The 72,089-nt window shown below is 44.3% G+C and overlaps 2 protein-coding genes and 2 long non-coding RNA genes across 6 annotated transcripts; 3 read left to right on the plus strand and 1 right to left on the minus strand.

The window, feature by feature from the left end:
• The first annotated feature begins 21,801 nt into the window (after positions 1 to 21,801).
• LOC127292891 (uncharacterized) lies at positions 21,802 to 23,567 on the plus strand. Its single transcript, XM_051322414.2, has 4 exons — positions 21,802 to 22,447; positions 22,665 to 22,735; positions 22,838 to 22,936; positions 23,048 to 23,567. Exons 1-4 carry the CDS (start codon positions 21,853 to 21,855, stop codon positions 23,153 to 23,155), a joined length of 873 nt encoding a protein of 290 aa, XP_051178374.1. The 5' UTR covers positions 21,802 to 21,852; the 3' UTR covers positions 23,156 to 23,567.
• A 5,967-nt stretch (positions 23,568 to 29,534) lies between these two features.
• Positions 29,535 to 31,117, plus strand: LOC127292894 (uncharacterized). The gene is made up of 4 exons (XR_007845421.2): positions 29,535 to 30,141; positions 30,224 to 30,521; positions 30,633 to 30,678; positions 30,752 to 31,117. It is a non-coding gene; the product is annotated as an uncharacterized lncRNA (long non-coding RNA).
• Positions 31,118 to 31,343: 226 nt separating this feature from the next.
• Positions 31,344 to 34,134, minus strand: LOC127292893 (uncharacterized). Of its 3 annotated transcripts, none has more exons than XR_007845418.1 (5): positions 33,797 to 34,134; positions 32,998 to 33,090; positions 32,784 to 32,908; positions 32,067 to 32,511; positions 31,344 to 31,988 (listed from the first exon to the last, which is right to left on the minus strand). It is a non-coding gene; the product is annotated as an uncharacterized lncRNA (long non-coding RNA). The 3 variants fall into 3 exon arrangements; XR_007845420.1 differs by having other exon boundaries at positions 33,771 to 34,134; XR_007845419.1 differs by lacking the exon at positions 33,797 to 34,134 and adding an exon at positions 33,662 to 33,764.
• An 87-nt stretch (positions 34,135 to 34,221) lies between these two features.
• Positions 34,222 to 37,129, plus strand: LOC127292892 (heat stress transcription factor A-2a). The gene is made up of 2 exons (XM_051322415.2): positions 34,222 to 36,019; positions 36,096 to 37,129. Exons 1-2 carry the CDS (start codon positions 35,612 to 35,614, stop codon positions 36,882 to 36,884), a joined length of 1,197 nt encoding a protein of 398 aa, XP_051178375.1. The 5' UTR covers positions 34,222 to 35,611; the 3' UTR covers positions 36,885 to 37,129.
• The last annotated feature ends 34,960 nt before the right edge of the window (positions 37,130 to 72,089 follow it).

Below are 72,089 nucleotides of genomic sequence, written 5' to 3' on the forward strand. Positions count from 1 at the left end.
CACCTTCAAAGTTATCATCCGAACCCCTCCGGTATTAAGTTGCTAACAACGAGACAATTGCATTAAGTATGGTGCGTAATGTAACTAGTGACTACATCCTTGAACATAGCACTAATGTTTTATCCCTAGTGGCAACAAAGCACAACACAACCTTAGAACTTTCTCATCATTGTCCCAGTGTCAATGCAGGCATGAACCCACTATCGAGCATAAGTACTCCCTCTTGGAGTTACAAGCATCTACTTGGCCAGAGCATCTACTAGTAACGGAAAGCATGCAAGATCATAAACAACACATAGATATAACTTTGATAATCAACATAACAAGTATTCTCTATTCATCGGATCCCAACAAACGCAACATATAGAATTACAGATAGATGATCTTGATCATGTTAGGCAGCTCACAAGATCCGACAATGATAGCACAATGGGGAGAAGACAACCATCTAGCTACTGCTATGGACCCATAGTCCAGGGGAAGACTACTCACACATCACACCGGAGTCGATCAAGTCTGCGTATAGTCCTCCGGGAGATGATTCCCCTCTCCGGCAGGGAGCCGGAGGCGATCTCTCGGATCCCCCGAGATGGGATCGGCAGCGGCGGCGTTCTCTCGGGAAGGTTTTCCGTATCGTGGTTCTCAGACCGGGGTTTTCGTCACGGAGACTTTTATAGGCGAAAGGGCAGGTCAAGAGGCGGCACGGGGCCCCACACCAAAGGGCCGCGCGGCCAAGGGGGGCCGCGCCGCCTAGGGTGTGGCCCCTCCGTGGCCCCTCTTCGTCTCTCCTTCGGACTTACGGAAGCTTCGTGAGAAAATAGGCCCCCGGGCTTTGATTTCGTCCAATTCCGAGAATATTTCCTTACTAGGATTTCTGAAACCAAAAACAACAGAAAACAAAGAATCGGCACTTCGGCATCTTGTTAATAGGTTAGTTCCAGAAAATGCCACGAATATGACATAAAGTGTGCATAAAACATGTAGATAACATCAATAATGTGGCATGGAACATAAGAAATTATCGATATGTCGGAGACGTATCAGCATCCCCAAGCTTAGTTCTGCTCGTCCCGAGCAGGTAAAACGATAACACAGATAATTTCTGGAGTGACATGCCATCATAATCTTGATCATACTATTTGTAAAGCATATGAGCTGAGATCAAATCATTCAAAGCAAGTATCTATATTGACATAAGAGATGATAATGCAAGAGTTAGACAAGCTAAAAGTTTTCATGAACTATTGCTTTAAAGACATGCAACCGTACAAAGTTCATTAAAGATGTATTAAGTATTCAGCATAGAAGTTCTATCCTTCATTCCAGGCATCAAGTAAATTTTCACAACATAAGAAGGATTCAGTCAAGTAAACATAAACATGAACATCATGAATCAACTGTTTCGAAGTCTACTCAACCGGTGAGCGCAAGCATTTGGTATTAGCACCAGGATGTTATGGCATAAAGAACGTTAATGGGGGTTTGGAAGGCCAAATGGAAGAAAGGCTTGCAAAGCTGTAAATGACCATTAGACAAGAGGAAACCTTATGATCGAAGCTATGCAAGGAGTAGTGATTGCCATGCAACGGATGCACATAGAGCTATATGTGTGTGAAAGCTCTCCAATGGAACTAGTGGGGGTGCATCCAACTTGGTTGCTCACGAAGACCTAGAGCACTTTTGAGGAGGCTCATCATTGGAATATACAACCCAAGTTCTATAGTGTAAATTCCCCACATAGTTATACTAGTAAAACATGAAAACTCTCTCATATGAATGTAGGTGCTGAACATGAGCACAAATGATGACTATGAATAATGCTGGTGCTAAAACATGAGCACAAGTGTGGATAAAAGATAGTAATGCTGCCCCCTTTTTCTTTATTCTCTTTTTTTCTTTTTTTCTCTTTTTTTTTCTTTTTCTTTTTTCTTTCTTTTCATTTTTTCTTTCTTCTCTTTTTCTTTTCTTTTTGATGGCCTCCACGGCTCTTTCCATTTTTAGGGGCAACATCCTAATATGACAACACACTTTTTGGTACAAATAACTCATAATGAATGAAACATGATTTATGAAACTGTATGCCTCTGCCAGTGTAGCAGGATGTGCAATGATCTAGCGTAACATGGGTAAACCACACATCAGCTGTATATGATCATGCAAAGCAATATATAAATAATAAATGACAACATGGCATGTAATGTAAAAATGGATGTTGCATGGCAATATATCTCGGAACAGCTATGGAAATGCTGTGGTAGGTAGGTATGGTGGTTGTTTTGAGGAGATGTATGGGCTTATGTGTAGGAGAACAAGAGAAAGTTCTCCCACGGGTTTGGATGTACCGGCGAAGGATGCACAATTCTCAATGTGAGCAAAAGGCAATGCACAGTACCGAAGAGGCTAGCAAATTTGGATGGTGGAAGTGCCAAAAACCGTAGCTTAACATTAGTCAAAAAGAACTCACAAGCTTATTGCAAACAACTAGCAGGTTCATCATTAAGAGCATGATTAAAATTTACTCCAAGGAGGGCCGTTCACGGTGGCACAAGTACCCCGCTAGCTCCCTCGACCTTCAGCACAACTTAGTTATTACGATGAACTCTCAGACATGGAAAGCTATCAAGTCCAACTACGCCTTCAACTATTTAAATAGAGTTTGTAGTACGGCACAAGCTTAAAGACAACAATCCACTACTAATTTTAACTCATTTATCCAGCAAGCCTTACCATCTAAATATCTCAAAACATTTGCAAAGAATCAAGTTATCAAAGCTCAATGTTCTACAAGTATTTTATTATACACTACCACATGCAACATTTCCCGTTTCCAACCATACAACAATTTAACGAAGAAGAAACTTTGCCATGAATACTATGAGTAGAAACCAAGGACATATTTGTCCATATGCTACAGCGGAGCGTGTCTCTCTCCCATAAAGTGAATGCTAGGATCCATTTTATTCAAACAAAACAAAAAACAAAAACAAACCGACGCTCCAAGAAAAAGCACATAAGATGTGATGGAATAAAAATATAGTTTCAGGGAGGAACCTGATAATGTTGTCGATGAAGAAGGGGATGCCTTGGGCATCCCCAAGCTTAGACGCTTGAGTCTTCTTGATATATGCAGGGGTGAACCACCGGGTGCATCCCCAAGCTTAGAGCTTTCACTCTCCTTGATCATGTTGCATCATACTCCTCTCTTGATCCTTGAAAACTTCCTCCACACCAAACTCGAAACAACTCATTAGAGGGTTAGTGCACATTATAAATTGACATATTCAGAGGTGACACAATCATTCTTAACACTTCTGGACATTGCATAATGCTACTGGACATTAGTGGATCAAAGAAATTCATCCAACATAGCGAAAGAGGCAATGCGAAATAAAAGGCAGAATCTGTCAAAACAGAACAGTTCGTATTGACGAATTTTAAAATGGCACCAGACTTGCTCAAATGAAAATGCTCAAATTGAATGAAAGTTGCGTACATATCTGAGGATCATGCACGTAAATTGGCTTAATTTTCTGAGTTACCTACAGGGAGGTGGACCCAGATTCGTGACAGCAAAGAAATCTGGAACTGTGCAGTAATCCAAATCTAGTACTTACTTTTCTATCAACGGCTTAACTTGGCACAACAAAACACAAAACTAAGATAAGGAGAGGTTGCTACAGTAGTAAACAACTTCCAAGACACAAAATAAAAACAAAGTACTGTAGGTAAAAACATGGGTTGTCTCCCATAAGCGCTTTTCTTTAACGCCTTTCAGCTAGGCGCAGTAAAGTGTGTATCAAGTATTATCGAGAGATGAAGTGTCAACATCATAATTTGTTCTCATAATAGAATCAAAAGGTACCTTCATTCTCTTTCTAGGGAAGTGTTCCATACCTTTCTTGAGAGGAAATTGATATTTTATATTACCTTCCTTCATATCAATGATAGCACCAACAGTTCGAAGAAAAGGTCTTCCCAATATAATGGGGCAAGATGCATTGTATTCAATATCCAAGACAACAAAATCAACGGGAACCAGGTTATTGTTAATGGTAATGCGAACATTATCAACTTTACCCAAAGGTTTCTTTGTAGAATGATCAGCAAGATTAACATCCAAATAACAATTTTTCAGCGGTGGCAAGTCAAGCATATTATAAATTTTCTTAGGCATAACAGAGATACTTGCACCAAGATCACATAAAGCATTACAATCAAAATCTTTAATCTTCATCTTAATGATGGGCTCCCAACCATCCTCTAACTTTTTAGGAATAGAGGCTTCACGCTCTAGTTTCTCTTCTCTAGCTTTTATGAGAGCATTTGTAATATGATGCGTGAAAGCCAAATTTATAGCACTAGCATTAGGACTTTTAGCAAGTTTTTGCAAGAACTTTATAACTTCAGAGATGTGGCAATCATCAAAATTCAAACCATTATAATCTAAAGCAATGGGATCATCATCCCCAATGTTGGAAAAAATTTCAGCAGCTTTATCACGTGCAGTTTCAATGTAGTTTTAGCGATTTCGGAGCAGTTTTTCGCGCTTTGCATTCGAGGTGGAAACATTGCTAACACCAATTCTTTTATTAGTATGAGTAGGAGGTGCAGCAACATGTGTAGCATTAGCATTACTAGTGGTGGTAATAGTCCAAACTTTAGCTATATTCTTCTCTTTAGCTAGTTTTTCATTTTCTTCTCTATCCCACCTAGCACGCAGCTCAGCCATTAATCTTATATTCTCATTAATTCTAACTTGAATGGCATTTGCTGTAGTAGTAATTTTATTATGATGATTCTCATTAGGCAAAACTTTTGATTTCAAAAGATCAACATCAGCAGCAAGACTATCGACTTTAGAAGCAAGTATATCAATTTTCCCAAGCTTTTCTTCAACAGATTTGTTAAAAGCAGTTTGTGTACTAATAAATTCCTTAAGCATGGCTTCAAGTCCAGGGGTGAACTCCTATTATTGTTGTAAGAATTCCCATAAGAATTACCATAGCCGTTGCCATTATTATAAGGATATGGCCTATAGTTGTTACTAGAATTGTTCCGGTAAGCATTGTTGTTGAAATTATTATTTTTAATGAAGTTTACATCAACATGTTCTTCTTGTGCAACCAATGAAGCTAATGGAACATTATTAGGATCAATATTAGTCCTATCATTCACAAGCATAGACATAATAGCATCAATCTTATCACTCAAGGAAGAGGTTTCTTCGATGAATTTACCTTCTTACCTTGTGGAGCTCTTTCCGTGTGCCATTCAGAGTAATTGATCATCATATTATCAAGAAGCTTTGTTGCTTCACCAAGAGTGATGGACATAAAGGTACCTCCAGCAGCTGAATCCAATAAATTCCGTGAAGAAAAATTTAGTCCTGCATAGAAGGTTTGGATGATCATCCAAGTAGTCAGTCCATGGGTTGGGCAATTTTTAACCAGAGATTTCATTCTTTCCCAAGCTTGAGCAACATGTTCAGTATCTAATTGTTTAAAATTCATTATGCTACTCCTCAAAGATATAATTTTAGCAGGGGGATAATATCTACCAATAAAAGCATCCTTGCATTTAGTCCATGAATCGATACTATTCTTAGGCAGAGATAGCAACCAATCTTTAGCTCTTCCTCTTAATGAGAAAGGGAACAATTTTAGTTTAATAATATCACCATCTACATCTTTATATTTTTGCATTTCACATAGTTCAACAAAATTATTAAGATGGGCAGCAGCATCATCGTAACTAACACCAGAAAATTGCTCTCGCATAACAAGATTCGATAAAGCAGGTTTAATTTCAAAGAATTCTGCTGTAGTAGCAGGTGGAGCAATAGGTGTGCATAAGAAATCATTATTATTTGTGGTTGTGAAGTCACACAACTTAGTGTTTTCAGCGTTGGCCATTTTAGCAACAGTAAATAAAGCAAACTAGATAAAGTAAATGCAAGTAAACTAATTTTTTTGTGTTTTTGATATAGCAAACAAGATAGCAAGTAAAGTAAAACTAGCAACTAATTTTTTTGTATTTTGATTTAGTGCAGCAAACAAAGTAGTAAATAAAACTAAGCAAGACAAAAACAAAGTAAAGAGATTGAGAAGTGGAGACTCCCCTTGCAGCGTGTCTTGATCTCCCCGGCAACGGCGCCGGAAAATATGCTTGATGGCGTGTATTTCACACGTTCGTTGGGCAACCCCAAGAGGAAGGTATGATGCGCACAGCAGCAAGTTTTCCCTCGTAAAGAAACCAAGGTTTATCGAACCAGGAGGAGCCAAGAAGCACGTTGAAGGTTGATGGCGGCGGGATGTAGTGCGGCGCAACACCAGGGATTCCGGCGCCAACGTGGAACCTGCACAACACAACCAAAGTACTTTGCCCCAACGAAACAGTGATGTTGTCAATCTCACCGGCTTGCTGTAACAAAGGATTAACCGTATTGTGTGGAAGATGATTGTTTGCAGAAAACAGTAGAACAAGTATTGCAGTAGATTGTATTTCAGGAAAGAGAATTGGACCGGGGTCCACAGTTCACTAGAGGTGTCTCTCCCATAAGACGAACAGCATGTTGGGTGAACAAATTACAGTTGGGCAATTGACAAATAAAGAGAGCATGACCATGCACATACATATCATGATGAGTATAGTGAGATTTAATTGGGCATTACGACAAAGTACATAGACCGCCATCCAACTCGCATCTATGCCTAAAAAGTCCACCTTCAAAGTTATCATCCGAACCCCCTCCGGTATTAAGTTGCTAACAACGAGACAATTGCATTAAGTATGGTGCGTAATGTAACTAGTGACTACATCCTTGAACATAGCACTAATGTTTTATCCCTAGTGGCAACAAAGACAACACAACCTTAGAACTTTCTCATCCGTCCTGGTGTCAATGCAGGCATGAACCCACTATCGAGCATAAGTACTCCCTCTTGGAGTTACAAGCATCTACTTGGCCAGAGCATCTACTAGTAACGGAAAGCATGCAAGATCATAAACAACACATAGATATAACTTTGATAATCAACATAACAAGTATTCTCTATTCATCGGATCCAAACAAACGCAACATATAGAATTACAGATAGATGATCTTGATCATGTTAGGCAGCTCACAAGATCCGACAATGATAGCACAATGGGGAGAAGACAACCATCTAGCTACTGCTATGGACCCATAGTCCAGGGGTAGACTACTCACACATCACACCGGAGGCGACCATGGCGGCGTAGAGTCCTCCGGGAGATGATTCCCCTCTCCGGCAGGGTGCCGGAGGCGATCTCCTGGATCCCCCGAGATGGGATCGGCGGCGGCGGCGTCTCCGGGAAGGTTTTCCGTATCGTGGTTCTCAGATCGGGGTTTCGTCACGGAGACTTTTTATAGGCGAAAGGGCAGGTCAAGAGGCGGCACGGGGGCCCCACACCACAGGGCCGCGCGGCCAAGGGGGGGCCGCGCCGCCCTAGGGTGTGGCCCCTCCGTGGCCCCTCTTCGTCTCTCCTTCGGACTTCTGGAAGCTTCGTGAGAAAATAGGCCCCTGGGCTTTGATTTCGTCCAATTCCGAGAATATTTCCTTACTAGGATTTCTGAAACCAAAAACAGCAGAAAACAAAGAATCGGCACTTCGGCATCTTGTTAATAGGTTAGTTCCAGAAAATGCACGAATATGACATAAAGTGTGCATAAAACATGTAGATAACATCAATAATGTGGCATGGAACATAAGAAATTATCGATACGTCGGAGACGTATCAAGGCATCATCCCCCATCCCGACAGAAGAAGAGAAAAATATGCGAATGCGCAGCAGATGACTGTGTATGATCCGATTCTGGCCGGAAAACAACAAGCCGGGCAACACGATGCCGGTAGAAAAAGCCAAGGGGCAGCTCGCGGTTATGCCGGAAATGGATACGCCAGAAACGCTTATGCCGGAAAAGGTGAAACCGGGCAAAATTAACGAGCGACAAGAGCAGCTTATGCTGAGGAGGAAATGCCTCCACCAAGGTACCAACAGGGAAAGGCCGCGGTACCGGAACGTTACGATGAAGCTGATTCCGGAATGGAAAGGATCGGAGCTTGCCGGAACCCGTTGGGAGAACGTGTTGGAGAAAGATGCCTGCCAGACCGGGATGCGAGGCACAGGCTGGACAAGGTGTATTTATCCGAGATAATCGAAGCCGAGGGTCCTCCAGGTCCGCAGTGCTTTGGCCCGCGGATCATGAGGGAAGAACCACCGGTACGCAACTTCCATTTGCCCCGTGACACAAAAACATACGATGGAACCACGAAGCCGAAAGATTGGCTTGCGGACTATGTGACCGCAGTGTACGTTGCTGGTGGCGGAGGAACCGCAACAGGCGGAGGAAACCGGCGCTGGGCTGTGAGAATCATACCGTCCTTCCTGGTAGGATCGACACGTATTTGGCTTAACAACTTGCCAAAGGGGAGCATAAATGGTTGGCTCGATTTTGAGGAAGCTTTTGTGAGCAACTTCAGCGGCACATACCGCAGGCCAAAAGAACCCCAGAAGCTCGCCTTGTGCCAACAACGCGATAACAAAACAGACCGGGATTACTTAACCCGGTGGAACTCCACAAGGAACTCATGTGAAGGAGTGATAGAAGCACAAGCTATTGCTTGGTTCAACAACGACTGCCGGAGAGGTTCACCGTTGTGGCAAAAGCTACAAAGAAACATGCCAACCACTTTGACTGAAATGATTCGAGTGGCGGATAGTTACGCGTTGGGAGATCCGATGCAGCCGACGGTTCAAGCTCAGCCGGTGCAAAGGAGCCAACCACGCCAAGATCAATACCGGAACAACTACCACAACAAAAGAAGGGAAGACTTTCCAGATCAGAGGTATGGAATGCAACAAGTGGACGCAGTGCAGGACAATTCCGGCGCTGGCGAAAGCCAAAGACAGAAAACCGGATTGCAGCCGTGGGCGGGTCAAAAATAGCAATGGGTTGAGAAAAAGCCGTGGCAAGATCAGGAAAAGTACACCATGGAATCCGCCATGGATCAGCCATGCCGCTGGCACACGCCGAATCCGGCAAGACCGGCAAACCACTTAACGAAATATTGCTCCTGGACCAAGAGGTTGATGGAGAAGGGCATGATGAAAGATGCCAGAGACCAAGGTTTCGAGAGACTGCCACCACCACCACCGCTTACCGGAGCAAATGCGCAACCGGTGCATGCTCAGCCAAATTGGCCGCATCAGCCGCAAGAAGTTCATCCGGTGGCACAAGGTATTAACCAAGCCCCACCACCGGCACCTTTGGGCTGGAACGTTTACCATGACCCGGATATGTGCTACGTTGTGTTCGTAACAGAGCCAAGAGACCGGCAAAGTGTGCATCTCTGTTCCATGGAAGTGAACGCGGTGATACCGGCAGTACCAAAATACATGCTATGGTCAGATCAGGAACTGACTTGGTCGTTCAAAGATCATCCTAAGGTGATGCCTAACCCGGGCGGATAAGCTCTGGTGGTGGACCCAATCATGCATGGCCATCGTCGCGAGTCCGGTTTAGCAAGGTGCTGGTGGACAATGGGAGCAACATAAACATCATGTACCGGCACACCATGCAAAAGCTTGGCATAACGCCAAACATGCTGGAGCCAACACACACCACTTTCCATGGAATCATTCCGGGACTGTCCTGTTCGCCGATAGGCAAGGTCCGGGTGGATGTGTTGTTCGGAGGGCGTGAAAATTGTCGCGTTGAAAACATCTTGTTCAAGGTGGTTGACCTAGACAGCCCCTACCATGCGCTGCTTGGGAGACCGGCACTGGCAAAATTCATGGCCTCCACTCACACTGCGTATCTCAAGATGAAGATGTCGGCACCCAGGGGACCCTTAACTGTGGTTGGAAACTACAAGGTGTCGCTCGAAACCGCGTCCGCCGGATCAAATCTGGCCGAGTCGCTGGTGATAGCGGAAGAAAAAAGAAGAATGCAAACCGCAGTTGCGCTGGCTCAATCTTCCCAGCTTAACTTAGCGGCAATGAGTGGCAACTTGGGCACACCGGCTTTCAAGCCAACCAAGGAGACAAAGGACATCGTGCTGGATCCGGCTTACCCAGAGCGCACCGTTCGTATCGGTGCCGGCCTGAGTGAGGCATAGGAAAGCGCGCTCGTCAACTTCCTCCGTGAGAATCGAAACATCTTCGCCAACCGGGACATTGAGCTCACTCATGTGGGAACAATGTACCAATTGGCGGACATTTTCACTAAGCCTTTGATGAAGCCCGGTTTGTGAACTTGAGAGGAGAACTTGGTATTCTTGATCCTAAAAACTTAGATTGAACAATTTCTTGCACTACATTCTTGATTTTAACTTGCTATCTAAATTGGTTGTGCATCACATATGAGGATAGTCATCTTACCATTCCTTGGTAGGATGCATACCTATGTGTGCAACATAAATAGACCCAATGTCAAAATATGGACCCAAGCATGTCTCTTCGCGGTCTCATGACATTCGTGCTTTAACATAGGGGGAGTAATCCCCCGCCACTCATTAGCCTCACTTTCACTAAGTGCTTTCATCCCGTGAGGCTAACTAATCCTATTGCAAAATTCTTTTGTTCCAAAAGGTTTGTGACTCTTGATATATTTCGAATCATGCCCATTGTTGCTATTTACATCTTGTTTGGATTTCACTCCAATGGGTATGCCTAGAAAAACATGTATTCCTACCATGTGTCTATGCTCCTCTTTTCCATCTCTATCCATCTCTGTTGTACATGTCATCTTGTGAATCTACACCAAAATTTTTAATAAAAAGGGGGGCTGCAGACATTGCCCGGCGCACGGCCCGGCGCTACCGGCTCTGGCGCCAGCCCACCCGGCGCACAACCCGGTCCGCGGGCTCACATGCCGGCCGACGAGCAGTTAAGAGGGGATGAAAGATACCCCTTGGGGTTTCTTCCTCATTCTTCCCCTCAACCACCCTGCTGCCATGAACGCCTCCCTGCCTCTCCCTCATCTCCTAGGGCATTCCACGACTAGAACCTCCCCATACACCATTCCCCTCATAGATCAGGACCTTTGGAGGTTCTCCACCAAAGGATTTGGTCTCTCTCAAGGTTCTCTTGGAGATCTTGGGATTTTGCTCTTCAAGCCCTCCATTGAAGTTTTTTGTTCTTGGTCCATTGATCAAGGAGAGCAATGTCTTCGGGTAATTCATCTCCTCCCCTCCCTATGTATTGGATCCCCTTGTCTATTGCTCCACATTTGAGTATCTAGGGTTAGGGTTAGGTTTAGTACCTTGTGCCATTAGAATGCCATACACCTCACCTCATGGTGTTCACTCTATCTTAGTTATCATATGTGTACACATACATGAGATGTTGTATGAGATTGTTGCAAAAATCTGAATTTTTATTGGCCATATCATGTCCCGGTCTCCGGCCCGGTGTCCCGGCTCACACGCCGACTGGCTCGAGTCGCCCGACAGACCGCCTGGTTCGGTCTACAGCCCGGTTCTGCCGGCCGATTCGCCAGCTCAACCAGATTTTTCGCAATTTCATCAAACTTGTATACATGTGATCTTTTTGGCATCTTTTCTCCCGATGACATGTACACTTACCCCACTGCTATTCCCCTTATTTGCTTATTCACAAGTGATTCTAGTTATGGCAACCGTGGTGTTGCTAAGAGGGGCAAGACTGAGAAACCCTCGGGGTGCCGTACTAGCACCCGTGTGCTTGGCAAGCCAGGACAGACCAGTGCTCGGCCCAGTGGCAGGAACAAGTCAACATGAAAGAGGAATAAAGGAAAAGATATAGCTCAAGATGACGATCTTGTGGAGTAGGAGCCACAAGAAAATACTGCTACAATTCACATTGCTGCCTGGAGGAGATTTCGAGAGTCCAATCCTTATCATTTCAAGGAACGCACCTATACCGGTGGTGACAAGGAATTATGGACTAAGACTCAGACTTGTTTCTGGGATCATTTCTACAACTCTCCAGATCATATGAGGAATGGCACTTTTGTGCAGCATAGGGCTATCAACAAGGAAGAGCTCCTCATGTTCAGTGCCACTGATTATCTCTTTGTGGTTGATACCCTGCAAAAGATGGGTCTGCTTAACCTTGTGTGCCTGAAGCCTGGCAAATCTGTCACTACCGGGGAGTATTGCCCGGTCCTTGTTCGTCAGTTTCACTGCACAGTTTACTTTCATGATGATGATGCTTGCACTATGACCTGGATGTCCGGGAAGGAACAGTATTCGTGCAACTACACTGACTTTTGTGCAACAATGGGATTTGAGGGTATCTCTGCTTCCGGCTTTCAGATTCGCTTTGAGGAACCATTTAGTCACGGTCATATTGCATTATGTTATCCTCCAGAGCCTTCTCATGCTCCTCCACAGATCTCAGGGATGTATTACTCTTACAAAGTCCTAGCCAAGATGTTCCGTGAGAGTCTGATCAGCAAGTCTGGAGATTCTAGTGACTGCCGTGCCTATCATCTCAATCTCATGTACTATTGTCACCCTAAGAACGTCCAAAAGATTGATGGCTATGACTTTCTCTATAATGATCCGAGACATTCTATTCGCAATCGCATGACTCCAAACTTTGCTCAGTTCATTCAGCAGCTTGTTGACTTTGTTGTGCCTCCTCCTGGCATTAAGAGAGCCCAAGTGATCAAGATGGAACCTTTCAAGTTTCCAATCCGTGGACACAAACCTGAGATTCCAGACTTGATGCCTTCCGAGCGAAGGACCAAGGAAAGGCATGATTCGGCTGCTAGTTCCAGCTCTTCTATGCGCCCCAAGCGGGGTGCAACCCGCTTTCTTGTAAATCTGTGGCAAATGTGCAAGAATACAAATGGTGCGGCTCATCGAAGTCTGTCTCTAAATCAAGAAACTAGGAGGCGCCAGAATGCATTCATGGCCAAAAGAAACCACCTTGTTCCTCCTGATGGTCCTGAGATGGAGCCAGTAACTGCTCCAAACTGGGAGATGCCTGCCATTGAAGATGCAATGCTCCAGAACTTTGACTTCTCTCTGTTTGCTCCCAGTGGTTCTTCCCGTGCTGCTCCTCCCTCCAGGACTCGCTTTAGGACTGCTCCTGCTGCTGCTTCTGGGTCTGGTTCTGGTGAGCCTAGTGATGATGATGAAGATGGCGAGGAAGACGATGAGGATTCCCCAGCTGATGATGACGAGTTCTATTGATCGGGGATGTTCGCATCCCTGCTCTCTTTTGCCTTCTTAGTGTTCCGATGCCAAAGGGGGAGAAGAGAGTAGAGTCTAGGATTACGGGATCTCTGGGTGTTGAGGTTTGCACAAGCCATTGCTACTTTATTTGATTCTTATTTGGCTTGTGCTATTTGCTATTTGCTTGCTTTAATTTCCGGAACCATTTGCTACTTTAATAATTTGTTTGTGGACAAGTTATTGCATGCTTAATCTCTATGTTGGATGATTATTCTTGATGTTTATGTCTTGTTATATACTTGTCTATACCATGCTTACTTCCTAAAGATATTGGGAGAGCTTCTCATATATTTTACAAATTGTGCACTTTGCATTCAAACGCAAATTCTCCAAGTGCATACATTATGGGGGAGCTATCTTAATATCTTAGATGGAATCAAGGTTTTTAAGCTTATCATAATATCTATGTGTGACTCTAGCTCAGTTTGTCATCGTATACCAACAAGAGGGAGATCGTAAGGGTATTTTACCCTTATCCATTATTTTGGTAACAATGACACCGTAGCTAGAGTATTGGACTAATGCTTGCCTACAAGTTTATTACCAGGGTTTTATTTCATCAAGCATTTTGGTGTATCAATGGAATTGGAACGTAAATGGAGACCCCCCACTTAGATGAAGAGAAGGAAGCATGTTCATCTGGCCCTGTGCCTGGCCCGGCACCGCTGGCTGTGGCACCGGATGGCCCGGCAACCACCGGCTGTGGCACCAGTGCCAGCCATGCACATTCCAGGGAGCTTGCTCAGTTGGCCCGGTACCTGGACCGGCGGCCACCAGCCGTGGCACCGGTGCCAACCGGGCACATTATAGGGAGCATGTCAGCTCGCCTGGTGCCAGCCTGGCGTGTGGCCCGGCAGCTGCCGGCTGGTCCGGTGTCTGGCCCGACAGGACCGGATGCCACACCGGCTGGTCCGGCGCCTGGCTCGGCAGCCCGGCCTCTTCAACCAGATGCTGAGCTGGACACCCTCCAACGGTTGGATTTCGAGCTGAAGTATAAATACCCCTTCACCTACCTCAGAACAGCTAGGCACTACACTATATTCTGTTATTGAGCTCTCTCTCTCTCATACTCCATTATTGCAAGCACCAAAAGCTTCAGGTCTCCCTCCTCCTCCACCCAAACTCAAATCCCTCCGGGGAAAAGCTAGAGGAGGTCTTGAACTAGAGACTCACCGAGCCAAATCTTGTTCCCCCCTTGTATTCTTCAAGTTACATGTTCTCTAGGGTTTCTTGGGAACCCTAGGTGGGCAGAATCGTCCGGAAGCATCCGGCTGTGGATTTGCTCCTGACAAGATTGTGAAGGTTCGGAGGCTGCCTCAAAGTCTACCACAAGTGAAAGGGCTATTCCTTCGTGGGATAGGCTTGGAGAAGAAGGTGAGGCTTCGTGGTGTTGGGAAATCCTTCGTGGGATCCCCACATCTCCAAACATGACGTACCTTCTTGCAAAGGAAGGGAACACGAGAATACATCTTCGTCTTCGCGTGCTTTCGGTTATCTCTAACCGAACTCTTTACTTGTGTTATCTAATCTGTGAGATCCTTCATGCTTGAGTTACTTGCATTATCATCTAGGTTGCCTCACCTAGTTTGTACTAGGTTCACACTTATATTCCGCAAAGCCTAATACTACAAAGAAAGAATTAAAATTTGTAGAAACCTATTCACCCCCTCTAGGTTTACCATCTCTGAACTTTCAATTGGTATCAGAGCCTGGACTCTTTTAAGGGCCTTACAACCTTAAGAGTGAGATGGATAAACTATTCAAGGGTTTGGATGAAAATGCTAGCCTTTCGGTTAAGGAGATGAAATCCAGATTCTTAGCATATGAAGGTGAGAAAAAGAAAAAGGAGGATGATCTCCATAACCGAATGGAAGAAATGAACGCCATGATTAAGAATCTAAGTAGTGGGACTTCGATCTAGTGGGGTTACTATCCCTATAGAGTCCTACAACCAAGTTAATCATGACTATCCTAAAAACACTTCACCCATGCCTCATATAAACCATAGTGGGAATGTTCCCCATTTTGATGGAACTCACTTTTCATTTTGGAAATCGTCTATGGAGTCTCATATTCGCAGCTGCAGTGTGGAGATGTGGGAGATCATTATTGACGGATACCGGAAGCCACAAGATCCCACCAGGTTGACCTCCACCGAATTCTACAACCGTCAACTCAATGCTTCTGCATGGGACAAGATTAGAAGTGGCATCAACCGCAAGCTGCTTGACCAAGTCAATGGCATTGATTCAGCTAAAGAGCTTTGGGATAGGATTGTAGTACTCCAAGAGGGAACCAATCTTATTCAAAAGTCTCTTTATGAGTCAGCCAAGACTGAGGCTACCATGTTCATGATAAAGGATGGAGAATCTGTTGTTGATGCCTATGGAAGACTTGGAGCTCTTCGAGTGAAAGTCAAGGGCCTTGGATGTGAGAAATACAATGATGGCTTTGAGATGAATGAAGAGTTCATAAAGTTCAAGATTATTGCCATGATTGTTGTCAAAGCAAAGTACACCAACCTAGCCCTCAATCTGCGAATCCTCACCAACCAAGCAGATCTATCCGCAGATGATCTTGTGTCCTATGTGGCTGCCAATGACAACATGGACAAGGAAGGAGAAAGACTCATGGTGATGAACCGTGCTGATGGTTCCTCTCACAATCTTGCCTTGAAGGCCAGGGCAGTCCAAGGAAGGGAGGAAAGCTATGAGATTGCGGAAGAAGAAGAGATGACTTCAACCAGTGACATTGGCACAAATTTTGCTTTGTTTGTCAAGAAGTACAAGAAGAAGTTTTTTGGGGGGATGGCCCCCGGTAGGCCAAAGGCCTGGCAAACTTGCCCTGTTTTATCTATCAAGATACCAGATTAAATATTAATCCGGGTGACCAAGTTAAGCTGGTTAATGCTAAGTGAAAGTGTACCGGTATCCTAGGAGGGGTATACCGGAATGCGGTAAACCTGAGAGAGGCTGGAGTATCGGCATGAGCTCAACTGTAGCATGTCGGCATTCTGGTCAAAGATTCCATAAGGACTAGAGGACAAGGATGAGCGAAGCACATCAGATTTAATCGAAGCTCTGAAGCCAAAGCAGAAGGTGACGTAAAAGGTACCGGACGAGGTCATCGCTCCCTGATTAAAGACAGAACCGGTGTCATCAAGACCAAAGAAGCTTTATAAAGTAGCTTAGCTCATCAAAGATGCCATTGGGGTTCCTTTCATTGTAAGCCACCCTATCCCCTATATAAGGAGAGTGGGCACACCCCTGTGCGGGAGGGATCACTAGATAGAAGTTGGCTCGCACAACTTGTAGGACAGGATCTTGTACTTCGTACGTTCTTCAACCTCTGGCCAAGGGCCAAGTTCATCAACCTATACCGGAAATTCTTCCCAAATCCTTCCCCTTGTTACCAAAACTCTCCCCCGAATCCTCTAGCGCACATTCGGCCCCAACTTAAGCCATCCCATGGCATCTGTTTGTTCACCACGATGACAGTTGGCGCCCACCATGGGGCCAGCAGCTGCGCTTGCTGGAGTTTACATTCGGGCGGACCTCCTCACCGTCTCCGGCGAGCGCGTGGTCTCTGGCCTCGTCTACCGCCTCGGCTCGCTGGACTTCATCAACGACAACGCGGGTTGCTTCGCCAACAGCGGCCGCGACCCGCAAAACGGCCGCATCATCGAGTTCGGCAGCCACCGCGTCTACCTTGGCACCGTCAAGGAGCGCCAGTACCCCTCGCCAGTGCTGGTGGCGCCTGATCCGCCAAGGTCTTCACCAACTCGCGGACCACGCTCCGACCGCGTCGCCGATAGCGTGGAGGTGCTGATGGCTGGCGCGGCAGCCGCCGGCAAAGAGGCTGCGGCAGAAGGTGTTGGGCAGACCAAGTCCATGCGCACGGCAAAGCCGCCCACCGAGCGCGACGAGGTTTTCGCCGGAACATCTACAACGCCACCGGAGACACCTCTCCAAGCGGCCATGAGCGTGTTGGCTATGCCCATCGCGCAGAACATCGATCCCACCGCAGCTCAAGCCGAACTGGAGGCGCAGCGACAGAAGTTGCTCTCCGGCGGAGCGGACATCATCAAGGCCCAACGGGAGCTCAACCTAACCCTACGTGAGTACAATGATGCCCATGGATTTGCTTCCGCAACCTAGATCAGGATTTTCGCCGGGAGGTTCTTGCCAGAAAAAGCACGTCGGTATCTTTGAGCCTGGTAGAAAAACCTAAGTACAGCAGTCCGGATAAAACGATAAAAGCTGCTAGGGATGCAGTAGAGATGTGTGAATCGCTTTCTGGCGAGGCTTTAGCAAAACAACAGGATCGAGTAAGAGAATTGCTTGATCAAATTGAGGCACAAAATGCTGAGCTTGCTAGAATTAACAAAGCAGCGGCGTCGAAATCGGTACGTTCGGCAAAGAATGCCGGAAGCAAGTCGCATGGGCAGGCATCATCCCCCATCCCGACAGAAGAAGAGAAAAATATGCGAATGCGCAGCAGATGACTGTGTATGATCCGATTCTGGCCGGAAAACAACAAGCCGGGCAACACGATGCCGGTAGAAAAAGCCAAGGGTTAGTTCTCATCTATCTCGTTGCTCTTGTCTCATAGATCTTGGCTTTTTCCATAGATTGGATCTTGGATTTATTCGTTTATGCGGTAGAAAATTTTGTTTTCTATACAACGAACTCTACATGTGCATCACGGTATGCCCCTCCATCCTCTGCCCGGGCTTCGACTTCTTTCTTCCCGGCCTTGAACGTCCGCGGCGCGGCCTCTTCCTCTTCTCCACCTCGGCGTCAAGCATGTTCTGAAGGGACGCGATGATCAGTAAATGCTCTCGAATGTCTTCATCGAAGGCTTGATCGTCCTCCAACAGTCGGACAAGCATCTCGTCGTCCCTATCCATGTCTAAAGTAAAATAAATTGTTAAAATTCAGCCACGACAGAGGATGCAACAAACATCAACCTATCGCTCCTACCTGACAAGGCATCGAACACCTTCTGTGCGCGAAGGTGGGGCAGATTTGACGGTGCGTTCTGCGACGCGTTGGTGAAGCGGCGGCATCGAAAAGGCCGGCGAGAGAGCTAGCCGCCACGACGATGCCTAACTCAGAAGATATTTGCTGTTGAAACGGCTGGCAAATCGACTAGCGGCGGAGGGTTAGAAGGCGCGACGAGAAATAAAAAGCGGGAACCAACCGTTGTGGATGTGGTCACCGACAGGTGGGAGCCCGCCTCGCTTTTCGTTGTGTCCGGCGTGCTTGGAGCGTCCCCTCTGGACCGGGGACGGGCTCGGGGCGCCGGACACTGTATTGGGCCGCGCCGGACGAAAGGAGGCTTTGGGGGACGCGACTGGGAAGGAAAAAATGTCTGGCGCGCCCCAAATACCTTTGGGGGACGCGGCTGGAGATGCTCTTACAGCGAGATAGGGAGCTAGAATGGGAGAGCCGCTGGTGGAGGTGTCGCTGACGCTGAATTAGGAAGTTTGGCCCACATTGGAGTAGGAGGTGTCGCCCACATTGGGGATGCCATGGATTCCATACGAACAACGAAGGAGGGCAGTGAGTGATGAACAAAGTGGCGACTGACATGTCTCAGCATGGGGTGGGGAACCCCAGTGGCGGATGAGCAGTTTGCTGGCTGTTGCATGGCGCTCCCGCACTGGTCTCCGCCCCGACATGGAGGTTCAACGCCTGGTGGGGGATCGAATCTACCTAGCCGCGGGATTGGGCAGCTGAGGCATGTAAAAATGCATACATGAATTTTGTAGTTTATTATGTTAAAACCCTTATTATTTAGCAACTTTATTATATTTGTTCGAACTAACCTATTAATAGTGGAAAAAGTGCAAAATTTCTTGTTTTATACTTTGATGTGTAGCAAATACATGAATATGGAAGAAAGTCCCTCATTGTGGTAAGATTTGGAGTTTCCTAAAATATGTCGATGCAAAATTGTTTTCAACGATTTTCACAAATAGACATGAAGATGAAGTTGGATGGAAAAATGTTGAATTATAAAGTTAATGAAAATTTTACGACAACGATGTTTGATATAAAATCCGTCCAAAATGGACTCCGAATGTGACCTATAGAGCCCAATTACTGCGAAGTTCAAAAGCAGTTTCTGGAATCCTAATGTTTGTGACGTGATTAACTCAAACTCTTGTCATATTTGATGTATTCGGTCAAGCCAAGACTTTATGGGCTCATAGAGGATAGAGGCGAGTCCTAGGAAGGTTTCAGAGATGCCCAAAAGCCCTTGGATTAAAGCTGCATCCATCCCGTGGCCCAGATTGCATCTCTATATATTGAAGGGAGACCCTATTTTTGGAGGGAACCATTGTGACGAAAATCCTCTCTTTTGGCAGCCCTCAAGAAGTGGGAGGATCTCCTCCACACAAGCATGAAGTTCAAGGAATAAAAGGGGGCAAGGGTCGCTGCCCCCAAGGGCAGGCGCCGCCCATAGGGAGCCGTCGACGCCTCCCTACTGATGTGACCACCTCTCCCCCCGGGAAGGCACCTTATATCCTCGCGGGGCCAAACCGTGGGAAGGTTTGGCCTGGCGCACTAGCTTCCATGCGCCACGAGTATATATTGTCTCACTTTAAAATTTCTAATTTTTTTACTTAGCTGTGGCGCACCACGTATAGGTGCGTTGCGAGTACAAGATATACATGTGGCGCACAAGTATATGGTGCGCCATGGCTAAGGATGGTCAGACCTTCCAGCCAGATCAGGGAATAGGCGTGGCGCGTTAGTATTAAAGGTGCGCCACTGATAGTTGAATAGGCGTGGCGCACCACTTCCTAGTGCACCACGGGCGACAACTATATAACCGTGGCGTACCATCTTCTTGAAGCGCCACAGATAACATATCTATCTAGTAGTTGTTCTTTTTAGGCACTAATCTTGTTTATACTTTGAAATATTTGAATCGGGTCTTGTTGAATGATAATAATTTGTATGATGCACCAGCAATACTATTTTTATTGGGCTTGTAGTGCTCTTCCATATCATGTGTAATTTTTCTTATACAACTAGTACTTCCTCTTGACGATATTGGACATTGCCTAGCGAACTCTGCCTCCATTTGTCTCTCCCTTGTGGTGGAACCGGAGGTTATGCACTGGCAAACCCTAGCTCTCTTGGTGCCCCTCCCCCTTCCCACCGATGGTTGGAAGTTTCTCTTGTCCCTATGTTGTGAGGTCCCTTGCTCTGGTGTTCTTCGGGTGGGAGGTTAGGGCCGAGGTGAAAGCCCCAGATCGGTAATGCCAACGATAGGGGTAGACAACTGAGGGCGTTGTGTCCTCCATGGAGGCATCTTCACACTCCTAAATGTTGCCTCCCCTCTGGAACCAGGGGACACCCTTAGTCGAGTTTGCCCGTGGAATTCCTGAAGCTGCTCTGGAGATATGGCCACTGCCCAAGGCGTGGTCTTCTAGGGCGCTACGCATGTCATTATAGGCGCTAGCTAGAAGACGTCCGAGCATTACTATTTACTTGTGGACTCTCCTATGTCGCTTGGATGGAGGGTATATTTGTGTGAGATTTGGGCTCAGGGTCGTTGTATGCAAGAATCAAGGTTTAAAATAGCGCGCTATTTCTCCGCCAATACCACGCAATAGCATATTTAGAGGGTCTACGCTAAATTTTAGTAATTTTGCTCGCTATGGCGCTATTTGTGAAATAGCATGATATATCGTGCTAAAACTTCTTAGATTTAGCGCGCTATTTTTTCAATCTAAGTTGCTTTCACTTTTTCGTGGTGATGAACTATAATATGTTGGTTCCTTTTCTAGATTAGAACTTAATATCGCTAATGCTGATGATTCTTAATAAAGAATTTGTATTATGATGTTAGCCTTCTGAAAAATTACAGATCTATTTGTTGTATGTGGTTATGTATGTATGATTCAGTCATTTTTTGGACTAAATATCCAACTTTCTTAGCGAAATCTTTATTTTTAGACTATATTTAATTTTTTTTCAAAACACTATTTGAAATATAGCACGAAATTAGCACGATATAGCGTCCATAGTGTTTGAAGGAGGCCAACGCTATTTCATTTAGCACGCTATTTTAAACCTTAGCAAGAATGCATGCGCGCTACATCAGTCGCGACGCTACCTAGATGCCCTATGTTCCTCTTCCTCACTATAGTGGCTAGATGTTGTCAAAGTATAGCAGGTCTGAGCATAAGAAAGATCCTTGTTCCAGTAAAAGATAATGTATTGGCCGCTTGGGCTTCACCTTTTCAATGTATTCTAGTACTATATATCTGATCTAAATTAATTATCGTAGGTTCAGTGAATGTAGAAAGATCGTGATAACATTTTTTCTAAATTTGTGATAATTAATTTAGAAGGAAGGGAGCAGTTTTTTTAAAGGTAATCGCTCGTTCACAACGGGTGAAAAACATAACTACCCGTCCGCCTGCTCGCGCCGTCGGATCCACGGTCGCAGGAAATCCCCGCCGTCCGCTGAGTTTACGGCTCACACGTACGCTCCCGCGAGCCCCACCAGGCCACCACATCATGAACGGAACACACGGAAAAAAATGCCGAGAAAACAAAACTGAACCCCGCGACCTCGTCGACCATGCCCATGGCGACCGCCGTCCTCCTCCGGCTCGCGCCGCTGCCGCTGTCGCTGCGCCCCAGCCCTCGAGCGCTCAGCTCCCCAAGGCCCGCTCTCCTCCTTCCCCTCTGCCGCCACCGCGGCCGCGCCGCGGGCGCCATCAGGGCCCCCGGCGACGGGCTCGCCCACCAGACCACCGTGTACACGGGCGTGTACGGGCCCTGGTCCGTGGACGACGCGGACGTGCGCGAGGTGCTGCTGTACCGTGCCGGGCTCGTCACCGCCGCGGCCGCCTTCCTGGTCGCCTCCTCGGGGGCGTTCCTGCCGACGGGGAACCCCGCCGGCGACGCCGTCCGACAGGGCGCCGACCTGCTCTACGCCGCTGGGGCCGCGGGGCTCGGGCTGTCCCTCGTGCTGATACACATCTACGTCACCCCCATCAAGCGGTTCCTCCAGGCGCTGTGGGCCGTGGGAGTGCTCGGGTCCGTCGGGACCTACGCCCTCGCCGCGCAGCCGCTCCACGAGGGGCTCGTCCGGTACGTGCTCGAGCACCCGGGCGCCATGTGGTTCGTCGGGCCCACCTTCGCCGCGCTCACTGGCCTCGTCTTCAAGGAAGGTACAGTGTTTCTGCCGTTCCTGTCTGTGTGATGATGAATGAACATTGGGATTGATTGGCTCATCTTTGATTGATTCATTCTACTGCTTACTTGAGCTGATTTGATCAGTAGCAGAGATCTCTGTATTGCTCACAAGATGAATTCTGACTGATTAGTTCACTGGATATCGAGTAGTTTCCATGTGTGAAATGTATCTGACAACAAATGTACTGACAGGACTCTGCTATGGAAAATTGGAGGCTGGTATCCTGACCTTTGTTATCCCCATCCTTCTCCTCGGTCACCTGGTAAATTAAAAGTCTCGGGTGTAGCACTTCAGCTTAATCACACCAGGCTGGATACAGTGATCAACCTGTATTTTCTTACACTTGTTTTCTGAACATATGCAGTCTGGGTTGATGGACGATGGAGCAAAATTGGGCCTCTTGGGAGTGTGGATGGCACTCTTCACCGTGTTCGCCGCGAGGAAATTCCAGCAGCCCATTAAGGTATAATATTAATTGCCTTTCAGTGAGAAGTGTTTTATCATCATTTGTGGCTATTAAGAAATTCTTGGTCGAAATTTACAATAATGTTCTGCTGTGTTGCTGGCAATGAAGGACGACATCGGCGACAAGTCTGTTTTCATGTTCAACGCACTTCCTGAAGAAGAAAAGAAAGCTCTACTGCAGAAGCTCGAGGCACCAGCCGAGCAGAAGTTAGAATAGCAGATATCGATCGGGCACAATGACGATAGCTACTTGATGGACCTCCGGATCAGTGCCTCCATGAAGACAAAGGAAAATTTTGCTACTGTGTGCAAACTAAGAGGAACTTGAATAGCTGTAGTAAGCACAAAGTTGATTGCTAGTCACGAGCTGGCAGATGTATGTAGTGTAACAGATGTATATGGTAGTTCTGGATGCTACGCCGATAAATAGATGAGAATGCTGTAATTGTGATCTAGCTGCAAATCTTTTTCTGGTCGTGCATGACCAACTCTGGGTGTGAATTTTTAGAATGAGAGGCTACAGCTTGCATCTCTCAAACTGGGACACTTTGTTGAAATATCACTGCCGCAACACCATAAATTTGCATATTTTCAGTGAAACATGGGTTCCCAGTTGTGGCTGTTCCTTATGTGGTTGTGCAGTTTGTAGGCTTAGCATACTTGCCCGAGGTGGCCTTTGCTGCTACATTACTTAAATATGTTTTGCCAAATTGGAATCAGATCATGCTGAGGTTCAGTGTGCACACATGAGTTTATTTTTTACAATCTCTACTAACTTTCACATATTCAGATTTTGGGTTATCCTTCAAATGCTAACACAAGCATTTTATAACGGTCAGGTCACAAAAGGACAGGGGTGATGTACACAATATTGAAGAACTCAAGTTGTAAGGATTTTTCAGGTATGATTACACCCTCAAAGCAGGCTTTTAAATTGCATGTTGCTTCTAGGTCGTCTATTTTCTCAATTCCTCGATGTGCAGCCAATGATTTTGCCTAGATATAGGTGTAAAGATAGCAGAATCTTACGTCCACATCAGCCATTCGGTGATGTGCTTAGCTGATAGGCATGTCACAAGCCACAAGTGCTATTTTTCCTGTCAGATATTAGCTTCATTCTTCATTTGGTTGCCTATACATTGCCAGCTTTACTAACTTCCTCGAAATAGGCTTTCGTCCCGCTATATTAATATAGCAACCAACCGATACAATAAACACGCTGGGGCCACAACACAACCAAAGCCCAAAAGAACAAAAGAGAAAGAAAAAAGAAAACAATGCCAACACCGGCAGCTCGACAAGAACAAAGACGACTCACCACCGCTGGGCCCTCCGGAGAATTCCACCATAATCCAAGCACGCCGAAGCGCCGCATATCAGGAAACACCTTCAACAAGGAAAGCGACGACAACGCCGCTGCTGCCCGGACTGGTCCTAGGGTTTCCCTCGATACGCGGAAGGGATTGGGGAAGAGGGACAACCGACGCCCTTCAGGAAGGTAGGGCGACACCCGCAGGCGTCACCGCGTCGGTGTCGGACATGCAGACCAGGATTTCTCCCGCCCACCAAACACACAAACCCGGACGATTCGACGTGCTCCACCTGACGTGCCACCCAACAGCATACGCCACCGCGGTCTTGAAGTCATCCTCGCCATCTCGCTGTAGTCACCGGAGCAGGGCCTAGATGTGATATGATCCGGTCAGAAATGATATGATCCCAAGCTAAGATGTGCTCCCGAGCGTTTGCTTTCTCTTACAGTATGTTCACTTGGTGGTGTAGATGCATCCTGTCATGCCATGCAGCTTCAGAGTGTGAGGAGTCACCCGATGAATGCTTCCTTTGACACGGTCATGTTTGTTGCTACACTGGCCAGCGTTGGCAATGCGGTGATATTGTGGACATTCGTACTAGGAATATTCTCTTTATTTTGGTTTCTATTCCTAAAATGTTTGTATAGTGTCATTATTTTTCATTTTCTTTGTTATGCTTCCCTGTTATTAATATATTGTGTAATGCTTCTTGGTGGGATAAACCTATCGGTGCAAGTTCATCATAATCCATCTTTTCAAAAAAAAAATTCCTTTTCGCTAAGAAACCAGAATTCAATATCCATATGCTTGGAGCCTTTGCATTTCCAACTTTTTCAGTTGGTGCCTTAATCTCCGAAATGATATTGCGTGCAGTAAATTCCTCCTGGAAATTGTCCAATTAAACGGTACATACCAGGTTTAGTAAATAGAAAGTCTTAAAAAGGAAGCACGATATGTAATAACCATGATACCTGATATAACAGTATTGTCTTTATGTCTTCCACTTAACTCCGACTTTTTTTTAGCTAAGTGTTATACCTAGATCAAATCCCTACATCTCAAAAAAAAGATCAAATCCCTACATCTCAAAAAAAAAGATCAAATCCCTAGGTATATATGCAGTCAGCAGGCCTTGTGACAACATGATGTAGACGGCGCGACGAAGCGCGCATTTCTATCTAGTATCTAATATGATAGCACTCATCCTGAGACGTATTGTCGTATTGGTCCCAAAGCTTCTTCGTAACAAAGCGGGCGCCCACCGCATTTGCGTGAATCAATTATATCACCACTAATCACGAAAATAACTCAACTAGTCGAGGCGGGCCGGTCACGAAATCTTAGAGAAGAGGAAAAGATATAGCAGCATGGGTCTGGCACCACTTGGGTTTCATGCTTGTCCCTATTGTTCTCAAGTATACCACGGCAAATCACAAACATAGATAGATAACAGAGGTAGCAGAAGGCCTGATCACGAAAATACATCGAAGAGGAAACCATCAATGTGGCACCATGTGGTTCTCGCACTTTTGTTCCTTGCTCAACAGCTGGTTCTTAGACTAGCTTCAATGGAGATATCATAAGTAATATCATGCATGCCATGTTGGTAAAAATATGATGTAGTGCATCAATTAATGAGGTGAGAGAGGAGAGTAGTATCATAATATGATATCATAGCACGTAAAACTAGAAAACTTAGTGACAAACACATCATGTACTCCCTCCGTCCCAGTTCGCAAGGCAAAGTTCTAAAAAATATTTGTCCCAAAATGCCTCACCTCCTAGGCACATTTGCATTTAATGTGGGAGTAAAATAGATTCATTATTGCATGCAAAAGACTCCTCTTTTCGTATCCCACCAATTAAAGGGTAGAAAATAAAGTTCTTTTTAATTTCCCAATTAATTGCAGCACCGATGTTAACGTTTTTACGTGGAAATTTAGAGCCAATAAAAATTCACCTTGGGCCAAGATATTTGAAAACTTTGCCTTGCGAACTGGGACGGAGGGAGTACACAAATTTGCATTGAAATTCTGCAAAACATTACTCCCTCCGTCTCAGGCACACACGTAGTTTAAAAAATTACTTTGATCATTATTTTGGTCAATAAAATATGAAATATATGTCACAAAAATTATATCATTGGAAAGATTTTTTGCATACGAATCTAATGATATAGATTTTGTAGACATAAAATTTATATTTTAATCAATGGTCAAAGTTTGTCTTGAGCTACGTGCGTGCCTGTTAAACCGAGATGGAGGTAGTATATATGATGATACTATGATCTATACCTAATAATAAAGGGAGGATTGTTTCCTTGGTCCAACACTTTTTTGGACCGATTTACCCTCTCACTAAACCGCAAATTAAGAACATGCCACCCCCAAGTGAAAAAAAAACGTAATTCGATTGTTTCTGGTTCGTTTTGCTCATGGGCCCAAACAAAAAGAAGAGTCCACTTCCTAGGTCGGTTGGTACAGGAAGGAAAGCGAAGAGAGAGATATTTGCAATATTCACTTCCTGATCGAGGAGGACTCTGTTTGTACCACGATCTCTAGATATAAATTGGTACCATCGCACGGAGCAAGCCGGCCACAAACATAATAACGTGGTACTATCATCAATCGATCGTCGCGCGATGTCGCAATACGCCATCATCGAGTTCAACTCTGCTGCCGAGGTTGTCGCTGCCACCAACGCCATCGTCCAGATCGATCTCGTCGCTGGCTCGCTGGATGCTGCCGCAAACAACGTTAACCGCAGATATGACTAATTTCCCTTATCCGTCCGTCTTCGCCCATCGTACAACACTGCTGGAAAATTTCAAGATTGAGCCAGTTGATTGATGCGTCTCTGATCCGGACCGAACAACATTATGTTTCTATGAGCTGTCATGGCGTCCAGGTCTTGGGAGATATCAAGACCGATAAGATCGATTAATTACATCTCAGCCCGTGACAGCTGAGGTGGTCAGGAGCTTCAGTGCGTAGTCCGCTCGATCGGCTATGGACAAAGGTGAGCTATGGCCGCTCGATCGGCTGAGCTTAGTTAAAGGCTGGCTCAATGAAAGAGCTACATGCATGCTCTTGGTTCGTGATCATCGCTGATATGATGGGTTCATTAAGTGGAGGTGGCTGCAATTGTGATGCGGAACAGCTTAGACGCGGAGATAAAAGCTATGTGATGTGTTGGAACAGCCTGGTGACGCTGCTTGATCACGTCGGCGAAGCACGAGGTGACGAGGACGTCGAGTGCGCTGTCATGCCGCTCCACGCAGTTTGATCCCCGACGATGTAGAGACTGGAGGAGGCAGGTTCCACCACGGCGGCGCCTCTTTTCTCCAAGACTTCCTAGCAGAGAAGGCGGCCGAGGTGATGCACATGGCCTCCACTGCCGGCACCGATCGGGGGTGTGGCTGCTGCCACCGGATCGAGACGGCGCCACGCCTACAACTGTGCCTAGCTAGCGAGCTCTCAAGGTCGCTGTCTTTGTGGATCGGCATCACCTTCGTCCTGTGATTTTGGCAGAGATCACTCGGAAGCATGGTGTAGGGTGTAAGACGATTTTTTGTTTCGTACCGTATATCTCTGTAGTCTATAGAGCACTTCAAAGTTCTAATGATCGCGTCTAGGCACTAGCTGCGTGAAGTGACTCCACTGTGTTCGATCGAGAGCCTTTGCCGTGGACCGTTCGAGGTTCTCAAGGAGGCAATCAGGCAGGATCAACTTCACTGGCTGATCAAAGTAATACACCAGGTGCAGTGTCTGCTTGACTGTCCAATGCACAAATTCGGTTGCTTTGCGTATAGTCTCGCGTACTAATCGGTTGCTCTGCAAAGTGCACACTGGAGCTGCCCCCTGAATTAGCCTTGCGCTAGGGCTGTCACTTGCTCCTGATCACCTCAGTTGCGGAGGATAGATTATCCACGACACTGCTAAATCACCCGCTAAAGCTTCCATGATTTACCTTCAAAGCTAATTGGATTGCATATGGCCTGATCTCAGAGTTTGCACCGATGGTAAAGGAAAACAACACATCTTTGCAGACATGAGCTCCAAAACATATACTATGCATCTGGATTTTGCAGTTTGGAAGAAACCATAGACGGGATGGACAAAAATTTAAATCAGCAGTTGATTTGTTCATGTCACTGGACATGCTGGTAGTGGTGGATGTCTCTGCCTGCTTAGTGCTTAACCTGGAGGGATGCGCTGGCCCGGCCTAAAGAATCTGAATTGGCTGCGACTATTCATGGCCTCTATGCAGTCGAGTTAGAGGCTGTCCGTGCTGCTTCTTCATGTGAAGAACTAAATATATTTCTGAATGTACTGTTACGAGTCTTTAGGTATGCGTCCCAACAAAATGTTGCTTTCCTTCTTAACCCCTATGCAGTTTTTTTTTCACATTGTTCTTTTGAAGAGTCTAAATTCTTACCCTATGGATAATTATTTATTGGCTAGCTCAATTACATATTGCTTTCCGGTTAGATGTGCCAATTTCTCAATGACGTTTATTGCTATAATTTTTTTTGAACTATAGATAAAAATATAGTATTGTAATAGTGTTGCTCATTTGAACTCAATTCCTTCATTTTTTTAATCATCGACCTTTGTTCCATGACACCAAGGGTAGATCAGATACGGTATGTTACCACCATTATAACAAGTTCGCGATATTATAAGTCGATAAAGCAACGGTTTCGCATAATCATATTCTCAGGATTACTCATGTTTGCCATGAATAGAAAAAACGTGACCACCTTCATCAATGGTGGAACATATGAAAAGTGCAATCACAAATGATCGCCCGAGCGATTGTGTTTTATGTTTTCTCGCAACGACGGCGTTTTTCCTAAGATTATCATAAACTAAGATCACGCTGCATACTAGTGTGTGATACTTTCCATCGCGATCACTAGTACTGTTTGAAATGCAGGAACATGTAAGACATAGGAACTGAGTTTGGTTAAAAGAATTTGCTTCATTAACAGTGGATAGAAAGGTTGCAGTTTGTGGTGGGATTGTATGGCCTTGGTTTGGTGTCCCGTCCCTCTCAACTGAGTAAATTCCATAGCGGCATCGTAGACCACATATCTGCTTTGCTCGGTGTCCTTTTCAGCTCTGCTCGGGCGGCGGAAATATCTGGGGCGCGCGCATGCGATATGTACCACACAGGTGTCCAATGGGCGCGGCACGTCGGCAGCCACCGTTTAAGCGAGCGCCCGCCTATATATGAGGAGCAGGAGAATCAGAGCGCCGAGGAATGCTGAGCGGTTTGTGGTGTGTTCCTCAACGAGAGAGAGCGGCCGAGAGGGGAACGCCGGCGAGCGGCACCCGCTGTGCATCAGGCAGCCAACACCGCGGCGCTGCTTCACGTCCCGGAGCGCGTGCGTCACGTGCCGGCCGGCAAGGCTAAGGAGGAGATGTGAGCTGCGCGCGCAAGGGGGGGCACGACTTGTATGAGATGTGGGCATAGCGTGCGATGGTAGGATCCAGCAATCTGGACCGTTAGATGTGGAACATGTGGTACAGATCGGATTATTGGATCTGGTGGAACATTTTTGTATACAAGCCCCCGTTATCCTCTCTATTTCTGCATCTTCCTGTACCATCACGTTTTAGTCGACCCTGTTCCCACATCAGCGAAGCCGGCGGCGATGGCGGCGGCTCCAGATGTTGTATCAATCCATCCCCACCTGGTCCCGATGTGTATTGAGGAAGACAGCTCCATCACCCCTTCTCTCATGTGGCGACAATGGCGTCCTAGCGATGGTGGCTACAGGGCGTCAAGCCAACTTGGTCCGCCCCTAGATCTTGCTGGTAGATCCTCTTCCCCGCGCAACAAGATCCCGATCCACATCCGCACGGCTGCGAGATAGACTTTTCAGGTACTTTTATTTCGGATTGGATGATCTAGATATTGTTCTAATTTTCGATATTTGATCCCACATTGATGGCATTATGTTGTAGACTGGGTGGAGGACTATCTGGAGAAACAAAGAAACCCACCTCCCCTCGCAGATCAAGCCTGGAAAATGGAAATGTTAGTGGGTTGGCTTTGCCATTCAAGAAATATGAAAACTTCAGCCCACAGGGTCACACGACGACAAGGAAATTAGCCATAGCATACATGGATCAGCATCACAGGTTAATGGTGCATGCTCCTAGGAAGGGTCATCACAAGAAAATAAGGAAAGCCGCAGCTTACTCCAATCGTCAGCACATAAACATGAAGAATACTGTTGTCCTGAAAACTTGATATTGCACAGTAAGTGTGTTCTTCCTTTGCTAACAGAAAACCTGAAAATTGCTCACACAAAGGTTGTGTGGTGGTTCTGGTATCTTACTAAGCTTATCTTTGTGTCTTCTTGTTTTATAGAAGGTGATGATATGATGGGATTCACCTGCTGGAGAGGTGCACACAAGTAAGAGGATTTTGCACCATAGGGCTCAGAACAATATGCTTAAGGATTTATATTTATTAATTGCAACTTGCAGATTATGGGGTTGAGACCAGAGCAAGGAAGCGGATGAGGCAAGAGTCCGCAGCTGGGACACGGCGAAGCGGAAGAAGGGTGGAGGCTTAAAGAAATCTCTACAGAAGAAGAGGAGTGCAGAGCAGGAGGCCCGGCATCGTATTCACACTTGCATCTCTAGTGTATCATGACATTTTGTTTATCCAGATGTATGTGATCTTGTATTAGATGATTGGCTGAAATTTAGCTATATACGCAAACAGTAAAGTCTTCTTGTGAGCAAAAGCGAGTTCTGTATGCATGTCACTGATTGTAGTTACAAAATCAGAGAAGCAGTTTACTAGTTTGTGAGATGGACCAGTAGGCCAGCTGAGATGGGCATTCCACACTTCATTGCATTTTCAGCATTCAGATACTGAACCGTGAATGTGCTTCAACACTAAGATGTATGAGAGATTGATGTAATGCTTCCCAACAGAAACTGAATGTTTCATCTATCTATGGAAATAAAAGACTGAACATTCTGAGAAGAAGTGGTACATTCAAAATATTAGATAATTAATCTATGTACTCTTTTCTGTGTCCCCACTACTAACATTTAAATCCATACCAGCTAATGAATAACAGTGAAATTCATAAGTGAATTTAGAACATATGTGCTGACGAGTTACTATGCCCATTGAACCAGTTTTTCAGCTCACTACATAGTATACAGAGCTCCCAACAACATGAGATGTCAAGCGATGAACAATCCAACACTAGCTTATATACAGTGATTTAAGGACCTTGAAAAGATAAAACATTTTTATTTTTTCTTCGGACATTTACGGCTGTCATGTAGCACAAGTTCTTTGCATGTGCCGCAAACGCGTGGCACCCGTACAGTAACACCTAATTTTTTCTTTGGCTGTGCCTTCTTTTCCTTGTCTCGATGGCCCTTAATTCTCGAGCATGTGCCTCTTGCGTCGATATTGGTAGGTGTTAGGATATCAACTTGGGTAGGGAAGGAGCTACCAACAAATGATTCTTGTTCTTGTTGTGAAGTATGAGCTACAGCAAGCGTAGACTGGGAAATAGTTGATTCCAAATCACACAGACCCGAATGGAGCAAGTCCAGTCCTCCACTTGAGTTTTTCGCATGTCGGATGAGATCTTCGAATTTGTTCCGTGCTACCGAGATCTTTCGTCTTGTTTCCATGTCAACATAGTCAATGGGATTATCATCAAGTGGATTTCCATCTCCATCATAGACAATGTCTCTATAGGAAAAAACAAGTTAGAACGTGAACAGTCTTAAATCAATCAAATATTCACTATAGGTATGGAATTAAAATTACCTTTTGCACATCTTCTCCCATCTTTTGAGTATATAAAAATTTGGAAGTTCATTTATCTTTGCTCCCCTCAGGACACGTATGACATGGCGGCACACAATTCCCTTGTTCTCAAAAAGCATACACGAACATTTGGTTATCATGGTTGTTGTTTGTAAATTAACTTCTCTTACCTTGTTATTTTGACCTTGCGCCTTTTATTTGAAGCATTTTTATCCAAGTAGTCAACAGTATGAGTATCTTTTGTGGAACGGTATCCCTCCCTTGCGCATAAGAAACGCTTCCAGTGAATTACATTGTTCACCATCCTTTGTGACCCAAGACGGACACCAAATCCCACGTGGTGTGCATAGTTCTTGTAAAATGCCTCTACAGAAGCAATGTCATCAAATCTCATGCCTACTATTGGTTTTATTGCCTCGTCGCACACTGGTTTATGCAATGAGCCCTGGAAAGATGAATAAGTCAACACAGCTTTCATAGTTACGAAGATCGAGCACACATATGCATGTAAGCTCTCTGTGTCAAACATGCCAAATGATTCTAGAGATTTACATTCATCGTGGTTTTCGGGTAATAGCACTTGTTTCTTCAATTTGAGAAAATATAGTTATGAGATCTCATGTGCTCATGCCAAACGTAAACACTCAAAAGCCACTGACCACTATAAAGTGTAGATTTGAATTGTGCAAAAAAGCATACAATCAGCAGTACACTTACATCTTGCGAAAAGCATTGTCTCTTCTTGGGTGTAGAGAATTCACTAAGAGGAAGCATCCTAGAATTAATCTCTGAAAAAGAGTTGGCATCACTTAATTCTGTCATTCCCAAGCTATTGACTGAGTCTGCAAAATAAATAAAAGACTGAGCTGAAGCACACATGATTATTATGAAGAACCAGAAATATTGGCACTATTGACACCAAAAAACTTACCTGAGATAGTTGGTACGGTACGCGGATTGGCCGGGCATGCAAGGATTGGTGATGGTGAGGTTGCACTGGTCCCCTCCATTTAGAAGAACAATTCTGCATTAGTTTCATATCAGTAACAGGACAGTAAAATCCAATGAATTCTTTTTCTCTTTTCCTATCGTGAGTACAAAACAAGACACATGCCAAGAACCGGATCATGTCTAAAGGTAATGCATTCATATTAGAGAAGGTTCCTGGACCACTTAACTGACCGTATTACATACCATAAAGCATCAAAATCAGATTAAAAATAAGTTGATTTCACTACATGGTGGAAAACTAGGAAGAAATACATGGTGCCATAAAAGAAGATTCCTGCCATCGGTGTATACACTTCGCGTCCTAATTATTGCATGGTAATTTAGGTGAATTAACATGTTCTTCTACAGAAACCTAGAAGTGAAGAAAAATAGAAGAACATAGGCATATCTGAATATTTCTCATACCAAAGAGCATAATGTAATGCAGCAAAGTTTTCTCTTCATTTCATTATCAGAACTGGTATAAAAATAGTTACAAATATTACTCCCTCCATTTGTATTTAATTGACCTTAATTAGAACCACTGCTACTTCATTTGTGATGTGTCCATGCGTCAGTTAAAACCGAACAGAGGTAGTAGTTACTACTGTGAGTGAAAACGACAGAACGCAAAACTGTGTAGTTTCCTTTTGAATCCTTGTCGGAGAATGTAAAATATTAGTAGCAGGGCCCAAATTAGATAAGGAACTCAACAGATTTCAGGAAAAAGCACAACGAACCGTGGGCGATTTTGTGGCACCGTCCCAAGCTCGCTTTACGAGCTGCAGCCACCGTCGCTAGGCCTCCATTGCCGCCGCACGAGAGAGGGGAAGAAGGAAGGAATGTCGTTGTCTCCGTCGGTACACGCCGGCACAGGATGGGGAACGGCGGAACGCCACTACCGCCGTCGGCTTCGCCTGGACTGGAGGTGGATTTGGGAACTAGGGCTGAACAGAGCGCGTGGGGATGGAAGGATACATTACCAAAATATGGAGTAGAACGGGGTGTTTGATGCAAAAATGTTCCACCAGATCTAAAAGCCCGATCTGTGCCACAGATTTCACATCAAATGGTCCAGAATACCCGATCCTTCGATCGCACGTTATGCCCAGATCTCATACAAGTGCCCCCCCGCAAGGGGTGATCACGACGAGATGGCCAGGACGTACGCGTGCAGCGGCGTTGCCGGGGGTCGCTCGTCGGCGCGCGCAAGAGAAATCCATGGTGATGCCGCTCACGTTCCAGGCCTCCGCTGGCGCGCCCTCGGGCTTTCGCAGGTAAACACAGAGAAAGGCCGCACGCACGGGCCAGATTTTGGTCCTTTCATGTTCCGGGCGGACGGCCCAGACCTCCCCGCCGGGCCGCGGCCGTACGTTCTTCTCCGTCGCCTCTCCAATCTCCATGCGTCCCGTGCTGCCTGCAACAAAGAGACAGGGCGACCCACGCCGTATAAACAACTGCGCGCTCGACCGCGCTGACGTGCCTACGTCGTCGCGGCGACAGCGAGACCGCCGACCTCCCCGAAAATATCTCACGGCCGCCGCCCACGACGCCACGTCGTCCATGCCTCCGGCGCCGCAGCAACCAGACTGACGACACCGCACCACAGACCTTGCCCTGTAGCAGCAAAAGTACTCCTCCGGCGCACGCCCGCCCGCGTAGAAAAAGACAGCCTCCTCAGCTCCGGCGGCGCCACGCGGCCTCCACCAAAATATCCCACGCCGCAGCGGCATCACAGCACGCCCGAGCGGCCACGCGCCCAGCCAACTTGGCGCGCTTTCCGCTCGTAGTCGGCGGTCAATGGCCGTGGAGCCTACCCCGTACCGCTATCCCCGCCCACGGATTGGCGGAAAGCGACGGAGCAAGCGGGCAATAAGATAAGCGGCAACTTGTGCGACGCTTCCAGAACCCTCCTCCCCCTCCGGCCCTTCCAGAACTCTCCCCTGGCCACGTCACCGCATCGATAATAAGATAAACCATGGAGGCGAAGATATTTCCAATCCTTCCATCGCAGAAGCGTCTGGAAACTTCGGAATTGGAAGCCCGGGTGGGTGGGTGCGCGCGTGGGGGCCGAGCTCTATAAATGGGCGGCCACCGCGTGCTCGCCCGCTCAACCACCTCAAACAAGTACGAGCGGAAAAGCTCTGTACTTTGCCGTCCTTCTCCTCCATCCATGGTCCGGTCTTGTAAGGAATGTGCTCTCTGTACTATCTCTACTCTGCCGTTTCCTGAATTGGTTCAGCAGCATTGCCAATTCGTCAATTTTGGGGAAGTTTACTTAACTGCAGCTCCATTTCTTCAGAAAATCGCCTTTTCCCCTTCATCTTGCAACGATCTCTGTTAGCCTCTGATTGCTGTTTGATTCAGAAAAGGTCATTTGCCGGTTTGATTATCTGGAGGGCGATGTTTTTGGCGAAGATCGCCCTCCACTAATTTGGCCGCTTCTTGATTAATCTTTCTGGACTTCTTCTTTTTCCCTGGTCCGACTAGCGGCGATGTGCAGGCCGTAATCCCCTGTCTCCCAATACTCCATTGTCTTTGTCTTTCGTTTCACCATGGATCCGTTCAAGTTCAACGGCATCGTGAAAGAGGAGGAATTCGAGTACTTCGCGGGCGCCGCACCTGATGGCTATCCGCCATCCTCTTGGGCCGCCGCGGATGGCTATCCGCCGTCCTCTTGGGCTGCCATCGGCGCCGCAGCGGATGGCTCCTCGTGGGACGGCGCCGGCGCCCTGGCGGAGCTGCCACGGCCGATGGACGGGCTCGGCGAGGCCGGCCCGACGCCGTTCCTGAACAAGACGTACGAGGTGGTGGACGACCACAGCACGGACACCGTCATCTCCTGGGGCGTCGCCGGGAACAGCTTCGTGGTGTGGGACGCGCAAGCCTTCTCCACGGTGCTCCTCCCGCGCTACTTCAAGCACAGCAATTTCTCCAGCTTCGTCCGCCAGCTCAACACCTATGTAAGCCCTCGCCAATTCGGCCGGTCGTTTAGTGCGAATTGAACCTGATGTGCTATATATCTTCGCATTGTTGCAGGGGTTCCGGAAGGTTGATCCGGACAGGTGGGAGTTCGCGGCGGAGGGGTTCCTGCGGGGGCAGAAGGAGCTGCTGAAGACGATCAGGCGTCGGCGGCCGCAGTCGAGCACGCCTGCGCAGCAGCAGCACCACCAGCAGGGGACGGGGCCGGGGCCGTGCCTGGAGGTGGGGCAGTTCGGGCACGAGGGCGAGGTGCACCGCCTGCAGCGCGACAAGGGCATCCTGATCGCGGAGGTGGTGAAGCTGCGGCAGCAACAACAGGCGACGCGGGAGGTGATGGAGGCCATGGAGGCGCGTCTCGCGTCCACTGAGCAGAAGCAGCAGCAGATGACGGTGTTCCTGGCGCGGGCGATGAAGAGCCCGAGCTTCCTCAAGATGCTCGTGGACCGGCAGGACCAGCAGGCGCGGAGGAGGGAGCTCCAGGACGCGCTCTCCAAGAAGCGCCGCCGGCCCCCGATCGAGTACATCCTGCCTCATCAAAACGGCGAGACCGGTAGTGGCAGTGGCAGCTACAGCCCCGCAGCGGCGCACGGGTACAGCCCCGGGCTCGCGGACGGCGCAGCGCTAGCGAACGGTGGCGAGGGCGTGCGCGCGGACGGAGGTGATGGAGGCGGGGAAGACACGGAGAGCTTCTGGATGGAGCTGCTGAGCCTGGGCCTGGAGGAGAAGCAGAGAGAAGCTGGGGGAGGTGGGGACGCTGAGGTGGACGACGACGTGGACGATGAGGTGGACGTTCTGGTGCAGAGCCTATACCACCTCAACCCAAACCGGACCCACAACCCTGAGTGAGAGGAGGAAGGTTCGAGAAGTTTCCAATTGGAGGTGGAGGAGGTAGGGTAGGAGGAGGAGCAAGAAGCGTTGGTACTGGTAGTGCTCCATTCCATGCGTTGGTTTCCTTTGTTCATTTTCTAGTAGTAGCACCTGACATCTTGTCGGGGCCCGCCTGCATGCGCAAGTTGCCGAAAACAGAAAGGGCCTTGCCTGTCTGGCCAAAGCCGTCGTGAAATAATGCTTCGAGATGCTTACTGAATTTAGTACTCCCAGTGTACGTAGATCCTGATTCTTAATTTGGTGCACCAATAGCAGCTCGACAAGGCCATCTATAGCGGGTCGACTCAAATCAGCAATCTACATTGTTTATTTTTGCCTGTTTGGATCGGCCCTGCCTGGACAATGCGCATAGCGGCGTGACCTATTCGCGTAGTGGATAAAAAATGACGTGAAGTTTAAGAAAATGAGTAAAAATTTGATAAAAATTTCATTGATTCAACATAATCTGATTCAACATAATTTGGTTGTCATTTGTCTACGAGGCAAACCAACAGGTAACAAATCAGGTCAAAAAATGGTTACAAATCGCGCTACCTACATTAGCATGCGCTCAACGGAACTACCGATCATGCAAGATGATCTGATTACTGTCTCTATTTGTTTTTACGAGTACTTTTTTAGCTGGTATTGAGCACTATCTTTTTATTAAGCTGGGATATGAGGTACTGTACATGAGGGTATATTTAAGTTCATATGTAAACATGCCAGAAACAACCAGCACTAAATTCCGAAAGAAACTACAATGCATTGGCAAGAATGTTTTGCATGACGATAACAAAGGAGGACGTCCTTCGCGGCCTCCTCCGATTCATATTAGTTGCCTCTAATATAGATATATCTAGATATATCCTTTGTCGCTACAAGGTTTTTCATCGATGCTAGCATCCGAGATGGACATGTAGCTTTGTCCGTGTGCAAGGATACCAAAGTCTTAGGCGAGATTCGATTTACTTTGGGTCGTTGTCCTCTTCCCGCAAGAGTCTCTAGATAGCCGAAGTGAAGAGGCAATTATTGCATAAGTGGCGGCCGATTTAGGAGCGGAGAAGCACTACGGCAGATTGGTTGTGAGTGTTGGACAGTAACTACTAGCATGATTAATTCCAAAATATTAAGCATGACGACAGTAACTACTAACATGTGAAACTCGAACATACTAGATGCATTAATCAACATGAATAGTAGCATGGCAAACGGTACAATATCCATCGCTAAACAGATCGAGATATGTCGCACGTATCGATCTGGTGGAGATGGCGGTGTAGCAGATGACGTCGCAGCAGTAACGTTGTTGATGACAACATTGTTGACGACGGGAACGATAGGTCGAACTAGACGGCGTTGAAGACGACGGTAGGCAGCACCGCCCGACTTGGACGGAAGGCGACTCGTGATGAAGAACTTGAGCAATCGTGCAGTGCGCTTCTCAAAAATCTAATTCGCCCTCTCCTGTACAGGATCGCAAAAGCGAGCGGTTCCGGAGACCTGCTCTCCCGTTCACCGGTGCACGCCGACGGGCGGGATGGAGTAGGCTACGATGGCGGCGCAAGCAGAGAGAGGTGGAAACCCTAACTCGTGTATATGGTGTGTTTCTTCGGTAGCCGGGCAAGAGATTATATAGGCTCGAGAAACCCTAGGCAACGTGGGCCACGCCCACGTCGCACGAACGTTTCGATTCGGTTAAAGATAGCCCATGATCCGGGAGCGACCCGAACCGACTAACTGCGACACGTCCGTCTAGAACTCTGTTCGTTTTCCTGAACTGCAAAAAGAAAGGAAAATCTCGGCTCGAGGCTCAATCCACTCACCACGATCACGACGCGTCGTGTCGAGCGAGCGAGGAGGAGGAGTGCGCTTGTACCACTCCTATTCTCACTCACTTACTAGTGGTGGAACAACCCACCTTATAAGGTGGTCTAACTTCCTCCTAACTTTCCATGTGGGACTAAACTTTCCACATCTTGTCACTCCCTAGTGAGCTGCCACCAACTTGGGCTCAAACTTACATGGCTACCACTAAGTGGGCTTTGAGATTTATAGGGAAATCTTAAATCTAGTATGGGCCACTAAATGTGGGCTCAATATTTCAACAATCTCCCACCAGATCTCAAATACTCATTTAGAGATTTACCAATACTCGTTGCTTGTTTATATACCAGTGTTTTAGCAGAGACTGTTAAGTTGAACTTCCGCCTAGAATCTTAAGCTACATCCATTCACACTTGAACAATGGACTAAGCCTTGAATTGCAAGTTTTACGTGACAATGGTTTCACTCAAAGTTATAACCAGTACATGGCTGCCAGTAGCCTACCCCGCAGGTGAAGCATATGCGTCATACTTCTTGGTCTCTTCATGAGTTTACTATAGATCACTCAAATCTCATAGATTGCGACGTTTAACAATCGGACTCATATAGGTGTGTTATTTCAAGAATGCTCTGTAGGACAGCATCTTTGCTAAAATAGCCAACATAAACACATTAAGGCTTGTTGCCAACCTGCCTTATAGCAATTGAGAGTTGTTCATCTTCACATAGAGATGGTTACATAATACTCTCATCAATTAAATCACTAGTTTGTTCTTCCTAGGTCCTAATTCACAGGATCTCCGATCACAAAGGTTGGGTTACCACTATGGTGTAACATCAACGGGTCTCAAACCCATTGATACGTCCAAAACGTATCTACTTTCCCGAACACTTTTGCTATTGTTTTGCCTCTAATTTGTGTATTTTGGATGCAACTAACACGGACTAACGCTGTTTTCAGCAGAACTGCTCTGGTGTCTCGTTTTTGTGCAGAAATCCAACTTTCGGGAAAAACCTCGGAATTTATGCAGAAGGCCCTATTTTCCCAGGAAACTAACGGAGCCAGAAGGGCAATTGAAGTGGAGGCCCGAGGGCCCCACACCATGGGGCGGCGCGGCCCAGGGGGGGCCCGCGCGGCCCTGTGGTGTGGCCCCCTCGGCCGGCCTCCGACGCCCTCCTTCGGACTATTTATCGGCCTCGACCTAAAAACGCCAGGAGAGAAGTCGAAGTCGCCAGAAACCCTCCAGAACGCCGCCACATCGCGAAACTCCGTCGCGGGAGCCAGAAGTCTCCGTTTCGGCACTCACGCCGGACGGGGAATTGGAGGAGATCATCACCGCCATCACCGCCAACGCCTCTACATCAACCAGCCATGTTTCCCCCATCCATGTGTGAGTAATTCCCCCGCTGTAGGCCGAAGGGGATGGTAGGGATTGGATGAGATTGGTCATGTAATAGCATAAGATTGTTAGGGCATAGTGCCTAGTGTCCGTTATTGGTACTTTGATGATATTGTTGCAACTTGTTATGCTTAATGCTTGTCACTAGGGCCCGAGTGCCATGATCTCAGATCTGAACATGTTATTGCTTCATCAAGATAATCATTGTTTATGGTCTTACCTATAAGTTGTATACACATGTCGCTGTCCAGGAACCGATGGCCCCGAAGTGACAGTAAATCGGGACAACCGGAGGGGATGGTAGCGATGTGAGGATCACATGTGTTCACGGAGTGTTAATGCTTTGCTCCGGTACTTTATTAAAAGGAGTACCTTAATATCCAGTAGTTTCCCTTGAGGCCCGGCTGCCACCGCTGGTAGGACAAAAGATGTTGTGCAAGTTTCTCATTGCGAGCACGCACGACTATATATGGAACACATGCCTATTGATTGCTTTGTACTTGGACACCGTTTTATTATTATCTGCAAATGCCCTGCTATGATTGTTACATGAGTTTCTCTCATCCATGCAACGCCCGTCATCCGTCCCCGTGCCTACGGTATTTTAATCTTGCTGTTTACTATAATCACTACTGTTTGTCTCATTATTACTCTGCTTTGTTATTTCACTACTGCTACGGCTATAAAGCTGTTACTCTTGATAAACTCTTGCGAGCAAGTCTGTTTCCAGGTGCAACTGAATTGACAACTCCGTTGTTAAGGCTTCCAAGTGTTCTTTGTCTCCCCTTGTGTCGAATCAATAAATTGGGTTTTACTTCCCTCGAAGACTCGTTGCGATCCCCTATACTTGTGGGTCATCAAGACTATTTTCCGGCGCCGTTGCCGGGGAGCATAGCTTTATTTGGAAGTTCACTTGGATTAATATTGTTCGCTGCAAATTCTCCATCATGGGTAAACCTCGCGATACTAAGATCGCCATATTACCATCCACTACAAGAAAAGGTACAATTGAATACCTCCGCTGCACTTGATTCACCATCTCGTGATTGATAAACTTGTTTCACCGTCACATGCTTCGCATGTGGGTACATCTGCTGAATCTGAACACTCTCATAATATTGATAATGCTTCTCTGTGCTTGATGATAGTGGTTCATTGGGATCTTTTCTAGATGCTACAATTGCTAGGTCTAGACAAATTGAAAATACTGAAACTCCTAATGCTACTACACCGTTAGTTCACCCGAACTTGGTTATTTTAGTGATGATCCTGAGGAAGATTATGTGGAGCTTAATGATGATTTTATTGAAAAATGCAATGCTACTACTGATGCAAGAAAAATTAAAAAGTTGCTTGCGTAACATGCTTTATTAGATATAAACTGTCTCCTGATCCTAAGTTTGCCACATCTCCCATAAACATTAAGGATAAAGATTATGATTTTTCTCTTGATCTATCTCATATAGCTATTGTTGAGAAAACACCCTTTTGTGGTACTGAAAAAGAAAGTGCTGTTGAACACATGACTGAGTTATCTACTCTTAGTAGCTTGTTTTCTGATGATGTTAAGATGCGTACTTACTTTGTTGCTAAAATATTTCCATTCTCATTAAAGGATGACGCTAAAACTTGGTATAATAATTTGCCACCAAATTCTATTAAAAGTCCGAAAGAATTGCTTGATGTTTTCTTCCGCAAATACTTTCTGCTAGTGCTCAACATATTGCTTTGCAGAGAATTTATAATTTTAATCGGGAAGATGAAGAGAAATTGCACGAGGCTTGGTCGAGATTCTCGCTCTCTTATTAGAGCTCGGCCTGAGCATGATCTGGAAAAGCATGATTTACTTGATATATTTTATAGTGGACTAACCATTGAGTCTAGGGCATACCTGGATAGTTGTGCTGGTTGTGTTTTCGGGAAAAGAACTCCGGATGACTATTTGAAGAATTATTGGCTAAAATAAGCCGGAATCATGATGAATGGACTACGCCTGAACCAACTCCAACTCCAATATTGAAGAAGAGGGGTTTAATTGAATTAAATGATGAAGATATGAGGGAAGCCAAGAAGTCTCTCAAGGAGAAAGGTATTAAATCTAAAGATGTGAAGAATCTACCTCCTATTGAAGATATATGTGAGATAATTCCCCCTTCATCCATGATTGAGGTAAATTCCCTTCAACGCTTTACTAGGGAGGATATTCCGTATTCAAAGCCTCCTGCACAATGCTTAGATGAGTTTGATAATTATATTGTTAAGCAAGAAAATTTTAATATGAGAGTAGAGAATCATTTAATGGAAAATTCTCAAGCTATTAGTGAATTGCATGATATTGTGGAGAGAACCTCCAATGATGTTAAGATGCTTGTTAAACATTTTCAAATGATTCAAACTCAAATTGATCAACTTACTAAAGTGCAAAATGACTTGTTAGGGAATAATTCTAAAGAGAAACATGCTTATGAAGTAACAACTAGAGGTGGTGTCTCTACCCAGGATCCTCTATATCCTGAAGGGCATCCCAAAAGAATTGAACAAGATTCTCAACGCATTGAACCTAGTGCTCATTCTAGGAAGAAAAAGAAGAAGAAACATAAAAATGTTGTAGAATCCTCTGAACCTGTTAATGATCCTAATAGTATTTCTATTTCTGATGCTGAAACTGAAAGTGGTAATGAACATGATAATGATAATGATAATGATAAGAATGATACTCCTGATAAAGAAGAGGTTGAAGAAGAACCTGAAAAGCATGCTAAACATAAAAAGTACACTAAAGAAGACTTTATTGCTGAGAAACATGGTAATGAAAGAGAACCTTGGGTGCAAAAGCAAATGCCTTTTCCTGCTAAGAAACTAAAATCAAAGGAAGAAGAACACTATAATAAATTTTGCGATTGGATGAAACCTTTATTCTTGCAAATCCCTTTGACTGATGCGATTAAATTGCCTCCTTATTCAAAGTATATGAAAGATATTGTTACTAACAAAAGGAAAATCCCCATTGAGGAAATTTCCACTATGCTTGCTAATTACTCTTTCAATGGCAAAATTCCAAAGAAGTTGGGCGACCCAGGTATACCTACTATTCCTTGTTCTATCAAGAATAATTATGTTAAAACTGCTCTATGTGACTTGGGAGCAGGTGTTAGTGTTATGCCTTTTTCTCTTTACAAGAGACTTTACTTAGATAAGTTGATACCTACTGATATATCTTTGCAAATGGCTGATAAATCTACTGCTATTCCTGTTGGTATATGTGAAAATGTTCCTGTTCAAGTTACTACTAACTGCTTGATATTAACTGATTTTGTTGTGTTGGAAATGCCTGAAGATGATAATATGTCTATTATTCTTGGGAGACCTTTTCTTAACACCGCAGGGGCTGTTATTGATTGCAATAAAGGAAAGGTTACTTTCAATGTTGATGATAGGGAGCATACCGTTTATTTTCCCAAGAGGATCGAGAAAGCGTGTGGAGTTAATACTATTTCTAATGTGAGAACTATCAAAGTGGGAACTATTGATTGTCCTATATATGAGCCTAAGGAAGAATATCAAACTCTCGTGATTGGATCCATATCAATACAATTCAAGGTAACATGATTGATTTGAGGTTTATTTCTTCTTATGCTATGTAAAATTTATTTAGTGGCAAGACTTGATCAACCTTGTTAACGAATACTTTTTATATGCATAGAGAGGGTAAACAACATCTCTTTCTTCCTCCACTTGCTCTAGTTGCTGTAGCATTTTTAATTTGCAAAGTTCTTGAGTTATTCGAAGATTTCAAAAAAAAATTTCCTGGCCAGTAATAATAAACTAAATACCCAGAAATGTGCGTTTTTCAAAGTTTTCAAAAATTCACAAAAATTATACCGTTGGTCCTATTTTTCCACGAGGCACCTGGGAGCACCAGAGGATGACCTGTGGGGCACCAGAGGGCGCCGGACCACGTGCCGGCGCGGCCAAGGAGGTGGCCGCGCCACCATGTGGTGTGGGTCCCCTCTGCCCCACTTTGCCATCTCTTCCTCCCAGACTCTTCTCTCTCCCGAAAAAATCGACACCAAGTTCCTCTCACTGCGTTTTTGCTCCGTGAGCTCCGCATTTTTCGATCTCTTTGCTCAGCCCAGATTTACGTACGAAATTTGGCACATTTGCTCTTCGGTATGTGACTCCTCCACCCATCCAAGTAGAATTTCGTTTGGTTGAGTATATCTTGAATATTTTGCTGCTGTAGGTAACATGTTTAGTGAGCTTGCATGCTTGTTCTAAGTGGTAGAAACTAGTTTTGATGCATGATTAGTACTCTAACAAGTTCCTATGGTAGTTTCCCTCAATTATTTGTCACCAAATCAAATTTCTATATTGGTTGTTGAAATTTCAGAAAATGGAGTGGAATAGATATCACTTGAACCAGCAAGAATTGGAAGTCCAACAAGTTATGATGGTCAATCGTGAAGACGGAGTATACCCCTCTTACTACCCGTGCGCGGATTTCATGAGAAGCGCGGGGATATTTGAAGATGTTCAAACTCTAATTTCTCGTGCAGGGCTGAGTGACTTTGTTGAAGGAGAGCCAAGACAATATGTGAAATTAACTATGTCTTTTGTGCAAGACTTCAAGTTCAATTGGTCGCGATCTAACCCCACGGTCCAGTATAAAATTTACAATAAAGCTGTCAACTTGCCATTTAGTGCTTTTTGTGCAGCAATTAGAGTACCGCAATGGGGATCATGTGAGAAGATAAAGGGATCGCCGCAAGAACTCTCGGATCTCTACAAGATGATTTGCGATGGAAGGAGTTTCTCAGGTGAAAGTGGTAAAATCACTAGTATTCAGCTCCCGGCTATCCGCTACTTTGCCTATTTTATTACCAAGTGCGTTCTCGCTAAAAGGATTGGTGGTAAACTTTCTATCCCGGATTTGGCTTTTCTAGCTGCAGCACTGCAAAATAGTAGGTCTTATAATTTGGGGGCATTAATAGCTTATAGACTTGCTACTAACCGCGAGAAAGGTGGAATTTGTGGAGGTCTCATCGCCTCTCGTTTACTAGCTTTTCATAATGTAGAACCTCATCATTTTGATATTCCGTTCCCCATAGAAAAACTTGACATAGCCTCTATGATTAAACATGAATTTGTTTCAGATTCCTCCAACTTGGGTAACCTGTATTATAAGATGATGTTTTATAAGAAAGTTTGGAGAATAACTAAGAAAACTGAGAAACTAGTAAGATTGCCTGCGCCTGTTTTGTCTAACCTTGATTCCAGGGGAGATTGGTCGGTCACAGAGGGTGCACTAGATGCACACATAGAGAGAGGAGGTCAACATGCAAGAGACGACACGGAGGTCGAGGAGCACCTCGACTCATCATCCGATGCAGCAAGTTCCTCGCATCAACACGGTGGATATGCGGAGCCTCCACGCTTTTCTTCTGCGCAGGAGCTTTACTATGACTACTCCATGGACTACCCACCGGCGAGGAACAACGACCCTCGTTGGGGTTAAACTCCACTTAGGCCAAAAGCCTAAGCTTGGGGGGAGGTATACCGGCATCACTCATTCTTTGCATATTATGGTTGCTGGATACTTGTACATACTTGTTTTGTTCGTTTGAGTGGTTTTCTAATGAGAGGAGGATGATATTTGGGGAAATGCTGCCTGAAAACAGATTCTGGAACGTTACTGTAAAAATCGTCAAAAATAGCCAGAGCGTCATTTTGAGCTGCAAATTTTTGTGCAGGTTCCCCAGGTTGTTATCTAACTTTCATTAGTTGAACACTTTTCGATCTGAGCAACGTAAGATTTTTGTAAAATTCGATTTCTGTACTGCTGTCAGGTTTTGGCAGATTTCTGCCATCTCGCTTTTCTGTGTTTCTTTTAGTTTGCTATTTCTTGTTTTTGCTTTGTTTCTTCCCTAAAACACAAAAAGACCAAAAATATTTCTGTTGTTTCTCCTCACCATTTGTTTGCTTTGGTTTCTTGCATTTGTTTCACTTTATTTGCTATTGCTAGTTTGCTATAAGAAAACCCAAAAAGATTTTGCCTTGTTTGTTTGTTTCCTTTTGTTCTTGTTCTCAAATTCGAAAACACCAAAAATATTTGCTGTTCTTCTTTGGTTTGTAAAGTTCTTTATGAGTTCAATGGTCTTCGGTGGCTGGAGCGTGGTTTTCATTTCATATTATCCAAGCTACACAAGTGAAAAGGCAATAATGATGATCTACGACAATTGGATTGTGGTGAGAGGCTGGTATGAACTCTATTTGTTTTCATTTTTGTACATATACTCATCCATGTGAGCATGCTTAGTTGGTTCATGTGAGGTATATGTTATTTGAGAAAGTCTAGTAGTTCATGATCTCTCATGTTTAGCACCAATCTATTAATATGAGTAGCATGTCATGGATGTTTGCTTGCATTGTTTTATTCATAAGTAAGTATGGCATTGTGGTATCCTCCTCTGAATAATTCATTCATATCGACTTGGCACATGCTCACGCATGCATATGACTGAACAAAAAGTCAATTAAGCCTCGATGATCTATATTGCTTCAGAGTTCTTGTATCACTTTTATGCCTCCGTTAATTTATTTTGCCGCAAGCATGATTATGACGATTCTTTGCTCTCTTGATTTGTCGCTCCCTAGTCTATTGCTAGCCTTCACTTGTACTGAGCGGGAACACTGCTCGTGCTTCCAAACACCTGAAAACCAAGTTGTTCCAAAGTGTCCACCATAAATACCTATGCATGGCATTTCAAACCATTCCAAGTAAATTCTCATGCGCTACCTTTAAAACCTTCAAAATGCTTCTCAATTTGTGTTTATGTTTCATAGCTCATGAGGAAGTATGTGGTGTTTAGCTTTCAACCTTGTCATTTACTTTTGACGGACTCTCATATGGACTAGTGGCACATCCGCTTATCCAATAATTTTGCAAAAAGAGATGGCAATGGGATTCCCAGTCCCGAATTAATTAACTTAAATAGACACTCCTCCATGGTTTGTGATTGTTGGACGGCACCCGAAGGATTCGGTTAGCCATGGCTTGTGTAAGCAAAGGTTGGGGGGAGTGTCATCATCATAATAAAACTAAAATAAAAGGGCACTCCTTCATGGTATGAGATTGTTGGCAGGCACCCGAGGATTCGGTTAGCCATGGTTTGTGAAAGAAAGGTTGGAAGGAGTGCCAAATAAATATGCAATAATTCATGGGAGCCGCTCTTGAAAGTCCGGTTGGCGAGGTAGTTAGTGTACCCATTACCATTCGTTGACAACAACAAACACCTCTCAAAATAATTTTACTCCTGTCTTTATAAAAATGAAAAGCTCTAGCGCATGTTAATCCCTCGCTTCCCTCTCGAAGGGTCAATCTTTACTTTTATGTTGTGTCTCCATTATTTCTTTGAGCACTATCTTGAGAGCACAACTGTCATTCTTAGTACAATATGCTTGTCTCAAAATATGATTGATTGTGGTATAACTTTGATGCATTTATCTTTTGACAATCACTACTTCTAGTCTTTCTATGAACTCCAGAGGTGCCCGGGCATTTATGTTTTGCCAATCAAATACAGGCAAGCGAGATACCACTTTATCATACTCTCTTATGAACATTGCAATCTTGCTTATATACATGATTCATGATGCTTCTTATTAATTGTTGGTACCTCTCCATGATTGACATAGCTGTTAGATGATCTTATTTGCATGTATCTCATTATGAATTGCTTAAGTATTAGCTATTGCATGAGAATATATACATCATATGAGCAAATGTGTTCGTGAAAGTTCTTTTATCGCTCAGTTGTTAACTGAATTGCTTGAGGACAAGCAATAAGCTAAGCTTGGGGGGAGTTGATACGTCCAAAACGTATCTACTTTCCCGAACACTTTTGCTATTGTTTTGCCTCTAATTTGTGTATTTTGGATGCAACTAACACGGACTAACGCTGTTTTCAGCAGAACTGCTCTGGTGTCTCGTTTTTGTGCAGAAATCCAACTTTCGGGAAAAACCTCGGAATTTATGCAGAAGGCCCTATTTTCCCAGGAAACTAACGGAGCCAGAAGGGCAATTGAAGTGGAGGCCCGAGGGCCCCACACCATGGGGCGGCGCGGCCCAGGGGGGGCCCGCGCGGCCCTGTGGTGTGGCCCCCTCGGCCGGCCTCCGACGCCCTCCTTCGGACTATTTATCGGCCTCGACCTAAAAACGCCAGGAGAGAAGTCGAAGTCGCCAGAAACCCTCCAGAACGCCGCCACATCGCGAAACTCCGTCGCGGGAGCCAGAAGTCTCCGTTCTGGCACTCCGCCGGGACGGGGAATTGGAGGAGATCATCACCGCCATCACCGCCAACGCCTCTACATCAACCAGCCATGTTTCCCCCATCCATGTGTGAGTAATTCCCCCGCTGTAGGCCGAAGGGGATGGTAGGGATTGGATGAGATTGGTCATGTAATAGCATAAGATTGTTAGGGCATAGTGCCTAGTGTCCGTTATTGGTACTTTGATGATATTGTTGCAACTTGTTATGCTTAATGCTTGTCACTAGGGCCCGAGTGCCATGATCTCAGATCTGAACATGTTATTGCTTCATCAAGATAATCATTGTTTATGGTCTTACCTATAAGTTGTATACACATGTCGCTGTCCAGAACCGATGGCCCCGAAGTGACAGAAATCGGGACAACCGGAGGGGATGGTAGCGATGTGAGGATCACATGTGTTCACGGAGTGTTAATGCTTTGCTCCGGTACTTTATTAAAAGGAGTACCTTAATATCCAGTAGTTTCCCTTGAGGCCCGGCTGCCACCGGCTGGTAGGACAAAAGATGTTGTGCAAGTTTCTCATTGCGAGCACGCACGACTATATATGGAACACATGCCTATTGATTGCTTTGTACTTGGACACCGTTTTATTATTATCTGCAAATGCCCTGCTATGATTGTTACATGAGTTTCTCTCATCCATGCAACGCCCGTCATCCGTCCCCGTGCCTACAGTATTTTAATCTTGCTGTTTACTATAATCACTACTGCTGTCTCTGTTACTCTGCTGTTGTTATTTCACTACTGCTACTGCTATAAAACTGTTACTACTGATAAACTCTTGCGAGCAAGTCTGTTTCCAGGTGCAACTGAATTGACAACTCCGTTGTTAAGGCTTCCAAGTGTTCTTTGTCTCCCCTTGTGTCGAATCAATAAATTGGGTTTTACTTCCCTCGAAGACTGTTGCGATCCCCTATACTTGTGGGTCATCACCCATCTCCCTCGGTGCACTTTCTATCACATTACGTGATAGTCCCTTTATAAAAGGATCTGTCAGGTGTTTGTCCGTTTGAATATATGTAACAGTTATTACTCCGGAGTTTCGCAATTTCCTGACAGACTTCAAACGTCTCTTGACGTGTCTTGATGACTTCGCGTTATCCTTAGAATTGTTCACTTTTACAATTACAGTTTGATTGTCACAATTCAAAAGGATTGCCGGAACAGGTTTCTCAACCACAGGCAAGTCCATCAAGAGCTCACGCAACCATTCTGATTCAACAGTGGTTGTGTCTAAAGCAGTAAGTTCTGCTTCCATAGTTGACCTCGTCAATATGGTTTGCTTGCAAGGTCTCCATGACACTGCGCCACCTCCAAAGGTAAATACATATCCACTAGTGACTAGAGATCAGCTACATCAGAGATCCAATTTGAATCACTATATCCTGCAAGCATAGTTGGGTGTCCTAAATAGTGAATCTCATAACTCATTGTACCACATAGGTAGCGCATGACCCTATCAAGTGCATGCCAATGATCAGTACCCAGGTTTGACATGAACCTACTCAACTTGCTAACAACAAAAGAGATGTCAGGTCTAGTCGCGCTCGCTGAGTACATGAGTGAGCCAACGAAGAATATCTCAATTGATGTATGGCAATCCTCCGGTTCTTGCGTAATATCACACTGGGATCATAAGGTGTTGCAGAAGACTTTCTATCAATATAGCCGAACCGGCTCAAGATCTTCTCAACATAATGATTACGTTAAAGTAATCCCACTCTCATTCTTAATCAGCTTGATGTTCAAAATCACATCAGCTTCTTCCAGATCTTTCATATCAAAGCTCTTTGACAAGAAAGACTTGACCTCGTGTATTACTTTCATGTTTGTACCAAAGATCAGAATATCATCCACATACAAACATAGTGTAACAACTTCGCCCCATTATGGCGATAGTAAACGCACTTGTCAGCCTCGTTAACAACAAAGCCTATAGAAGTTAAAGTTCTGTCAAACTTCTCATGCCATCGCTTAGGTGCTTGTTTTAGGCCATATAAAGATTTCAACAACTTGCACACCTTTCTTTCTTCACCTTTTACTACAAACCCATCAGGCTGATCCATATAAATTTCCTCTTCCATCTCTCCATTAAGGAAAACACTCGAATGGTGGTAAGTCTAGCGACAGGTGAATAGCTGTCGAAGTAATCTTCGCCTTCTCTCTGTGTGTAGCCTTTTGCTACAAGCCGCGCCGTGTACTTCTCAATAGTACCATCATGCCTTAGCTTCTTCTTGAACACCCATTTGCAGCCTACAGGCTTGCATCCATGGGGTCGTTCTGACAGCTCCCAAGTTCCATTAGAAAGAATCGAGTCCATCTCATTATGGACAACTTCTTTTCAGTCATCTGCATCCGGAGATGCATATGCCTCTGCAATGGACATGGGAGTATCATCCACAAGGTACACAATGAAATCATCACCAAAGGATTTTTCAATCCTCCGTCTCTTGCTCCGTTTAGGAGCTTCATTGTCATCCTTCTCAGTAACATTCTCATATGATTGTTCAAAATACTCATTAGATGGCGGTGACTGTTAGCTATGCATATCTTTCATAGGAAATATATTCTCAAAAAATGTTGCATCACGAGATTCCATAATAGTATCAACATGCATATCAGGTACCTCGGATTGAACTACTAAATATCAATAGCCTACACTCCGCGGAGCATAACCTAGAAAGATACAATCCACTATCTTTAGTCCGAGTTTGCGCTTCTTAGTAATTGGAATATTGACTTTGCCAAACATCCCCATGTGCGCAAATACGAAAGTGATGGTTTTCTCCCAGCCCACTCCTCGTAAGGGGTTTTATCTTTATTCTTGTTAGGAAATCTATTCAGGACATGACATGAAGTCAATAAAGCCTCCCCCCACCATGCCTTTGATAAACCAGCAGTGGCTAACATGGAATTCACCAAGTCAGTCAGCGTGCGGTTTTTCCTCTCGGTAACCCCGTTTGATTGGGGCGAATAGGGAGGCGTCCTCTCATGAATAATGCCATGTTCCTCACATAATTCATCAAAGATTTTAGGAAAATATTCACCACCATGATTTGAACGAAGATGCTTGATCTTTATCTCTAGTTGATTTTCAACTTTGGTCTTATAAATTTTAAAGTAGTCTAAAGCTTCATATTTAGTTCGCAAAAAATAAACAAATCTAGTCGCATCAGCAATCAATGTCATGAAATATCTCTTTCCACCTTTTGTCAACACACCATTCATCTCGCATAGATCAGAATGTATGAGTTCTAGAGGTGCCACGTTTCTCTCCTCGGCCGCCTTGTGAGGCTTTCGAGGTTGCTTTGATTGCATACAACTATGGCACTTAGAACCTTTGGCAATGGTAAAATTCGGAATTAAACTCAAACTAGATAGCCGAGACATTAAACCAAAATTAATGTGACATAAAGAGAATGCCAAACACTGGTATCATCACTAACATTGCCACAAATATGGTTCACAGACTTATTACTGAAATCAGAAAGCGAAAAGCAGACAAGCCTCCACGCTCATAGCCTTTACCAATAAATTGTCCAAACTTGGAAAAACTACTTTATTCGATTCTAAAACAACCTTAAACCCATCTCTCCATAGAAGGGAGCCGCTAACGAGATTCTTGTTCATAGTAGGGACATGATGCATGTTCCTCAGCTGCACGATCTTCCCCGAAGTGAACTTCAGATCTACCGTGCCAACACCACGAACAGAAGCATGTGACCCATTCCCCATCAAGACGGACGAATCTCTAGCGACCTTGTAAGAAGTGAACATGGATATGTTAGCACACACATGAACATTAGCACTTGTATCAATCCACCAACATAGAGATTGAAATACTGAAAGAACATTAAAGAGATTATCGTACCCATCAGCATTGCTAGCGGTCACCATGTTGACTTGCCTCGCCTTTTTCTTGCGGTCTGCCCTCTCTGGACAGTCCTTAGAAAAGTGGCCAGTCCCTCCACCGGTAAAGCAGCTTAGATATGCTTTATTTATCATCTTCTTCTTCTTGAAGGTTGTAGTCTTCATAGGCTTATTGAAGGAGGCCTTGTTCCCCTTGTTCTTGTTGTAGGGTTTCTTCTGCACCATGTTGCCACTAGACTGACCCTCTCCTTTCTCAGTAGTATCCTTAGCCCGAGCTTTCTCCTCAACATCAAGAGCCACTATCAGATTTTCAACTGATATCTCTTGTCTCTTGTGTTTGAGAGTGATGTCTACGTTCCCCCTCTTTTCCTGTAGACAGTGTTGGGCCTCCAAGAGCAGAGGTTTGTAGAACAGCAGCAAGTTTTCCCTTAAGTGGATCACCCAAGGTTTATCGAACTCAGGGAGGAAGAGGTCAAAGATATCCCTCTCATGCAACCCTGCAACCACAAAGCAAGAAGTCTCTTGTGTCCCCAACACACCTAATAGGTGCACTAGTTCGGCGAAGAGATAGTGAAATACAGGTGGTATGAATAAGTATGAGCAGTAGCAACGGTGCCAGAAAATAGCTTGCTGGCGTGTAGTTGATGGTGGTAGTATTGCAGCAGTAGTAACACAGTGAAACAGTAAACAAGCAGTAGTAACGCAGCAGTATTTAGGAACAAGGCCTAGGGATTACACTTTCACTAGTGGACACTCTCAACATTGATCACATAACAGAATAGATAAATGCATACTCTACACTTTTGTTGGATGATGAACGCATTGCTTAGGATTACACGAACCCTCAATGCCGGAGTTAACAAGCTCCACAATTTGTTCATATTTAAGTAACCTTATAGTGTAAGATAGATCAACAGACTAAACCAAGTACTAACATAGCATGCACACTGTCACCTTCATGCATATGTAAGAGGAATAGATCACATCAATATTATCATAGCAATAGTTAACTTCGCAATCTACAAGAGATCATGATCATAGCATAAACCAAGTACTAACACGGTGCACACACTGTCACCTTTACACACGTGTAGGAGGAATAGAACTACTTTAATAACTTTGCTAGAGTAGCACATAGATAAATTGTGATACAAACTCATATGAATCTCAATCATGTAAAGCAGCTCATGAGATTATTGTATTGAGGTACATGGGAGAGAGATGAACCACATAGCTACAGCGAAGCCCTCAGCCTCAGGGGTGGATTACTCCCTCCTCATCATGGAGGCAGCGATGGCGGTGAAGATGGCGGTGAAGACGGCGGTGGAGATGGCTCCGGGGGCAATTCCCCGTCCCGGCAGGGTGCCGAAACAGAGTTCTGTCCCCCTGATGGCGTGTATTTCACACGTTCGTTGGGCAACCCCAAGAGGAAGGTATGATGCGCACAGCAGCAAGTTTTCCCTCAGAAAGAAACCAAGGTTTATCGAACCAGGAGGAGCCAAGAAGCACGTTGAAGGTTGATGGCGGCGGGATGTAGTGCGGCGCAACACCAGGGATTCCGGCGCCAACGTGGAACCTGCACAACACAACCAAAGTACTTTGCCCCAACGAAACAGTGAGGTTGTCAATCTCACCGGCTTGCTGTAACAAAGGATTAACCGTATTGTGTGGAAGATGATTGTTTGCGTAAAACAAGAGAACAAGTATTGCAAGAGATTGTATTTCAGTAAAGAGAATTGGACCGGGGTCCACAGTTCACTAGAGGTGTCTCTCCCATAAGACGAACAGCATGTTGGGTGAACAAATTACAGTTGGGCAATTGACAAATAAAGAGAGCATGACCATGCACATACATATCATGATGAGTATAGTGAGATTTAATTGGGCATTACGACAAAGTACATAGACCGCCATCCAACTGCATCTATGCCTAAAAAGTCCACCTTCAGGTTATCATCCGAACCCCCTCCAGTATTAAGTTGCAAAGCAACAGACAATTGCATTAAGTATGGTGCGTAATGTAATCAACAACTACATCCTTAGATATAGCATCAATGTTTTATCCCTAGTGGCAACAAAGACAACACAACCTTAGAACTTTTCACATCCTGTCCCGGTGTCAATGCAGGCATGAACCCACTATCGAGCATAAGTACTCCCTCTTGGAGTTACAAGCATCTACTTGGCCAGAGCATCTACTAGTAACGGAGAGCATGCAAGATCATAAACAACACATAGCATAACTTTGATAATCAACATAACAAGTATTCTCTATTCATCGGATCCCAACAAACGCAACATATAGAATTACAGATAGATGATCTTGATCATGTTAGGCAGCTCACAAGATCCGACAATGATAGCACAATGGGGAGAAGACAACCATCTAGCTACTGCTATGGACCCATAGTCCAGGGGTAGACTACTCACACATCACACCGGAGGCGACCATGGCGGCGTAGAGTCCTCCGGGAGATGATTCCCCTCTCCGGCAGGGTGCCGGAGGCGATCTCCTGGATCCCCGAGATGGGATCGGCGGCGGCGGCGTCTGGAAGGTTTTCCGTATCGTGGTTCTCGGTACGGGGCCTGTCGTCACGGAGACTTTTTATAGGCGAAAGGGTAGGTCAAGAGGCGGCACGGGGGCCCCACACCACAGGGCCGCGCGGCCAAGGGGGGGGCTGCGCCGCCCTAGGGTGTGGCCCCTCCGTGGCCCCTCTTCGTCTCTCCTTCGGACTTCCGGGAAGCTTCGTGAGAAAATAGGCCCCTGGGCTTTGATTTCGTCCAATTCCGAGAATATTTCCTTACTAGGATTTCTGAAACCAAAAACAGCAGAAACAAAGAATCGGCACTTCGGCATCTTGTTAATAGGTTAGTTCCGGAAAATGCACGAATATGACATAAAGTGTGCATAAAACATGTAGATAACATCAATAATGTTGCATGGAACATAAGAAATTATCGATACGTCGGAGACGTATCAGCATCCCCAAGCTTCGTACTGCTCGTCCCGAGCGGTAAAACGATAACACGAGATAATTTCTGGAGTGACATGCCATCATAATCTTGATCATACTATTTGTAAAGCATATGTAGTGAATGCAGCGATCAAAACAATGTATATGACATGAGTAAACAAGTGAATCATATAGCAAAGACTTTTCATGAATAGCACTTCAAGACAAGCATCAATAAGTCTTGCATAAGAGTTAACTCATAAAGCAATAATTCAAAGTAAAGGCATTGAAGCAACACAAAAGAAGATTAAGTTTCAGCGGTTGCTTTCAACTTGTAACATGTATATCTCATGGATATTGTCAACATAGAGTAATATAATAAGTGCAATAAGCAAGTATGTAGGAATCAATGCACAGTTCACACAAGTGTTTGCTTCTTGAGGTGGAGAGAAATAGGTGAACTGACTCAACATTGAAAGTAAAAGAATGGTCCTCCATAGAGGAAAAACATCGATTGCTATATTTGTGCTAGAGCTTTGATTTTGAAAACATGAAACAATTTTGTCAACGGTAGTAATAAAGCATATGCATCATGTAAATTATATCTTATAAGTTGCAAGCCTCATGCATAGCGTACTAATAGTGCCCGCACCTTGTCCTAATTAGCTTGGACTACCGGATCATCACAATGCATTGTTTTTACCAAGTGTCACAAAGGGGTACCTCTATGCCTCCTGTACAAAGGTCTAAGGAGAAAGCTCGCATTGGATTTCTCGCTATTGATTATTCTTCGACTTAGACATCCATACCGGGACAACATAGACAACAGATAATGGACTCCTCTTTTATGCATAAGCATATAACAACAATTAATAATTTTCTCATTTGAGATTTGAGGATTGTTGTCCAAAACTGAAACTTCCACCATGGAGCATGGCTTTAGTTAGCGGCCCAATGTTCTTCTCTAACATATGCATGCTTAACCATATGGTGGTAGATCTCTCTTACTTCAGACAAGACGGACATGCATAGCAACTCACATGAAATTCAACAATGAATAGTTGATGGCGTCCCCAGTGAACATGGTTATCGCACAACAAGCAACTTAATAAGAGATAAAGTGCATAATTACATATTCAATACCACAATAGTTTTTAAGCTATTTGTCCCATGAGCTATATATTGCAAAGGTGAATGATGGAATTTTAAAGGTAGCACTCAAGCAATTTACTTTGGAATGGCGGAAAATACCATGTAGTAGGTAGGTATGGTGGACACAAATGGCATAGTGGTTGGCTCAAGTATTTTGGATGCATGAGAAGTATTCCCTCTCGATACAAGGTTTAGGTTAGCAAGGCTTATTTGAAACAAACACATGGATGAACCGGTGCAGCAAAACTCACATAAAAGACATATTGAAAACATTATAAGACTCTACACCGTCTTCCTTGTTGTTCAAACTCAATACTAGAAATTATCTAGACCTTAGAGAAACCAAATATGCAAACCAAATTTTAGCATGCTCTATGTATTTCTTCATTAATGGGTGCAAAGCATATGATGCAAGAGCTTAATCATGAGCACAACAATTGCCAAGTATCACATTACCCAAGACATTTATAGCAATTACTACATGTATCATTTTCCAATTCCAACCATATAACAATTTAACGAAGGAGAAACTTCGCCATGAATACTATGAGTAGAAACCAAGGACATACTTGTCCATATGCTACAGCGGAGCGTGTCTCTCTCCCATAAAGTGAATGCTAGGATCCATTTTATTCAAACAAAACAAAAAACAAAAACAAACCGACGCTCCAAGAAAAAGCACATAAGATGTGATGGAATAAAAATATAGTTTCAGGGGAGGAACCTGATAATGTTGTCGATGAAGAAGGGGATGCCTTGGGCATCCCCAAGCTTAGACGCTTGAGTCTTCTTGATATATGCAGGGGTGAACCACCGGGTGCATCTCCAAGCTTAGAGCTTTCACTCTCCTTGATCATGTTGCATCATACTCCTCTCTTGATCCTTGAAAACTTCCTCCACACCAAACTCGAAACAACTCATTAGAGGGTTAGTGCACATTATAAATTGACATATTCAGAGGTGACACAATCATTCTTAACACTTCTGGACATTGCATAATGCTACTGGACATTAGTGGATCAAAGAAATTCATCCAACATAGCGAAAGAGGCAATGCGAAATAAAAGGCAGAATCTGTCAAAACAGAACAGTTCGTATTGACGAATTTTAAAATGGCACCAGACTTGCTCAAATGAAAATGCTCAAATTGAATGAAAGTTGCGTACATATCTGAGGATCATGCACGTAAATTGGCTTAATTTTCTGAGTTACCTACAGGGAGGTGGACCCAGATTCGTGACAGCAAAGAAATCTGGAACTGTGCAGTAATCCAAATCTAGTACTTACTTTTCTATCAACGGCTTAACTTGGCACAACAAAACACAAAACTAAGATAAGGAGAGGTTGCTACAGTAGTAAACAACTTTCAAGACACAAAATAAAAACAAAGTACTGTAGTAAAATAACACATGGGTTATCTCCCAAGAAGTTCTTTCTTTATAGCCATTAAGATGGGCTCAGCAGTTTTAATGATGCACTCGCAAGAAATAGTATTTGAAGCAAAAGAGAGCATCAAGAGGCAAATTCAAAACACATTTAAGTCTAACATGCTTCCTATGCAAAGGAATCTTGTAAATAAACAAGTTCATGAAGAGCAAAGTGACAAGCATAGGAAGATAAAACAAGTGCAGCTTCAAAAATTTCAGCACATAGAGAGGCATTTTAGTAACATGAAAATTTCTACAACCATTTTTTCCTCTCTCATCATAACTTTCAGTAGCATCATGAGCAAACTCAACAATATAACTATCACATAAAGCATTCTTATCATGAGTCTCATGCATAAAATTATTACTCTCCACATAAGCATAATCAATTTTATTAGTTGTAGTGGGAGCAAATTCAACAAAATGGCCATCATCATATATAGGAGGCATATTGTAATCATAAAAGAAAATTTTCTCCTCAATGCTTGGGGGACTAAAAAGATCATGCTCATCAAAGCCAGCTTCCCCAAGCTTAGAATTTTCCATAGCATTAGCAACAATGGTGTTCAAAGCATTCATAGTAATAGCATTCCCATTAGCATGCATATAAAGTTCCATGGGTTTTTTAATTCTCTCTTCAAACACATCATGTCCTAATTCAAGATAAAGTTCATAAAGATCTCTCATATTTTTGTTGTTTTCCATTATGCTTAACTAGTGAAATAAAAACATGCATGATATTAAGTAAAGTAAAACAAGTAACTAAATTATTTGTGTTTTTGATATAGCAAACAAGATAGCAAATAAAGTAAAACTAGCAACTAATTTTTTTGTATTTTGATTTAGTGCAGCAAACAAAGTAGTAAATAAAACTAAGCAAGACAAAAACAAAGTAAAGAGATTGAGAAGTGGAGACTCCCCTTGCAGCGTGTCTTGATCTCCACGGCAACGGCGCCAGAAAATATGCTTGATGGCGTGTATTTCACACGTTCGTTGGGCAACCCCAAGAGGAAGGTATGATGCGCACAGCAGCAAGTTTTCCCTCAGAAAGAAACCAAGGTTTATCGAACCAGGAGGAGCCAAGAAGCACGTTGAAGGTTGATGGCGGCGGGATGTAGTGCGGCGCAACACCAGGGATTCCGGCGCCAATGTGGAACCTGCACAACACAACCAAAGTACTTTGCCCCAACGAAACAATGAGGTTGTTAATCTCACCGGCTTGCTGTAACAAAGGATTAACCGTATTGTGTGGAAGATGATTGTTTGCAGAAAACAGTAGAACAGTATTGCAGTAGATTGTATTTCAGTAAAGAGAATTGGACCGGGGTCCACAGTTCACTAGAGGTGTCTCTCCCATAAGACGAACAGCATGTTGGGTGAACAAATTACAGTTGGGCAATTGACAAATAAAGAGAGCATGACCATGCACATACATATCATGATGAGTATAGTGAGATTTAATTAGGCATTACGACAAAGTACATAGACCGCCATCCAACTGCATCTATGCCTAAAAAGTCCACCTTCAGGTTATCATCCGAACCCCCTCCAGTATTAAGTTGCAAAGCAACAGACACTGGCAATAAGTATGGTGCGTAATGTAATCAACACCTACATCCTTATATATAGCATCAATGTTTTATCCCTAGTGGCAACAAGACAACACAACCTTAGAACTTTCATCACACGTCCCTGTGTCAATGCAGGCATGAACCCACTATCGAGCATAAGTACTCCCTCTTGGAGTTACAAGCATCTACTTGGCCAGAGCATCTACTAGTAACGGAGAGCATGCAAGATCATAAACAACACATAGCATAACTTTGATAATCAACATAACAAGTATTCTCTATTCATCGGATCCCAACAAACGCAACATATAGAATTACAGATAGATGATCTTGATCATGTTAGGCAGCTCACAAGATCCGACAATGATAGCACAATGGGGAGAAGACAACCATCTAGCTATCGCTATGGACCCATAGTCCAGGGGTAGACTACTCACACATCACACCGGAGGCGACCATGGCGGCGTAGAGTCCTCCGGGAGATGATTCCCCTCTCCGCAGGGTGCCGGAGGCGATCTCCGGATCCCCGAGATGGGATCGGCGGCGGCGGCGTCTCTCGGAAGGTTTTCCGTATCGTGGTTCTCAGATGCTGGGGTTTTCGTCACGGAGACTTTTTATAGGCGAAAGGGTAGGTCAAGAGGCGGCACGGGGGCCCCCCACCACACGGGCCGCGCGGCCAAGGGGGGCCGCGCCGCCCTAGGGTGTGGCCCCTCCGTGGCCCCTCTTCGTCTCTCCTTCGGACTTCTGGAAGCTTCGTGAGAAAATAGGCCCCTGGGCTTTGATTTCGTCCAATTCCGAGAATATTTCCTTACTAGGATTTCTGAAACCAAAAAAAGCAGAAACAAAGAATCGGCACTTCGGCATCTTGTTAATAGGTTAGTTCCAGAAAATGCACGAATATGACATAAAGTGTGCATAAAACATGTAGATAACATCAATAATGTGGCATGGAACATAAGAAATTATCGATACGTCGGAGACGTATCACCCCCGAATTGGAGTTTCGCGATGGCGGCGGCGCCCCTGGAGTCTTTCTGGAGTTTCGTCAATTGGTGTCGAAGTTTTAGGTCACGACGGCTTAAATAGGCGAAGAATCGGAGTCGGAGGGGCCACGGGCTGCCCAAACCATAGGGGGGCGCGCCCCCCCCGTGGGCCGCGCCGCCCTAGGGTGTGGGGCCCCCCTGGCACCCCTCTGACCTTTCTCCGGTGCTCTGGAAGCTTCGCGTATTTCTAAGACTTTCGGCGTTGATTTCGTCCGATTCCGAAAATATTTCCTTACTAGGATTTCTGAAACCAAAAATAGCAGAAAACAGCAACTGGCCTCTCGGCATCTCGTCAATAGGTTAGTTCCGGAAAACGCATAAAAATGATATAAAGTGTGAACAAAACATGTTGGTATTGTCATAAAACAAGCATGGAACATCGGAAATTATAGATACGTTGGAGACGTATCAGCATCCCCAAGCTTAGTTCCTACTCGTCCTCGAGTAGGTAAACGATAAAAGATAATTTCTGAGGTGACATGCTACCAACATAATCTTAATCATACCATTGTAAAGCATATGAGATGAATGCAGCGATTCGAAACAATGTAAATGCAATGAGTAAACAATTGAATCATATAGCAAAGACTTTTCATGAATAGTACTTTCGAGACAAGCATCAATAAGTCTTGCATAAGAGTTACTCATAAAGCAATAAATTCATAGTAGAGACATTGAAGCAACACAATGGAAGATTAAGTTTCAGCGGTTGCTTTCAACTTGTAACATGTATATCTCATGGATAGTTGTCAATGCAGAGCAATATAACAAATGCAATAAGCAAGTATGTAAGAATCAATGCACAGTTCACACAAATGTTTGCTTCTTGAGGTAGAGAGAGATAGATGAACTGACTCAACAATAAAAGTAAAAGAATGGTCCTTCAAAGAGGAAAGCATCGATTGCTATATTTGTGCTAGAGCTTTTATTTTGAAAACATGAAACAATTTTGTCAACGGTAGTAATAAAGCATATGTATCATGTAAATTATATCTTACAAGTTGCAAGCCTCATGCATAGTATACTAATAGTGTCCGCACCTTGTCCTAATTAGCTTGGACTACCAGATCATCACAATGCACATGTTTTAACCAAGTGTCACAAAGGGGTACCTCTATGCCGCCTGTACAAAGGTCTAAGGAGAAAGCTCGCATTGGATTTCTCGCTATTGATTATTCTCAACTTAGACATCCATACCGGGACAACATAGACAACAGATAATGGACTCCTCTTTTATGCATAAGCATGTAACAACAATTAATAATTTTCTCATATGAGATTGAGGATGTATGTCCAAAACTGAAACTTCCACCATGGATCATGGCTTTAGTTAGCGGCCCAATGTTCTTCTCTAACAATATGCATGCTTAATCATAGGGTGGTAGATCGCTCTTACTTCAGACAAGACGAACATGCATAGCAACTCACATGAAATTCAACAAAGAGTAGTTGATGGCGTCCCCAGTGAACATGGTTATCGCACAACAAGCAACTTAATAAGAGATAAAGTACATAATTACATATTCAATACCACAATAGTTTTTAAGCTATTTGTCCCATGAGCTATATACTGCAAAGGTGAATGATGGAATTTTAAAGGTAGCACTCAAGCAATTTACTTTGGAATGGCGGAGAAATACCATGTAGTAGGTAGGTATGGTGGACACAAATGGCATAGTGTTGTTTGGCTCAAGGATTTGGATGCATGAGAAGTATTCCCTCTCGATACAAGGTTTAGGCTAGCAAGGTTGTTTGAAGCAAACACAAGCACGAACTAGTACAGCAAAACTCACATAAAAGACATATTATAAGCATTATAAAACTATACATCGTCTTCCTTGTTGTTCAAACATCTTACTAGAAAATATCTAGACTCTAGAGAAACCACTCATGCAAACCAAATTTTAACAAGCTCTATGTATTTCTTCACTAATAGGTGCAAGGTATATGATGCAAGAGCTTAAACAAGAGCACAACAATTGCCAAATATCAAGTTATTCAAGACATCATACCAATTACTACATGTAGCATTTTCCGTTTCCAACCATATAACAATTAACGAAGCAGTTTCAACCTTCGCCATGAATATTAAAAGCTAAGAACACATGTGTTCATACGAACCAGCGGAGCGTGTCTCTCTCCCACACAAGCATTTATTCAAACAAAAACAAAAACAAGAAACATACAGACGCTCCAAGTAAAGTACATAAGATGTGACCGAATAAAAATATAGTTTCAAGAGAAGGAACATGATAATTTGTCGATGAAGAAGGGGATGCCTTGGGCATCCCCAAGCTTAGACGCTTGAGTCTTCTTGAAATATGCAGGGATGAACCACCGGGGCATCCCCAAGCTTAGAGCTTTCACTCTTCTTGATCATAGTATATCATCCTCCTCTCTTGACCCTTGAAAACTTCCTTCACACCAAACTTCTCATAAACTTCATTAGAGGGGTTAGTACATAATCAAAAACTCACATGTTCAGAGGTGACACAATCATTCTTAACACTTCTGGACATTGCTCAAAGCTACTAGAATTTAATGGAACAAAGAAATCCATCCCACATAGCAAAAGAGGCAATGCGAAATAAAAGGCAGAATCTGTCAAAACAGAACAATCCGTAAAGACGAATTTCTAATAAATACTTCCGTTGCTCAAATCAGAAAACTCAAAACTAATGAAAGTTGCGTACATATCTGGGGAACACGCACGTAAATTGGCATATTTTTCTGATTTTTCTACAGAGAGAAAATCCCAGATTGGTGAAAGATAGAAATCTGTTTCTGCGCAGAAATCCAAATCTAGTATCAACCTTCGATTAGAGGCTTCACTTGGCACAACAAAACACAAAACTAAGATAAGGAGAGGTTGCTACAGTAGTAAACAACTTCCAAGACACAAAATAAATACAAATTACTGTAGCAAAATAACACATGGGTTATCTCCCAAGAAGTTCTTTCTTTATAGCCATTAAGATGGGCTCAGCAGTTTTGGTGATGCACCCACAAGAAATAGTATTTGAAGCAAAAGAGAGCTTCAAGAGGCAAATTCAAAACACATTTAAGTCTAACATGCTTCCTATGAAGAGGAATCTTGTACACAAATGAATTCATGAGGAACAAAGTGACAAGCATAAGAGGATAAAACACGAGTAACTTCAAGATTCTCAACATAAAGAGGGGAAACTCAATATTATTAAGATGCATACGACCATATTTCCCTCTCTCATAATAACTTTCAGTAGCATCATTGATGAAATCCACAATATACCCATCACTTAAAACATTCTTATCATGGTTCATATGCATAGAAGTATCATTAATTTTGGCATAAGAAGAGTTATTCTCATTAATAGTAATTGGAGCAAGATTATTATCAAGAATTTGAACATGGTAAACAAGTTGCATATTAAAAGAATTGTTTTTGGTAATCCAATCATGACTATGACAAGTTTCATAAGGGTAGTTATAACTTATATCATAGCATTCTTTATAATAATCATCAAAGATCGGAGGCACAGTGTCATCATAAGAAATAGAATAGTTATCTTTCACAGTCGGTTTATCTATGACCATACCATCGTTGTTATTAGAAGGAGGTGTATCAAACACATAATGATCAGTAGCAAATGGATTTTCAAACACCTCTTCCCCAAGCTTACAGCTTTCTATATTATTATGGGAGGAAGCATGGATAGCACTGACACTATGGCAATTATTATCATCATTTTCAGAATTAGTTTCCCAGAGATTTGCAATATCAAAAGTAGTGTGCTCATTCAAATCATGATCGCTAATGTATGTAAAGGGCATAGGAAGATCATCATATTTAGATTCATTATCACAATAATCATTAGGAGCAACATACTTACGGTTACTTAGCGTTATCTCATTCACGCGGGGATACGCCGTTACCTCTTTCTTTTTATTCTCCTTTTTCTTCTTCTTCTTCTTCTCTTCCTTCTCCTCATTTCCTTCTTTAGGAGGAAGAGGCTTGAAGGGTAGCTTGTCCGCATAACCTGATTTACTTTCAGAAACAATAGAAGAAACTTGGAAGGATTCCTCCTTTTCATTAATTAGTTCAAAACACATGGCTGTCCTATCATATTTTGGCAAGGTGTCATCTTCTAAAATATTTTGTATGTAAGTATTTGTATGGCTATTATCAATGCAATAAGAAAAACACCCATGCAGGACATCATCAATATCAAGATCACTCATATGTAACAAAGAGACTTTTCTCGACAGTTCTTCACACCCCAAAAATAAAGTAAGTTCATCATGCTGATTAGGAGTAATTTCATCATCACAATACAAATTTGCAGCACTCATTGGGTTCAAATTATCATTAGAGGAGCATTGAAAATTAAAATGACCCACTTCATGGCAAACTTCACAAATAAAAGGATAGAGGGCACAAACTTTTTTACCAAGATCATCTAGAGCCCTAAACCACTTTCTAGTTTTTTCATTAATATGATGGATGCAATATTCATCTTTGACTTGATTAATTCCACAAGGTCTATGCATTCCACAAAAATTAACATGCTTATAGGAAATAGCACTCTTAGGAGTTTGAGCATGCTTATGGCAATAATTAACAACAATTTCATTCTTCATGCAAGCCTCTTTAAAATGTTCATGATACTTATCAAAATTCTTCCTAGGCAATTCAAAATGAGAAGCAAAGGCTTTATAAAGATTTGCAGCAACTTGAGAGTCAAGACCATAAGTAGCACTCATATTTCGAAATTTATCGGTATCCATAAAAGCTTCAATGCATTCATAATCATAATTTATACCTGACTCTTTACCTTTGTCGTTCTCCCATCCTTCAGCGTTGTCCTCAATCTGATTAAGAAGATCCCACCTAGCTTCAACCTCCTTGCTTGTGAAAGATCCCTCCGAACACGCGTCCAGATAGTCCTTGTGTTGTCCTGAAAGCCTCGCATAAAAATTGTTAACAATAACATTACGGGGGAGCTCATGAATGGGACATTTGAGCATTAGTGACTTCAGTCTCCCCCACGCTTGAGAAATACTCTCTCCATCACGAGGATAAAAGTTATAAATATAATTCCTATCAATATGCACTTCATGAGGAGGATAAAATTTAGAATAAAAGAGAGATGCAATTTCCTCCCAACCAAGAGAATGTCTATTCTCCAACAATTTATACCAATGCGCCGCTTTACAATACACCGAAACAGAGAATAGCTTATTCCACACTTCAACCATAGAGATACCTGCACACTTGAATAACCCGCATAATTCGTGCAAAAACAAGAGAATGATCTCTAGGATGGACAGTTCCATCCCCTTTATAGTGGTTGTCCATAACACGTTCAATAATTTTCATAGGTATTTTATACGGAATACTTTCAGCAGGTGGAATTAAAATATCAGAAGCATCATTAGAATCATCGCATATGGGAGATAAAGCATTATCAGAGCAAAATATTTCTTCCAAAGCTGAGGAGCAAAAAAGATTATCTTTATATAAACTAGCTTCCCCAAGCTTAGACTTTTCCATAGTATTAGCAGTAATTGCATTCATGCTAATAACATCACTACTAGCATGCAAATAAGGTTCCATAGGTTTTTTAATTTTTGCATCAAACAATTCTAAATCAGGAAAAAGACTAAAAAGCTCACCAATTTTTTTGTTGTTTTCCATTATGCCTAACTAGTGTAAACAAGAAACAAAAAGTTGCAATTGCAGGATCTAAAGGAAATAGCTTCGAGTACTTACAATGGCGGAAAATAGCTTGGTAGCCGAGGTCCGGAGTGTGAGTACCTTTTACCTTTCCTCCCCGGCAACGGCGCCAGAAAATAGCTTGATGTCTACGTTCCCCCTCCTTTCCTGTAGACAGTGTTGGGCCTCCAAGAGCAGAGGTTTGTAGAACAGCAGCAAGTTTTCCCTTAAGTGGATCACCCAAGGTTTATCGAACTCAGGGAGGAAGAGGTCAAAGATATCCCTCTCATGCAACCCTGCAACCACAAAGCAAGAAGTCTCTTGTGTCCCCAACACACCTAATAGGTGCACTAGTTCGGCGAAGAGATAGTGAAATACAGGTGGTATGAATAAGTATGAGCAGTAGCAACGGTGCCAGAAAATAGCTTGCTGGCGTGTAGTTGATGGTGGTAGTATTGCAGCAGTAGTAACACAGTGAAACAGTAAACAAGCAAGAGTAACGCAGCGGTATTTAGGAACAAGGCCTAGGGATTACACTTTCACTAGTGGACACTCTCAACATTGATCACATAACAGAATAGATAAATGCATACTCTACACTTTTGTTGGATGATGAACGCATTGCGTAGGATTACACGAACCCTCAATGCCGGAGTTAACAAGCTCCACAATTTGTTCATATTTAAGTAACCTTATAGTGTAAGATAGATCAACAGACTAAACCAAGTACTAACATAGCATGCACACTGTCACCTTCATGCATATGTAGGTGGAATAGATCACATCAATATTATCATAGCAATAGTTAACTTCGCAATCTACAAGAGATCATGATCATAGCATAAACCAAGTACTAACACGGTGCACACACTGTCACCTTTACACACGTGTAGGAGGAATAGAACTACTTTAATAACTTTGCTAGAGTAGCACATAGATAAATTGTGATACAAACTCATATGAATCTCAATCATGTAAAGCAGCTCATGAGATTATTGTATTGAGGTACATGGGAGAGAGATGAACCACATAGCTACAGCGAAGCCCTCAGCCTCAGGGGTGGATTACTCCCTCCTCATCATGGAGGCAGCGATGGCGGTGAAGATGGCGGTGAAGACGGCGGTGGAGATGGCTCCGGGGGCAATTCCCCGTCCCGGCAGGGTGCCGAAACAGAGTTCTGTCCCCCGAATTGGAGTTTCGCGATGGCGGCGGCGCCCCTGGAGTCTTTCTGGAGTTTCGTCAATTGGTGTCGAAGTTTTAGGTCACGACGGCTTAAATAGGCGAAGAATCGGAGTCGGAGGGGCCACGGGCTGCCCAAACCATAGGGGGGCGCGCCCCCCCCTTGGGCCGCGCCGCCCTAGGGTGTGGGGCCCCCCTGGCACCCCTCTGACCTTTCTCCGGTGCTCTGGAAGCTTCGCATATTTCTAAGACTTTCGGCGTTGATTTCGTCCGATTCCGAAAATATTTCCTTACTAGGATTTCTGAAACCAAAAACAGTAGAAAACAGCAACTGGCCTCTCGGCATCTCGTCAATAGGTTAGTTCCGGAAAACGCATAAAAATGATATAAAGTGTGAACAAAACATGTTGGTATTGTCATAAAACAAGCATGGAACATCGGAAATTATAGATACGTTGGAGACGTATCAGAGAGTTGTGGCAAAGTTCCTCCATGAAGGGGGAAACTTGGTAGTAATGTATCCAGCCACAAACTTGTCAAGTAAGGCACACTTAAGGAGTTTAAGCTCTTTCGCAATGCACTGTATCTCATGAGCTTGTTCGACTACTGAACGGTTGTTCACCATCCTGATGTCATGGAAGCTCTCCATGATGTACAGTTCACTGCCAGTATCGGTTGCACCGAATTTAGCATTTAGTGCATCCCAGAGCTCTTTACTGTCTACTATGTGCATGTACACATCACATAGACGATCAGCAAGAATACTCAGAACGCATCCGACGAAGAGAGTATTGTCTTCCTTGAACTTTTTCTGATCTTGGTCAGATATAGTTCCTTCAAGTAATCCATTACTAACTTCGAACACTTTCATATGAGTAAGCCGGAGCGTGGCTTTAATCTGCCACCTCTTAAAATGCACACCGATAAAATTATCCGGCCTCAGTGCATCAGCAAAACCAGCCATTGTTAACTCAGTAAATTTCCTACAATTAGGTTTTTGGATTGTTGAACAATTAGGCACAATTTCCATGATTAATTCCACATTATTAAGCATGACGGCAGTAACTACTAACATGTGAAACTCGAACATACTAGATGCATTAATCAACATGAATAGTAGCAGGGCAAATGGTACAACATCCATCGCTAAACAGATCGAGATATGTCACACGTACCGATCTGGTGGAGGTGGCGGTGGCGGTGTAGCAGATGATGTCGCAGCAGTAACGTTGTTGATGACAATGTTGTTGACGACGGGAACGACAGGTCGAAGTAGACGGCGTTGAAGACGATGGTAGGCAGCACCGCTCGACTTGGACGGAAGGCGACCCGTGATGAAGAACTTGAGCAGTCGCGCAGAGCGCTTCCCAAAAACCTAATTCGCCCTCTCCCGGACAGGATCACAAAGACGAGCGTTTCCAGAGACCTGATTCGCCGGTGCACGCCAGCGGGCGGGATGGAGTAGGCTATGATGGCGGCGCAAGCAGAGAGAGGTGGAAACCCTAACTCGTGTATATGGTTTGTTTTTGCGGTAGCCGGGCAAGATATTATATAGGCTCAGGAAACCGTAGGCAACGTGGGCCACGCCCACATCGCATGAACGTTTCGAGTCGGTTACATATAGCCCACGATCTGAGAGCGACCCGAACCGACTAACTGTGACGCGTCCGTCTAGAACTCTGTTCGTTTTACTGAACTACAAAAAGAAAGGAAAGTCTCGGCTCGAGGCTCAATCCACTCACCACGATCGCGACGCGCGTCATGACGTGTCGTGTCGAGTCGAGCAAGCGAGGAGGATGAGGAGCGCGCATGTACCACTCCTATTCTCACGCACTTAATAGTGGTGGAACAACCCACCTTATAAGGTGGTCTAACTTCCTCCCACTTTCCATGTGAGACTAAACTTCCTGCCTCTTGCCACTACCTAGTGAGCTGCCACCAACTTGGGTTCAAACTCACATGGCTGCCACTAAGTGGGCTTTGACATTTATAGAGAAATCTGAAATCTAGTATGGGCCACTAAATGTGGGCCCAATATTTCAACAGTGAGGCCAGCGTTTTATAGCCAACATGTCAACAATCGGGATCTTTCCATGAAGGGCAAGCCAAGCGAAGATCTTGAATTTAGGTTCTGAGTGTTCTATCCAAATCTTCTTAGCATCGATCTTGGCGTGGCTGCTGATATGTCGCAAACGTATCTATAATTTTTGATGATCCATGCTTGTTTTACACAAAATCATATATGTTTTGCTCACACTTCGTTGCACTTTTATACATTTTCCGGCACTAATCTATTAACAAGATGCCACAGTGCTAGTTCCATGTTTTCTGTTGTTTTGTATTTTAAAAAGTTGTACATGAAATATTCTCGGAAGTGGACGAAACAAAACTTGAAGTCAATATTTTTCCGTAACGAAGACATGGTCTAGTGGGGGGGCGAAGAACAGGCGCAGGGCGACCAAACCATGCCTTGGCGTGGCCAGGCCTGGGCCTGCGCCAAGGGGTGGTGTGGGCCACCCTGGCCTCCACCGACCTCGCCCTTCCGCCTATTTATTCACGATCTCGGGAAAACCTAAACACCCGAGCCTCCATCCACGAAAAGTTCCGTCGTGGCCTCCATCGCAGACCCTAGCTCGGGAGGGTTCTGAAGCTCTTCCCGGCACCCTGCCGAAGGGGGAGATCATCGCGGGAGGCCTCAACATCTCCATGCCCGCCTCCGAAGTGATGCGTGAGCAGTTCATCCCTGGACTATGGGTCCATAGCAGTATCTAGATGGTTGTGTTGTGTTTGCTGGGATACGATGAATATTGAATACTATGCTGAGATCGATTATATATACTTGTCATATGTTATTTGTGATCTTGCATGCTCTCCGTTGCTAGTAGTTGCTCTGGCCAAGTAAATGCTTGTGACTTCAAGAGGGGGTATTTATGCTCGATAGTAGGTTCATTCCTCTAGTTTTCTGGAAGAGTGACAATAACTTCTAAGATTGTAGATGTGATGTTGCTACTAGGGAGAAAACAACAATATTTTATCCAAGGGTAATTATATTGTTTACTTTACACACATTTTGCTTAATGCGATAATCTGTTGCTTGCAACTTAATATTGGAAGGGGTTCAGACGATAACCGGAAGGTGGATTATTAGTCATAGACACAGTTGGATTACGGTCTATGTATTATGATGTAATGCCCAAACGAATTTCATAGTAATCATCTTGTCATGTATGGTCTTTATTCTGTCAATTGCCCAGCTGTAATTTGTTCACCCAACATTATTTATCTTTATGGAGAGACACCTCTAGTGAACTGTGGACCTCCGTCATTTCTTTTACACTGATAAATTCATCTGTTGCAATCCTGTTCTGTTTACTTTCTATGAGATTGACAACCTCACTGTAAGTTGGGGCAAAGTATTTTGGTTGTGTTGTGTGCAGGTTCCACGTTGTTGCTGACGCCGGTAGTGCGCCCTGCAACAAGTCAGCTAGTAACACCTTCAGAAATCAGGTCTTTCTCCTACTGGTCAATTAAACCGTGGTTTCTTACTGGGTGAAACTTGCTGATGTGCTCATCATACCTTCCTCTTGGGGTTCCCCAATAGTGTGAATTCTACGCTACGATAAGCACCATAAGCTATCCAGGAACTGGTAAGCAGAACCTGCGATGTAAGATCCATCCGAGTTTAGAGCCCATATAATGGTGTCCGCCTGATCAGGAGTGGGGCATGTGGCCGCAATAGTGTGCCAGATTGGATGTGCATGGATAATCTAGCGCTACAACGGATCCGGTTACCATCCTTCAACTCTTCGGGAATGGTGTGCGTTTTCAAGGAGGCAACCTTGAAGACATGTGCGTCGTGGCACATGTGCCAGCAGTGGACGCATGGACGTGCCAAGAGGGGAAGTTCCTAGTTTGGGGTTGATCGACAGGGACAACGATCTTCTAAGGGGGGATGAGTGTGACATCTTGGCCCATGGCTCAATAGGATTGATATGATACTCATATATACAAGTTGCACATTTTTTTCCGGAAGCTCATCCGCAAATAACTCTAAGGTTAAGCGTGCATGCTTGGCCCAGAGCAATTTGACGAAGGGTGACCGATCGGGAAGTCATTCCTAGGTGCGCACGAGTGAGGACAATGTGCGCAGGAAAGACTAGTGTTGGTCTGTGGGACCAGTCTAGATATCCTACAGAACTACCGAGGGTAACAGGCCCGGCTGGGGTGTTACATGAAGAGGATGGGGAATAAGGGATCCCTTTGTTGGAGATCATATAGATTGCTAGAAGAGGCGTGTAACATCCCAGAATTAGAGGCTACAAAAAAGAGGGGAAACATATGTTTGCATTGCATTCATGCATAGAAAATTTGGAGAATTTTCGCACTTTTAGCCAAAACTTGTCGCAGTAACTTCACTTGAGTTGATGAAATTTAAGTATATCATCAAGTCAAGCGCTATAAACTTCAATGTGAGTTTTGTTAAAACGTTGTTTTGGGTAGCTATGAATTGATCTATGGGTTAGATCAAATGAAACTAGAACTATATATTACAACAACACCTTAAGTGAGGATCAAATACCAGATCTTCTAAAGGCTCATAACATGGTATTCCTTGCAAGATGCTTATTCAACTATAAATCAAAAGATAAGAAAAGGGAGAAACTATTCTTGACCCTTATTTTCCATGTCTTCAACCAGACAACAAAACGGCTGTGTGCATCCTGGTTATGCAGAG

The sequence above is a fragment of the Lolium perenne genome, chromosome 4, assembly GCF_019359855.2.
Source record: "Lolium perenne isolate Kyuss_39 chromosome 4, Kyuss_2.0, whole genome shotgun sequence".
Classification (NCBI taxonomy): domain Eukaryota; kingdom Viridiplantae; phylum Streptophyta; class Magnoliopsida; order Poales; family Poaceae; genus Lolium; species Lolium perenne.

Bases quoted from the DNA above. Each gene is read 5' to 3' on its own strand.
- LOC127292891 (XM_051322414.2), top strand. From the start codon at position 21,853: ATGCCCATGGCGACCGCCGTCCTCCTCCGGCTCGCGCCGCTGCCGCTG. The intron at 22,736-22,837 runs GTAAATTAAAAG...GAACATATGCAG, and splicing joins TCCTTCTCCTCGGTCACCTG to TCTGGGTTGATGGACGATGG. The intron at 22,937-23,047 runs GTATAATATTAA...CTGGCAATGAAG, and splicing joins AATTCCAGCAGCCCATTAAG to GACGACATCGGCGACAAGTC.
- LOC127292892 (XM_051322415.2), top strand. From the start codon at position 35,612: ATGGATCCGTTCAAGTTCAACGGCATCGTGAAAGAGGAGGAATTCGAG. The intron at 36,020-36,095 runs GTAAGCCCTCGC...GCATTGTTGCAG, and splicing joins TCCGCCAGCTCAACACCTAT to GGGTTCCGGAAGGTTGATCC.